The sequence below is a fragment of the Adiantum capillus-veneris genome, chromosome 4 (genome assembly GCF_014529385.1).
Source record: "Adiantum capillus-veneris isolate H3 chromosome 4, ASM1452938v2, whole genome shotgun sequence".
In the NCBI taxonomy this organism is placed as follows: domain Eukaryota; kingdom Viridiplantae; phylum Streptophyta; class Polypodiopsida; order Polypodiales; family Pteridaceae; genus Adiantum; species Adiantum capillus-veneris.
In genome coordinates this window covers 27,118,486-27,190,574 of record NC_140934.1, presented here as the reverse complement: position 1 = coordinate 27,190,574, position 72,089 = coordinate 27,118,486, and the positions used below count along the sequence as shown (strand labels likewise).

Sequence of the window (72,089 nt, the reverse complement as noted above, 5' to 3'; positions counted from 1 at the left end):
ATAAAAAGGGACACTTACAATGCAGCGTGATAAGGGCAAAGAAAAAGCAAAGTCTGACATACCTAAAAGCAACGTGAATATTGAAGAGCTTAATGTGATTGAGTCTCTAGCCATTGAAAAAGTTTCTGAAGTGTCAAATGATGTGTTGATTCTACGCATCGGATTAGAGTCCCGATGCATTTTTAGCTCATGATGAGTGTTATGTGCAGAATTCGATTGTGGACTCAGGTGCTAGCTTTCATGTGACTCCTCACAACGAGTGGTTTTCTACGTACACTACAACGCATGGCACGATGAATCTAGGCAATTCTTATGAGCTTGATATACGCGGTGTGGCCATCATCAAGGTTTCTATGCATAATGGCACTGAGTTTATGCTACATAATGTCAGACATGTACCCAAATTGACAAAGAGTTTGATGTCAGTTGGATAGCTGGATGGTTTGGGTTACACTACCATCTTTGCTCATGGTTCTTGGATTATCAAGAAGGGAAATCTGGTCATGCTTAAATGTCAAAAGTCTAGCTCATTGTACTCACTTTTATGTCTCTTCTATGAAAGAGAATCCTATTTGTGTAGCCGAGTTGCCATCTGCAGAGTTGTCGCATAGCCGGCTAGGCCTATGAGTCAAAAGGGAACGAGAGTGTTGTAGCATTCTGGTTATATCTTTGTGCTAGATTATTCTAACTTCTCTTTATGTGAGCATTGTATATATGGCAAATGGACTAGGTTGACATTAGTGCCTTTGGACAAAGAGTTAGGGAGTCCTCTAGATCTCATACATAGCGCCTTGTGCGGACCTATGCCAGTCAAGTCTCTAGAGGGAGCGTTATACTTCCTAGAAAGGTGTGGGTTTATCTCTTAAAGTAGAAGAGCGACATCTTTAGTGTCTTTCAAAATTTCTTTGGATTGGTCAAGAACCAATCAGGTAGAAAGTTTAAAGCTTTGCGTAATGACAATGGAGGCGAGTACATCTCCTCTGAGTTCAAGGACTTTTGCAGCAAAAGAGGCATTAGAAGACAGTTTACCACGCCTTACATACCCATCGAAAATGGTGTGGCTGAGAGGATGAATATAACCATTCAGGAACGTGTCACTTCTATGTTGTCTATGGCCAACTTACCTCAAGAGGATGAATATAACCATTCAGGAACATGTCACTTCTATGTTGTCTATGGCCAACTTACCTCAAGAGGATGAATCTGTTACGATGACTGCTTACTTGATCAATCGATCACCTAGTACACCACTAAATTACAAGGTTCTGCAAAAGATGTGGACGGGCAAAGAGCCCAATTATGACAGATTATGTATATTTGGGTGTGAGACATTCTCACATGTGCCAAAAGCACTTAGAAAAAAGTTGCACCCCAAATCACACAAGTGCATCTTCATTGGATATGGTGTAGATGGAGAGATGGGATATTGTCTCTCGCACCCAAAATCAAATAAGGTCATACGCAGCTCATAGGTGATATTCAATGAGTCTAAGATGCATAAAAAGCCAGTGAACAGACATTGAGTATCACAAAGTATGGTTTGAGGATGTCTCCTCACCGCCACTTACACAGAATGTTGGACGTGCTAGTGATGTACCTTCCACTAGTACACACACATATTGCTCCATAGAGAGCGGAATCCAACAGTCAAGCACTTCAAAATTCTACTTGTACATCTCATGCACCTGAGCATTTTGAGCCAGGATTGGACTACTTGCTAGTCACTGATTGCGATGAACCCACTTGCTACAGAGAGGCCATGAAAATGAATGATAGCGTGAAGTGGGAAGAAGCTATGCAATCTGAGTATAGCTCGATTTTAACCCATGAAACTTTGGGAATTGACAAAGTTACCTACGAGTAAACAGGCATTGCCATGCAAATGGGTGTATAAGAAAAAGTATACCACAGATGATCCCGAGCCTAAATATAAGGCCATATTGGTTGCTAAAATGTTCAAGCAAACAAAAGGCATGGATTTTGATGAAATCTTTTCTCTAGTGGTCAAGATGACTACATTGCGTCTTGTGCTTGGTCTAGTAGCCATCGAGGACTTGGAATTGGTCCAAATGGATGTGAAGACAGTGTTTCTTCATGGGGATCTTGAAGAAGATGTTTACATGAAATAGCCAGAGGGTTTTTTAATTAAGTCTGAGAAGCCAACAAGTGCAGAGCTCGTGTGTAGACTCAAGAAAGCTTTGTATGGATTAAAGCAAAGCTCAGGTAATGGTACATCAAATTTGATAAGTACATTTAGTCCCAAGGTTACATACGGAGCCAAGAGGATCACTGCTTGTACACAAAGAGGTTGAATGATGGTTCTCTCATCATTCTGATTTTGTACATAGATGATAGGCTCATAGCCGAGAAGTCAAAATATGAGATTGCACTTCTCAAGGATGCCTTAAGTAAGCAGTTTGCTATGAAAGATTTGGGCAATGCACATCACTTTCTTGATATGCGTTTCAAGAGAGATTGCAAACGTGATATACTTGAACTTTCGCAGGAAGAGTATATTCACAAGGTCTTGCAACATTTTAATATGCAAGGGGGGAAAGCATTGAGTACCCCTATGGCTGCATACAAAAAACTTAGCAAGCATGATTGTCCCAAATCGGATGCTGAAAAGGCAGAGATGGCAAAGGTGCCATATTCTTTAGCAGTTGGCAATCTTATGTTCGCCATGGTTAGCACATGGCCAAACATTGCATATGCAATGGGAGTGATTGGCAGGTTTATGGAAAATCCAAGCACAAAGCATTGGAAAGTAGTGAAGCACATCTTGAGATACCTCAAGGGCTCAACTGGCAAGTGCTTACGCTTTGGAAAAAGTGATGCATCCATAGCTGGATACACTGATTCGGATTATGCGGGTTGTGTAGACACTAGGCGATCCACGTCTGGCTACGCTTTCTTGTTCGCTGGAGCTGCAATTTCTTGGAGGTCAGGTATTCAGATTTGCACTTTGTCTTCCAACACTGAGGTAGAGTATGTTGCAGTTTCTAGTTCCAGTAAGGAAGCTGTGTGGTTATCTCGTCTAGTGGGAGATTTTGGTATACACCTCAGTGTACATTGTGACAGTCAAAGTGCGTTGCGTTAGCAAAGAACCCTGTGTTTCACTCCAAGTCAAAACACATAGAGGTCAGGTATCATGTGGTATGGGGTATTTTAGCTAGCAAAAACATTTAGTTAGTCAAAGTTCACACGGATGAAAACCTAGTGGATGCTCTAACAAAGTGCCTAGCCTCAAAGCGGTTCGCACATTGTATAGAGATGATGGGCGCATGGTGAAGCTACAGTCATGCTTCACAATTTTGTACGTTTGTACATAGTAGTCTCTACATTCTTTAACCACTTGGGCCACGTTGGCCTTCGAGTGGGAGATTGTTGGGTTTTAGACCCGTGGCCGGTTATGGCTGCGCCCACTTATTATTTGGTTCATAAAGATAATAAGGAGTGTGAGAGCCACTCTCTCATAAGCTCCACCAAAGGGTCTGTGTACTATGTTCTTCACTTCCCCCTCCTCCTTCCCTCGCTTGCACACTCTGCACTAGCTCCATCACCTTCATGGAGGGAGAATGGGTCTTTCTCAAGGTTCCAGAACATTCATAAAGTTTAAAAACTGGGCCCACACCTAAATTTTTCTATAGAATAGTATTCCATAAACTAGAGACTACTCTTAACATGAGTACAATTGAACATCCTCAAATGGAGAGGAAAATTGAGCGAGTTAATGAGATACGAGAAGATATGCTACGAGCTTATGCTAGTATAAAGTAAAGAGATTGGAAAGACCACATGTCGATTTTTGAATATTCTTGCAATAGTGCAAAACATGTTTCCACCGGTTTTAGCCCATTTATGCTAATGTATGGTTATCAATCTTGGTCTCCAGTGGCCAAATTGCCCAATAAACTCATACATTTGGCTAAGGATTTCTTAACGGAGTAAATTAATATGCTAAAGATTGCTAAGAGCAATGTTAAACAAGCTCAAGACCATGCTAATGTATGTGAAGGAGTACGAGCGGAAGTGCGACACGAGAGAGAGTGCGAGAAGAAGAGCACGACGATATGGTGAACTCGCTCTATTGTAATGTGTAGAGCATAGTGAGTTCTTATTAGGTTTTTACAAAAGAATATGTGTACATACTTGGCGGCCCGCCCACTTACCTGGGCGACCACATTGGGCTTTATACCCCAACAACCTCCCACTTAAAGTCGAATGTGGTACTTTAAGTGTGAGAGAAGCTACTATACAAGCTAATATACAAGAGATGTAGAGAAGTGATGTACTACCCTACACCTAACTACTTGCGAAAATGCGCAAAGCTCTCTGAGGGAAGTGCTTTTGTAAGTAGATCAGCAGGATTTTCTGTGGTGTGAACTTTGACAAGCTGAAGTTGCTTATCCTCGAGCATTTCCCTAATGAAATGATACTTCACATCCACATGCTTTGTCTTTGAGTGATAAACTGGATTGCGAGCCAATTGTATAGCACTTTGACTATCACAATATAACACAGGCATCTCTTCTTTGATTCCCAAATCTGTTACTAGTCGATTAAGCCAAATTGATTCTTTGCATGCCTCTGATGCTGCAACATATTCAGCCTCTGTAGTAGACTGAGTAACACAATCTAGTAATCTAGAACGCCATGATACTGGTCCACCAGCCAATGTAAAGACATACCCTGACGTAGACCTTCGGTTGTCTAAGTCACCTGCATAATCTGAGTCTGTAAAACCCTTTACACTTAGCTCCTGACTCCCATAGCATATACGCATACTCTTTGTAGCTTTCAGGTATCTCAATATTCCTTTCACTGCCTCCCAATGTTTCTTGCCCTGGGTTTGACATGTATCGACTTACTACTCCCACTGCAAATGCAATGTCTGGGCGAGTAGCAATCATTGCATACATCAAACTACCCACTGCAGACGCATATGGAATCTTATCCATTTCAGCCTGTTCTTCCTCAGACACAGGACAATCTTGTTTGCTAAGTTTCACATATGGTGGCAATGGAACACTCAATGCCTTTCCCTTCTCCATATTGAAACGTTGCAAAACCTTGTCAATATACTTTGTTTGAGATAACCAAATCAACTTCTTTGATCTGTCTCTCTCAATGTGCATACCAAGTATATGACTTGCCTCACCCATGTCTTTCATGTCAAACGATTTTGCCATCTTTGACTTCAAAGCTGAAATTTCTTCCAAGTGCTTGCCAACAATCAACATGTCATCCACATACAAAATAAGGATAAGCCAACTACCATCCTTAGCTTTCTTTGTATATAGACAGTGATCAAACTCACTACGTTTGTAGCCTTGAGAAAGCATAAACTTGTGGAACTTATGGTACCATGCCCTCGGTGATTGTTTTAAGCCATAAAGACTCTTTAACAAATGGCATACCAAATCTTCCTTGCCTTTCTCAACAAACCCTTTTGGTTGCTGCATGTAAATTTCCACATCTAAATCACCATGCAAGAACGCTGTCTTGACATCCATTTGGTGCAACACCAAATCTAATATGGCAACCAATGCAAGAAAGCATCTCAATGTAGTCATCTTGACCACCAGAGAGAAGACTTCATCAAAGTCAATGCCTTGTTCTTGCTTAAAGCCCTTGGCAACAAGCCTTGCTTTGTACTTTGGCTGACTATCATTAGTGGTGATCTTATACCTATAAACCCATTTACAAGGTAGAGCCTTTTTGCCCTGTGGTAATTTAACTAGCTTCCATGTTTGGTTTTTATGTAGAGCTGTCATCTCTGACTGCATGGCCAATTGCCAATTCCCGGAGTCCTTCATTTGCATTGCTTCCTTGTAACACGAAGGCTCATTGCAATCAGTCAACATGACATAGTTCATAGATGGAACGAACCGATCAGGAGGTCGTGAGATCCGTCCCGATTTACGCAAAATAGGTGGTTGAGGCTCAGCCACAACCTGTAGTTCCACTCTATCCTGTCCTTGCTCCTCTTGAGCCTTGACATTTTGTCTTGCACGTGCAGGTCCATCTTCTTGGAAGACAACTCTTCTAATCTCCTCAACCCTCTTTGGATTAGAATGATATTTGGCTTCATTAAAGTGAACATCATTGCTACGGATAACCTTTCTAGATTCGGGATCCCAAAGTCTGTACCCCATCTCACCAGAATTACCATAGCCTAGAAAGATGCACTTTCTACTCTTTGGCTCAAGTTTGTTCCTAAATTCCTTTGGAACATGAGTATATGCCTCACAGCCAAAGACTCTGAGATGCTTGTATGAGGGCATTTTGCCTGACCATACCATCTCTGCCACTGAATCCTTCTGCAGAACCTTGCTAGGAGATCTATTTATAAGATGAACAGCTGTTGATACAACTTCAGCCCAAAACCCATTTGGCAGTTGTGCATTAGACAAGATAGTTCTGACCTTCTCTTGTATGGTCCTATTCATCCTCTCAGCAACACCATTTTGAGGAGGATTGTAAGGAGCAGTAAGTTCACGTTTTATACCTTTTGACTCACAAAAGTCCTGAAAGGCCTTTGAAACATACTCTCCACCATTGTCAGTGCGTAAGGATTTTAAGCTTCTTGCCACTCTGATTCTCCACAAGTGTCACAAACATTTTGAAAACACTGAACGCTTCATCCTTGTGCTTGAGAAAGTAAACCCATACTTTCCTCGAGTAATCATCTATAAATGTCATAAAGTAAGAAGCTCCCCCTAGAGATAGGTTAGGCATAGGTCCACACAAATCATTATGAACAAGTGCCAACTGTGTATGTCTTCTACTGCTTCTATGCTTATGTGGCTGTTGTGTTTGCTTACCATACAGACAATGTTCACAGAATTCAAAATCATTAAATGAAAAGCCAGGCAAATAACCAGAACGAGACAAGATTTCCATTCCCTTCTTGGACATATGTCCTAACCGGCTATGCCACAAAGAAACGTTCAGCTGCTCGGTTACATTGATTACATTTTTAGAGACATTTGATACATAAATCATGTAAAGTCCTCCAGACTTTACTCCACGTGCTACTGTCATAGAACCCTTGGATATCTTCCACATGTTCTGTCCAAAAGTGGTGACGTAGCCAGCATCATCAAGTAAACCTGTACTGATCAAGCTCTTTGTAATTGCGGGAACATGTCTCACATTCTTCAGCGTGAAAGAAGAGCCATTCTGAAACTTCAATTGAACATCTCCAATACCTAAGATCTCACATGTATGCCCATTGCCTAGCCGAACATGATCTTTAGTGGTCACATAAGAGGTAAACCACTCCTTTTTTGGAGACACATGAAGTGATGCCCCTGAGTCTATAATCCAGTCACTCAGTGCATTTCCATCAGATGCTGTAAGAAGAGCTAAGTCTATTGTATTCTTCAAGAAGTAGATGTCTCCTGACACTAGACTGTCATCCTCTGCAACATTGTTTGTCACATTTATTTCTTGAATCTTCACTGAGGACTTGTTCTTCTCACCATGGTCTTCAGATTTCTCTTTGCCTTTTTCTGCTTTCCATTCTCTGCAATCTCTTTTCATGTGACCCTTCTTGCCACAATGGTAGCATTCTATGTCACTCTTGCCTTTAGCACTGCGGGACTTGCTACGAGACTGATTCCTCTTTCCACCTTTGTACTTTTCTTTGGTCCTTCCCTTGACAACTAAGGCTGTTCCTTTGCCTTTGTCCATTGTCTTTCTGTTGGTTTCTTCAGTAAGTAGACTGCCTTCTACACCTGCTATGGTCAAACCATCTGGAGGTGCAGAATTACTCAAAGTTGTGCGAAAAGTGTCCCAACTTTCCGGCAATGTGATCAACAGGAACATAGCTCTAACAGGTTCATCAAACTTGACACCTTGAGCTGACAACTGACTGTAGATGGTGTTGAATTTATTCAGATGATTGGACATAGGTGTCCCTTCTTTCATCTTCAAGTCAACAAGCTTTTTAAGCCAGTATACCTGTGAAGCTGCACTCTGCTTCTCATAAAGATCACTCAGCTTTGTCCATGCTTCATAAGCCAACATCTCGTCTGCTACATTGAAGTAAACGCTTTCTACCAAAGTCAGCATAATGGTAGAAAGTGCCAATTCATCTATTTCGCTCCATTTATCTTCGTCCATATCTTCTGGTTTTATCCCCTTGAGCTTTATAGGTTTTATCTGCTTCTTTTGTACCAACACGTGCCAAATCTGCTTCTTCCACAATGGGAAATTGGTTCCATCCAGCTTCTTGATATTGTAAAGAGCAGTGTCCTGTGATCCAACCATAGCTACGCTTCACAGTAGTTTACTTTCCTAGGAAAAATTCGGCAGAGTTTTCCTTGTAAACTGACCTCTTAACCAATATCAACCTGTCAAATGAACCAAGAAAGCTTCAGATTCTGCAGAAATTTCGGCAGAGTCTCCTTTGTAAGATGGCTCTAGTGTACTCAAAAACAAACCAAAAAACAGCTCAAAAAATACTGTCTCTCTAACACTGTAAGCTGCGGGTAAATCTGTCCTACACCTGTAGTGGCTCTCACTGTCCTGTAAGCATAGACTGCAACAATGCCTCAACAACAGTAAAGCAAAGATGCAATCCCAACTGTCTAACTCACAGTCAATACATCGTAGCTGCCTATCTAAGGGTGCTCGAGGGATAGCTCTAAGGCCTGTATCACCGAAAGGATCTCAACATTCGAGAACCCCCCAGCTCAATAATACCTCAATCGACCCTCAACAAAGGCTGCAATAAATCTGACAATACATAGACTTCCCACAAAGTCATCCACAAATTTCCCACTATATGTTGTAACCACTGCAGCGGTTGTTTGCTGCGTGACTCACAGCCATGAAACCCTCAACAGACATACATCATCTCTGACAATACATCCCATGTGGAAGTACCTACAATGTCAGGATGAAATCTGGAATATCAAGCAGCAAACACAAGCTACTTGATGAATTAGTGGATGTCGCCTACAATCTATGTGTAGATGCGCCCGTGTCGTATGTGACACGCCTCCAAGAACTGTGAGCCATCCTCCGATGTGTAGACAACCACAAATCAGCACTCTGGGAGTGCCGATATCCTCAACACCTGCAGTCGTAGGCCGAAACCCCAAATTTGCAGAGTCGGATCTGCACCCGCCAAGACCACGTAGTCGAAAATGGCCTGCGTAGAGCTTTGTCGAAGCCGAATGGTGGCCGAGATGACCTCAGAATGAAATTCTGAGAACACCAAGCCCTCCGGGCTTGCCACAGGATTTGGGGCCGTGTCTTCGCCTGTCGAATCTCACTCCAATCTGAGCAGGTGACTTTGGCTACCTACAAATGCTGCCCCGAGCCTCGATCAGAGCTCTGATACCATTTGAAGGAGTACGAGCGAAAGTGCAACGCGAGAGAGAGTGCGAGAAGAAGAGCACCACGATATGGTGAACTCGCTCTACTATAATGTGTAGAGCATAGTGAGTTCTTATTAGGTTTTTACAAAAGAATATGTGTACATACCTTGCGGCCCGCCCACTTACCTGAGCGACCACATTGGGCTTTATACCCCAACAGTATGGTTGTCAATCTTGGTCTCCAGAGGCCAAATTGGCCAATAAACTCATACATTTGGCTAAGGATTTCTTAACGGAGTAAATTAATATGCTAAAGATTGCTAAGAGAAATGTTAAACAAAGCTCAAGACCATGATAAGAAGTTGCAAATGAGAGATGCCACCAGGTCTCCTTCTCGGAGGGAGAATGGGTCTTTCTTAAGGTTCTAGAGCATTTATACATTTAAAAAACTTGGCCCACACCTAAACTTTCACCTAGGTATTGTGGTCCATTTTAGATTCTTAAGAATATCGATGAACGTGCTTATAAACTCGACCTATCATCACATTCTAGAGGTCACCTCATCTTGCATATTAGTTGTCTACATAAACGATTATTGCAATCAGATAATGTCATTAATTGAGACGTTCATGTTAACATAATTGAGCCACCTACTCAAAACTCATGAACTATAAAATATTTGGATCGCCATAAGTTACTAACATGTAATCATATTCGTCAATAAGTCCTCATCAGTGGAAAGATAAACGTGAGGAGGGTGCCACTTGGGAAAACAAATTAATGTGATTAAGAAGTGCTTCTTACTTTTGTTTTGGGCATTTTTTAGGACAAAAAATCTTCTCTAAGGGGGGGAGTAATGTCATGACCAAGGTAGACCAGGGGGCACGACCCTAAGCTTCAACAGTTTCGAGATTCCCTCAAGGTAGGCTAGAGGTCTATAAAAGGGATACGGTTGGGTAGAGAACAGAGGCTCAATTGCATACCCTTTCATGTCCCCTCAACCTCATACATGCCATCACGCTCTTGGCATTCAAACAATAATGCTAACTCGTTCTTCTGAATCAAAACATCCTGAATTTGTATTTTCCATATGTAAAAGTTTGTACCATCAAACTTGCGGATATTATAAATGTTCTTCTAAGAATACAATGCCATAGCTACAACCAAGAGCAAATATTATGGCAAGAAAATTGGTTGAATCTTGACAAAGTCTCCTCTCAATATGCAATAAAATTTCAACTAATAGAGAGTAAGAAAATTGTCCTACAATAACCATACGCATAGAGAGTGTCTATCTGACCAAGTGCACTATCACTAACCAAATTACTTGTAAAAATTAACTCACCAAAATGTTGTACCATGCACCTAGTCCTCTTTATATTCAGGTCACGAAGGTCATCTGCAACATACTTAATCCGCTTCACATTGGGTAACCTGTCCCCACAGAACCTCACCATCAACCTCACAAAAGGCTCAAGAATCAAACTAGTACAAATAAATTCCAAATCGGCATCATAATGAGCGTACTCGATAGTATCCTTCGAGATCTTACATACTATGTAAAATAAGCACTGCTAACATGAGCAAGATATGTGCATAAATGAGTGCCACAAGATATGCAAGTGTAGTATATCATAACTTGTCAAGAAAAAAACATGAGTGAAGACAAAAGCTTCAATCACGCATGAGAGACATCAAACTATATGGCATCCAATGTCAAGTCCGCATCAAGAATATTAAAAATTGCATATACAACAATGAACTGCATCAATTAGTGCATATATGCTCAATTTGTGTGTCCATAAGCACATAAAAGCACGCTCAATATTCATAGCAATATTAAAGCATCCCAAATGATAAACCAACAATGCTCTAGTCACTAGACATCCAATCAAAGCATGCATAAAAATTGTAAGCATAAACATGTCACATGAATGTAACTTTGATATCAAAATCTGCACTTACACTCACAAATGCAAACTCAAATAGCTCCCAATGAGCATTCTGTTACGAGACTGGGCACCCTCCTGTTGTAGTGGTTAGCTGCAATTGGGATAGCTGGGCGTAATGGTTAATTATGTGCTGTCTATTTATTTTACTAATTGAGTTGATGATGATTTTGTAGTGATGAAGAGGCGATGGCAACTACTCTTGGCCACTTTATATTTGCACAGTATCTTAGAACATCATTTCAATAAGCCATTATGGCTCTGTAAATAGTTGTAGTGGGATCTCCCCTTATGGGTCATGCAAGAGCTAATGAGCTTCACTCATTTGCAAAAGTAAAGTGGTTGTAAAAGAGGGGCCTCACTTTTTGGCACCTTAAACTCAAAGTAATATATTAAATACCAACTCCACAAGAGAGGTGTCGTGGAGTTTGGGGCTAGATTTAGGCCTTTCTCTTGCAGATTCTCTTCTCTACTCTCTTAAGCTATGGTTATTTTGCTATGTACTCTCTAATCTAGTCTCCATCTCTTACACTCTCTTACAAGTTTGTCTATGTCGATTCTATGTTTATTGTGTGTGTGTGTGTGTCATAGTCTAGGTGAGTGTGTGTGCTTGGAAATTGGAAGAAGAGGTGGACAGTTTGATGGTGATGGCTTGAAAGCTTGTGTTGAATATTCTAAGCGGTCGATCTCCCCCTCTTCTCCCAACACATTCTCAAGTGGCATATATTTCCAAACACTTACAATATGCAATGCTCTCTATGGTAGGTATAAATCTATATATACACTATCAAAAACCCCTGCCATCTTGAACATCCCATACTGCTTGATAAGTACCTCATTGTGCCAGCATAAGCATACTCCCACCACAACAATAGCGGTGCCAACCTAGACATATCTTATGCCATGACGAAACAAGAAGTCTACACTATTTCACTTGGCCACCCTGTATGTACTCCCATCATAGCGACAGTTGTGCACCTTAGGTGTCATCTCACCCCATGTCAACTGCCACTTGGTATCAATGCTAATAGGTAGAGAGTCTAAGAGATACCATAAAAAATGGTTCGACAATCATTCTTCTAATCAATCAGTCTGTTTCAAACATTTCTTTCCTAATTTACAATCAAACGCTATGTTTTTAGGAATAAACCCTGTGTTTTGGTTAGTATATTTCTATGGTCACATATACAATGTACACATAGCTTAAATGACATTGCTAACATGTACAACATCCATGGCATGTATAATCAATATAGCTTTCTCATACTCCATTGGTGTTGTGAGGTCGTTGGGACCGGCCTTATGGTAGTTCCCTGCTTGATTTGAACTCTCTTACGTGGTGCCATAGCATATGTAAAACATAGCTACTACAATTGCATTAATTTACTATCTTCTTTTACTCTTTTGTAGTAGCCAAAAAATGCATTAAAGCTATCAAATGTACTCTCATGATTTTTGAGAATTTCTTCTATTTATTTTAGGGCTAACTTTAGCATAAATGTCTAAATTATATATACTTTTTAAATAAAGTAGGCTCCTTAATAATTATCGTAGGTAGATAGGTAAGTTCTATCTATCTTAATTATCTTGTAATTAATTAAATTATCTACTCAATTTATATAAAAAAGGTAATTTTGCTAATAATAACTAGCAAAATTAAAGGTTCAAGATTTTATCAATCATCTTTGGTTATTCTACTCAATAATCCCCAAATATTTTTTATTCATAAATTTTAAAGCTAGTTTGTTAAGTTCTAAGTGTAATTTTGGTATTATTTTAGTTAAAAAACGACCAAATCAAATAATAATAATGTCATAATAACTAATATCTAATTCTCCTAAATGATTTTCTCATGTTAAACTGATCATTTAATATGGGGAACTACCAGGGAAGAAAAAGGTAGATTATTGGTAAGGCTAGCAGATTGGTCACTGTAGGGATCCAAAGGAGGGAAAATAGGGATCCAAAGGAGGCCATCTGCAAAAGAGCAATGTGCAACAATGGGCTCCAAAGACCTTAGGTTTCAGCCCATTAAGACTTCCAAAATGCTAAGGTTCCAAAATTCAAAGGTAAGTCCAAATGGTCAAGGTTAGTGGAATTGGATACTTATGTAATGACCAAAAAGTCTTCAAGTGGTCCTAGATAGGAGGGGGCAAGCCCTAAAGGTAGGGGAAGAGAGAGAAAAGGTGAGAGAACACACACACACACACACACACACACACACACACCAAAGCTTCCCTTTACACAAAGGGCATAATGGACACATGTCAGCTCCCTAGCCCAATTGCCCACAAGGTGCACGCAAATCCTATTGGATGGCCATAGAGGTGGACCAATGAGAATTAGGCTAGAGTAAATCTAGTTTAATTCATTTAAAAACACTTAATAAAATAACCAATAAGAATTAAGCTCTCTAGAAGACTATTGGCTAGTCTCCCAAGGGGTCCAATGAGCATTCAGTAGCCCAATGGCTTGCCTCATTTCTATTGGCCAGAAGACAAAGGGGTCAATGAGAGTTTAATTGCATTATGTAATTACCTAAAGCTCTCACAAAAGGGGAAAGGGGGACACATGTCACAAGGTTATCACTTATGCTTCTCAATTATGATTGGCTAAGCTTTGCAGGGTCCAATGGGGTGCTAGCATGAGTAAATTGCAAGAGGGGTCGACCAAGAGAGAGAGGGGGCTCATTTTGGCAAGGCATTATCACGCACACTCTCACACAATATCATGTGTGAAGCAAGAAGACTCTCTCTCTCCCCTTCTCAAGCTTTAATGGAAAGCTCATCATCTATTTCAAGCTTGTGAAAAGGGAGGTCTACACCAACAACTCTTGGCTTTGTGATGCAAATCCGACCAAGATCCAAGCTTCAATGCATGCTCATCTCCTCTATGCTAATTACTAAGCTATGCTAAGCTATTATGAGTGATTATGTGAGGAGATATACTTCTTTCTCGTAAGACTACTCCTTCTTCCTCTCAATCTACTCTCATACTCTGCTAGCTCTCAACATCTTTGAAGGTGTGTGAGGTCTTGGGTCTGAGACCGTGAGGGAATTGATGTTGTGTTTTATATGTGTTTGCTTAGTGCTTGAAGTTTCCATCTTCATTGCACTAGCTAGTTATTGAAGGGACACAAAGAATTGTATTGTAAATTATCTCCCTTGATGGGGGAAACCTATAATACAAAGCCTTTTGGGAGGGGGGACCGGCTCCATGTAAATCCGGTCCTCAATTCTAATGAAATGCTCACTATGTCTATGCTATTTTCCGCTACACACAAGTTACTAGGCCATTAAATGTTACAAATAAGCTTTAAATTTTTTGATTTTTAAAAAATTTTCATAAAGTCAAAATCAACCTTTGATTATAAGGGTTTCATTTTTTATGGTCATATAAAAAATTAATGTAAATTTTTTTTTTTTTTTTTAAACAATAAAAACTTTACATTAAAAACAAAACCAAATAGCATAACTTTACCAATGACCTTTTCCATATCCTAACAATTTGGAGAAATTAAATTCAAGCTTAAATTCTCATAAAAGTAATTTGTCTCTATTTTAATAGGTAAAAAATTAAGTGTGTGGTTAAAAATTCGCAAAAATTGATGGTGCGTGTCTCTTAATCATGCTATAGAGAATACAATTTTGAAATTTACTTTTTGAAATAAGCTATAGTTTCATTAATTTTTACTAATTAAATTTAAACTCATCAATTTTCTTAAATGCAAGTACATATATTGCTTGATTGATAAATTAATGATGCATTACACATAAAAGAGCATAATTATATTCTTAATTATTCAAATAAATTGATCATGCATAATTAACTAAACATGATTAACATAATCTGTTTTATTTAAGTAACAAGGTGTGTAATTAATAGAGATTCTAGCATAAAAAGACATTGAGCATAGTTGCATAGTGTACCCAATGAAATTTGCATTATAGCACTTGATTACCTCATAAATCTGCTTGAGGTATTGATCTCAAAGTGGTTTGTGCCCTTCTCTTGGGACAAATATACACCTCAAGTGCAATAGAGTATGGCCAACACCATGTGTGTGTGTGAGTGAATTCTCTATGCTTTTTTGTAAGTTTTGGCACCCCCCCCCTCCCCTTGCAAGAGCAAGCCCTCTGCTTACCAACTTGGTCAATGAGGTAAGGTCTAATAGGCCACCTACAGCTTCTACATTGCCCATTTTTTGGTCAAGTTCTAGGGCTTTCAGGATTTGCAGTTGATTCATTGCTTGATCTGAGGGCCACACTGCCCCCCATGTGACTCCATGTGCATCCCATGTGATATTTTATCCACTCTAGCTAAGAGGATTGCATGCTAAAATCTAAGGTTCCATTAAAGCTTCAATCTTTGTTTCAAGGGTCTAAATTTCAGAGTAGAAAATTTATGTGTGAAGCAATCCTTAACTTAAGATTCATAAAATGTTATACTTTTATCTAATATGGAATTTCCTTGAGCCATTTATAATAAAAGAATGCTAGCTTTTAGTGGATAAGAAGGTGGATGTCTTACGCCTTTTTGCTCCATCAACAACAGTGCCGTAATTGCAACTTTGATACCATTTGAAATGATCATTTTTGCAGGGATGTAGAGAGAGAGAGAGAGAGAGAGAGAGAGAGAGAGAGAGAACACAAAGATTTGGTGGAGTACATAATAATCAATTGTGCAACTTCTTTTTCTCTATTATCTATAGAGTATATAATAATGTGTTAGTGATGGGTGTTAGTAAAGGGATGAGCGATCGATCATGTCCGACCACCCCACCATATTATCCAAACAAACATGACAATAGCTTGATCACTAATTTATTACAAAATAGTACACAATCAAGCTCTTTTCAATATTCGAAACGTTTGGCTATGCATTGATGTTATTCATATCCAAGTGACATTATCTAGCCGAAAAATGTTTTATATAAGTTTGGGACTTTGAAATTGGTTCAAAATATTTGTTGCAACAATCTCATCTAAAATACACTTTTGCGAACGCCACGTACACGATAAAAGTGAAGGCATCCGTGGTGGGTCAATTGTGCCAATCAGCCCAATAATGAAGCATATCAAAAAACAGTTGAAAATGCTTGGGTTGACCTACATGAAAACACTTTCCAAAAACCCAACCACAAGGGTAATTACAACATGAAATTAGACGAGAAAACAAAGGCCCATATCTTCTTGGTAAGAGGACAAGGGGTGAAGCAATGTCGATTGGCTTCTTTGAAATTGCTTAAAAAGAAATAGATGATAGAGGAAAGATCATGACGATGCAAATTCGCTTGCAAGCAAAAAAAAGGAAACACCTTTTTCTCATAAGGAGGTAGGTACTCTATGTTGTTGGGTTAAAGGCCTAAATAACCCCTTTTTTGTACATTTTTATACTTTGTCCAGGTTCATATTGAACCTGGACACGTTTTTTAAAGGTCACTTATAATAAAAGTGGGAAAACCCAAAACTCACTTATTGAGTTTTCCCCAAAAACGTGAGCTCTCTCTCTCTCCCTCTTCGTTCTACTAGCGCTTCCTCTCCTGCTAGCTTTTGCCACCCCTCTCTGCACACACACTGCACATCTTCGCGTGCTCTATCACTTGCACATACCGCCACGCGCTCAACAACTGGTATTAGAGCCAGATTAGGGTTTCAGAAGCTTTGCGCAGGAGGCTGGACAGCAGGCGAAAGGCTTCTCTTGCGTCAAATTTCCGCTTTCATCGCGAAGCCCCTTGCTTCCGGTGTCACCTAGGGTGATTAGGGTTCCCAAAACAACCTAAAACAGGCTGAAATCATGTCAAAACAGGTAAAAACCAGAAAATTACATGTCAAAACAGCAAAACGCAGGTGTTCTAAATCGATTCCCGTGAATGCCCCTTGCCTTTTCCACTCAAAACAGGTCCATTTGATGCAAATTGATGCGCCAAAACAGTAAATTTGCAAAAAATTCAGAATTGGACTGTTTTTATGTACACAAATTGAGGTTTATGTACGCCTTTTGTGGGTTTATGCAAGTACGCATTGGGGATACTTGTTAATTGCTGAAATTTTCAGCACATTGTATGCAACGTGCGGTACATTGTGATCACTGGAAATTTTCAAATTTTGTGTAGACACTTTCTGCTGCATTTTTATCTGTGCAAATGGCCTCTATTTCCTCGTCGTCTGATGCCAAGAGCTTGATGGAAATCAAGCGATTTGACGGTACAGGTTTCGACCTATGGCAGGACAGGATGCAGGGGATTTTGTTTCTCAAGGATTGTGAGGACGCCCTTTTGGCTGTAAGGCCTGAGGATAGGGCCAAGCTCAACAAGAGGGCAAAGGCCTATATCAAAATGGCTGTGACCGATGACATTCTGGTGGACATAAAGGGCTTGGACACTGCACATGCAATTTGGCATAAGTTGAAGGCCACTTATGAGAATGCCACCCCTGTGAATCAGGTACATTTGATATGCAAACTGGTGAACATGATGCTTGACGAAGCCAAGTCGGCTTCTGAGCACTTAAGTGCTTTCACTAGTGTTATGAGTCAGCTACAGGATACTGGGCTTCAACCTTTTGATGACAAGTTGAAAGCCATATTTTGTTGATGACTTTGCCAGACTCTTGGGAAACGCTTGTGGTTTCTTTGAGTAATAGCCCCAACCTCACATATGATGGAGTGCGAGGATCCATCTTAAATGAGGAAATTAGACGCAAGTCTAATGGTGGGGAAGGTGGCAGTTTTGCTTACAATGCGAGAGGCAAAAGTCAGAAGCAAAATACAAGTACCAAGACTCAAAACATGAGCAAAAGCAAGTCTAGAGATAAGGATGTGACTTGTTACCAGTGTGGCAGAAAAGGCCATAAGAAGCCAGATTGCAGGTATTTCAAGAAAGAGCAGGAAAGAAAGAAGGAATCACAGGAGAAGAAGAAGACAGAGGATAAGAAAGGGGAAAAATCAGCAGGTACCTCCTCCAAGGATTCGGAGACTGTCAATGTATCCTCTAGTGTGGTTATCACAGAGTTATCCGACAGTGAGGAGATCTTGGTTGCAGCTTCATGCCCCTCAGATTTTGTTGTAGCAAATGTAGAAGACATGCTTATCTCACGTAGAGATGTCATTGATGCAATGCTAAGTGCAAATGATGGCCTTACACAGTCTTGGATAGTAGACTCGGGTGCCTCATTTCATGTGACTCCATCTGTGGAGTGTTTTGCTTCTTATCATGCAGGCAAGTATGGCAAGGTTTACCTTGGGGATAACCATGCTTGTGACATTGAAGGAATGGGCACTGTGCGCTTGGCATTAAACAATGGCCAAGAGTTTATGCTTAAAGAAGAGTCTATTGTCTGTTGGCTAGATGGATGCACAGGGTTATACAACCATTTTTGCTGGGGGTTCATGGAAGTTGCTTAAGGGATCAATGCTCATTGTCAAGGGATGCAAGAGTGGTACATTGTACTATTTACGTGGCAAAGCTTTGCCTGGCAAGTTTCTTGCAGTGGCCGAAGTTGCTTCTCATTTGGAGTTGTGGCACCAAAGACTTGGCCATATGAGCCAGAAGGGACTTGATGTGCTCCCCTCTTTGAAGAGGGTTGATGTAAAGGGCACCAAGTTAGATTTTTGTAATGACTGTTTGTATGGTAAACGAAAGAAGTCTTCTTATTATTATGGTGTCTCGCGCAAAGCTAATGCTCTTGATTTAATTCACTCCAATATATGTTCAATGCATGTTAAGTCTTTTGGTGGTGCATCATACTTTGTTACATTCATTGATGATTGCACTAGGAAAGGCTGGGCATATTTGTTAAAGAATAAGAGTGAGACATTTAATGCATTTAAGAGGTTTCATGCTTTTGTGACCACGCAAAAGGGTAGTAAGCTTAAATGTCCGAGATCTGACAATGGGGGGGAGTACACGTCTGCTGAATTTCAACGTTATTGCGAAGAATATGGGATTAAAAGGGAGTTGACAGCCCCTTATAATCCATCTTCTAATGGTGTGGCTGAGAGGTATAACCGTACTTTATGTGAGAGAGTGCGTTGCATGTTGTCCACGGCTAATCTCCCTCATGGGTTTTGGGGAGAGACTTTGAAAACTGCAGTTCATGTATGCAATCGCTCTCCTAACAGTACGCTGAAAAATGACATTCCAAAGGAGGTTTGGTATGGCAAACCTGCCTCTTATGATCATTTGAGAGTGTTTGGCTGTGAGGCTTTTGTCCATGTTCGTAATGACTTGAGGACAAAGCTAGATATGCCAAGTCCATCCAAGGACTCTTCTTAGGTTATGGGGAAGAGGGTGAAATGGGCTATAGGATACGGTTGCCTCAATTTAAGAGGGTTGTACGCAGCCGAGATGTAGTGTTCAATGAGGCTAAATTGCTAAAAAATGCTACATCTTATGAAATTGACAAGAAATCGATCAAATTTCAGCCTCTCTTGCCACCTATTGATATTGAAAAAGAGCCTCAAGATGCATTACCGCAAGCTGAAATTGATAATCAGCCGGTTAACCTTGAGCCAGAAGAGGCAGGACATGATTTAGATGCTCCAAATGAGGATGGACAGCCACCTATCATGGCTGAAAATGGTTTTCAGCAGCATGAGCATGCTGAAAATGAGTTGCCTCCTGATGTAGAACCTGTGCGCTTGAGAATGTAGATCATTGGGTACGCAGGTCTACTCGTGTCAGAAGGTTGATACAGCGCTATGACCCCTCTTTGCATCATGTTATGTTGACAGATGAGGGAGAGCCTCTTACATATAAAGAGGCAAAATCATGTGAGTTAAGCAGTAAGTGGGAGCTTGCGATGCAAGAGGAAATCAAATCTTTGCATGCAAACAATACTTGGGATCTTGTGCCATTGCCTAAAGGAAGAAAGGCTCTTCCTATCAAATGTGTTGATGGAAAGCCCAAGTATAAAGCAAGGTTAGTTGCCAAAGGGTATGCACATAAAGAGGGGATTGACTTTCAAGAGATCTTTTCTCCTGTTGTAAAGCTTACGACATTGCGTGTCCTTTTTGCTCTCGCTGCAGTGCTTGACTTAGAATCGAATCAAATGGATGAAAAAACTACTTTTCTTCATGGTGACATTGATGAAGATATCTACATGAAGCAACCTGAGGGTTTTGTAGTTCCTGATAGAAAGGAACTTGTATGCAAACTAAGAAGGGCACTGTATGGTTTGAGGGAGTCATCACGTCAGTGGTACAAAAAGTTTGATACTTTTATGCTGTCTCAAGGCTTTAAACCAGCCATTCAGACCATTGTTTGTATACAAAGAAGGATAATGATGGAAGTCCTATAATCCTTGTGCTATATGTAGATGATATGTTGATTGATGGGAAGCATAAGTCTACCATTGATGCTCTTAAACGTCAGCTGAATTCAGCTTTTGCAATGAAGGATTTAGGTGATGCTGAGCAAATCTTGGGCATGAGAATCAAGAGAGATAGAAAGCTGAAATTGCTCTTCTTATCTCAAGAAAAGTACATTGCTAAAGTACTTGATAGGTTTAACATGGCTGAAGCCAAGTCACTTGGAGTACTTTTACCTCCACACACAAAACTTAGCAAAGCCGATTGCCCAAAGGATGACGTGGCAGTGAATGCTATGAAGGGAATCCCTTATGCATTAGCTTGTGGTTCTCTTATGTATGCTATGGTTGCCACTCGTCCTGACATTGCCCATGCGGTGGGAGTTGTTAGTAGATACATGTCCAATCCCGACAAAGCACATTGGGAAGCTGTGAAATGCATTCTGAGATACTTGTCAGGTACACAATCTAGGTGTATATGCTATGGCAAAAGTGACCTGAATTTACAGGGCTATTGTGATGTAGATATGGCAGGTGACTTGGATACCAGGAAGTCCACTAGTGGCTATGTGTTTGCTATTGCTAGTGGTGCTGTCTCTTGGTGTTCACGACTGCAGAAAATTGTGGCATTGAGTATTACTGAGGCTAAATATATTTCAGCCTCCACTGAGGCTTCTAAAGAGGCCATATGGTTGGGCCGACTTGTCAAAGAGCTTGGTATGCCTGCTGGTACTCCTGTCTTGGGATGTGATAGCCAAAGTGCTGTCTATTTGGCCAAGAATGCCATGTTTCATGCACGGACAAAGCACATTGATGTGCGATACCACTTCATACGACAGGTATTGGAGGATGGTTTAGTCACCTTGATTAAGATTCACACACAGGATAATCCTGCAGATGTTCTCACCAATAGTCTTGCTAAGGCTCAACATGAGCATTGCATACAGCTGGTGGGAGTTGGTTAACTTAAAGGCGTCATTTATGTTTTTAAGTGGGAGGTTGTTGGGTTAAAGGCCTAAATAACCCCTTTTTTGTACATTTTTATACTTTGTCTAGGTTCATATTGAACTTGGACACATTTTTTAAAGGTCACTTATAATAAAAGTGGGAAAACCCAAAACTCACTTATTGAGTTTTTCCCAAAAACGTGAGCTCTCTCTCTCTCCCTCTTCGTTCTGCTAGCGCTTCCTCTCCTGCTGGCTTTTGCCACCCCTCTTTGCACACACACTGCACATCTTCGCGTGCTCTATCACTTGCACACACCGCCGCGCGCTCAACATACGTATCTCAGTTTGCTCAGTTTCCCTTAGTAGGTCTTTCAATTCAAAACTCGTGGGATAGATCTCCCTATCCCACGATAGGGAGATTTGTCCAAAGGAGCTAGCTTAGTTGGTTGAGCATTCGTCCTTCGTGGCTTGGGTCGCGAGTTCGAATGCGCTGAGCGACCTTGGGATAGTGCGTTCTCTTACAAAGAAAAGGATAGATCTATGGGGGATTGCTCCTATGACGTTAAAAATTCCCGTTTTTTGAGGGCAAAGTTCATTCTGGCCTGCTGTGGATGAACAAAAGCTTACGTTATTTCCCACTACGTTCGCTGTTGGGGGCCATCGCTCGCCCTCGCTCTCACCGCAGAAGCCCAGCGTCAGCACGGAAAACGCCTTATGCATACGAGCCATAGCTGAGAAGAAGCGAGAAGCGTCACTTTGACAACAGATCTGAGTGCACGCCATGTCTTACGAACCCAACCCTTTTGATGAAGAAGCCGTGAATCCGTTTGCTGTAAGCACTTGATGCTTTGCTTTCCTTCCTTGTATCTGGTCTCCTTATACACGGGTTTTGGTCGGTAAAAGGTTTTTGTCCCAGGGTGCTTTTGTTGGCTCATCAGATTCCGTAAAGCTTCCATTATGATATGCCAGTCTTCTTCCACTAACTTTTCTTGGCTCAAGAACCACCGTACATTTTGTAATTTTCAGTTTTGTCACACGCTTGTTCAGAGTGTATGGTCAGGCGGTCTAATTTGCTCTTAGGAGTTATTTCTGCTCTTATCTCTGACATGTTGGATTTCACGTTTTGCTTTTTTGCTAGAATTCAGCTGGGCGCCCATTAGGACAGTCTCAGTATGCTGGTGGAGCTTTCTTCAACCCGGTAAGTTTGCAGACCTACGCTTTTAATTGCCAACTTAAGATGGGTCATTATATGGACAATGATTCTGCAAAGAAGAAATGAAAATTTTGATTCTTTTAGTTTGGACATGATTGGCTTAAAGTTTAAACCAAGGTTGTATACAAATCTATGAAGTTGAAGCTGGTGAGGAATAAACTCCTAAATGATTTGGGCTTGAAGCTTAACTACAAGCCATCTGGTTGCAATGGTCGTGCATGCAATCAAAGAATGTGTTTTAGGCTTAATCTGTTCAAGCCTGCATCCAAGCCCTGTTGATTTTAACCTGTTTATGTGTGTACCTTTGGCCAATTGAAGAACAAGAGACAGAACCTTTTAAGCTCCCCGTGCTGTTTTGTTTTGGGTAAGAGGAAGGTAATCAAACACCAATCTCACTTAAGAGAGTTGAAACAGGTTTGCATAAACTGATTGTTGTGAGTTTGTTTTTTACACTTGTCCAAAAGCGCAACAGCTTCATCAATGATGAAGAAAGGGGCATTATGTTTATTGATATTTGTATTTTCTTGTATGTCTTTTGCATCTCACTTTTTGTTCACGAAACTGGCATGGGATCTGGCAACTTCTTCTTTGAATTTTTATTGTTGTCATCAAGGTCTATTAACCTTCAGTATTACTTTTTAGAGATTGTGTAGTCTTTGACTCTGGGTACAATGCATGTTGACTCGTACTGAGACATGTTTTGCCATTAGGTTTCATGCTTTCTTTGCCTAATGTTTAGGTTCATTTTTGGCATTTAGTGATCATTCTTCATGCTGCTATAGTTTTGCTTTGGTACACAATCACATCAAACTCGTTACTCTAATGTGCAACTACATGATTAATTATTTGGCATTTTTTTGTGACAACTTGGAGGTAACTAGTTGACTGGTCAGAACTTAGCATTAAGGGTTATGTTCTTGAAAATATTTTTCTCAGTGGGGCATATTGGCCGTCAAATTTCTTAGCTTTGGATTGCTTTTGCCTTTACCGTAACTTCAAAGATTTTGAGATAGGAGCTGGGTACACACACACAACACACACACACTTGTTCTATGCGTGAGGCTGAATTTTCTTGCATAGTTTTATGTTTCTTTATTTAGGCGACTCAGTGGTCAAGAAGTTCTGCTTGCATGCTTGATCGAGTGAAATGTAACTTGTCTTGACCTTCACTGCGTCGCATATTCTGCCAAACATCTTGCGCCCACGAAATTTCCTTGTCTTGCTATGAGCTTTTTTGCAATCTGTCTCGTACTTTTATTTTCAGCGCATGGATTCTCTGTATCACCTGAAATTTACCTTTTTTCTTTTGGCTCTAGCTATGCATAGGCTCCTTCCTTCCATATACTTTTAGGTGCGATTGTGAACTTGTGAAGTCTTATGGATGCACTGGCAGCTTAGGTTCCGACTACTTTCAAGACTTTAGAGAAACTTGGGATTGGAACTTTGTACTTCTCATGAGCCTGTCCAACACAGAGGAATCATTTTGCTGTTTTGTAGAACTTTGTACTGAAGTTTAGGAGTCATCCATGAATCTTGAGGCTTCCAGGGTCTGATACTTTTTGGACGGGTTCATATTTGTCTACAAGTAGTTTCTGTGTGCTGGTTTCATTCTCATGCCGGAGTAGAATGCTTGTGTTTGTGTTCTGATGCTCTCTTATCACAACAGCATGCAGGTAGCCTATCTCAAGCTGATCGGGATGCAACAATCAATATACCTTTAGGAAATGGAAAGGTGATTTTAAGTCAATTTTCTTTTGCTTTTGCATCGTCTACCAGTTATCAGTTTTTTTTTTTTGTTGACTAACGGATAATATTCTTCCTATGTTACAGGACATAGCCAAGAAGGAGAGAGAGTTGGATGCTAAGGAGGCTGAACTCAAACGTAGAGAACAGGTATCTTGTAATCAATAATGGTGTTTTGCAGTCTTGTTTTTCAATTCACTCACATGCATTTTAAGGATTGGAAAGCATATGTCATTGCATGTTTTGCAACAGGGAGTGGCACAACAACATGAAAATACTGAACCTGGACGAGAGTGACTTATTCAAAGAGAAAGTTAGATAGCTTGAGCACATAAGGCCGCTCAAGAAATTTGGCTTAGCAGGTGTTCAGCGTGCAAGCTTGAATCACAGCCGCTTGCACATTTGCCTCCGGTCACCCAAGAAAGTGAGCACATAAACACAATCGGCATCTTTGTGTTGAGCAAGAGGACGAAACCCTGCTGGCTGGCTGGCTGCAAAATCGCAGGCTTGATTTTTCTGGTCGCTGGAGCAGCAGCCGTCACCAAAAAAGGAGTGGCCGCATCAGCTGACGCGCCTGTAGAGGGTGTGTGGGTGAATGCGCAGCCACCGGCTGTGCTTATGTGCTCAGGACAAGAGAGATCGTAGTAGACGCGGAACTAGTGGCTTGAGAACCCCTTTACATCAGATGGGTGCATAGAGTATTTGGAATGGATAATTGTGGTGCACTATAGATCGGGTGACAAAGGGCATTCCTAAGGATTTGTTTTTTTAATGTATCACAAAGATTCTGAGATGTTGATGGGATCTTGCAGTAGATGCTTGGATTTGCGAGGCTAAGGTGCCAACGAAAAGAACAAACTGATGGACAGATTGAACAACTTTAAGTACTTCAAATAATAGTGAATTGAAAGAGATGCATGACAAACGAGACAGGGAGTGGCGGAGTTCCACCCCAAGAGAGCACTGGCCCCAGATCTTGGCGCCCCTTTCAGTATTTCTTTATATTGCTTCAACTCAGTACAATGCTGCTACACGTGCTCTGCACCTTCACTTGGAAGAATGCAAGAGACTGAGCCCTCTGCACATATTTAAAGGCCCTTGTCCTATGAAAAGTAGTTACACGAAAAGCTTCAAACACAAAAGCATTTGGCCTCAAAAACCGGCGCTAAAAGCTGTCCAGAGTAAATCACAGAAATCCGTACAGGTTGCTACATCAACAAATCTTGCGTAAAATGCGGAATTCCGTCTGTCTGCCACGATAGCACAGCCAACGTGAATTGTGGAAGTCTGTATAGCTGTCATGTCATCAACTCTCTACGCAAGAGATTGTGAGTGTGTGTGTGCGGTCCTGCTTTATTTTAATGCCTTTAGGTCCTTGGGGCCCTATTGGACGGGGTCCCATAAGTTGGTGAGAACTCTTCTTTAAAAATAGGCCACTCGACGAGACTTTGCAAGTTGGTAACACTTCTTCTACTGCTGCTAGGGTTTAGGCCCCTTGACGAGGATTTGCAAGTTGGCTCCGTTCTTCAGTGGCTTGACACGTCAGCAGTTTGTGACAGAAAACGCTATGGGATCTGCATCTGCGTCAAGGCTATGGGCTGATCTGATGTCGGCGATGGGCTGAAAATTGAAAAACGTGGCTGTTCTAAGGCTGAATTTGAAAACGCTGATTGATCTATTGTTTTGGCCTTAAAATTGAAAACGTTGGTACTGATGGTTGGATCTGCGACAACACGGTGAGGTTATGGTTGAAATCTGAAAACGTTGGTGCTAGCTGATCTGGTGCCAAAACGCCAGAGATGTTGAGGTACCGCGGGTACTTGGTACTGGTGATGGTACTAAGTTCTAACTTATGCTTGAGACGTGACCCTCAGGGTCATTGATGTATGGGATTAGAGCTTGGTCAGGTAATGCCAATAAAAACTTAAAATGTCACTTATGAATGAGTCAATAAACTCACTTGTAAGAGGTGTTGCACATGCAGATAAATACCTAGGCTGGGTACTGATGCAACTATATGGGAACACTTTGCAGTGCCTACGCCTAGCAGACACTTGTTGTGCTCATGTGCAATTAGAGGGTATGCAACTAATCTAGGCTGTCCTGAACGCTAGAAGTAGGAGCTTGTCACAACTCTGTGACGTGGCATAACCCTAACACACACTCTTGCAAGGCTGAAATGGTGACGTGGCAGCCTTGTGTATACACACACCCCGGGAAACGCGATTGCAGAAAGGCTAACGTTGCTGGCTGTCGATTTTCGGTGAGACGTGGCAGCTGTACGGATGCCCGCGTTTTGCGGCGGAAATTGCGGAGGTTGAATCTGCGGCAGTTTTGCTTTTGGGCATGCTTTTTGGCTACGCATATTGAGAGAGAGAGAGCTCTTCCATTTTATTTTAAAAGCTATTTATGGACAGCTTTTGGAACTTGCTTTATTTTACAAGCGAGAGAGAGAAAGAGCCTTTGCTTTATTTGGGCTTTTGGGCTTTGCTTTTAGCATCCCTTTGTAATCTTTAAATAAGCAAGAAGGCCTCTCACAACTCAGAGCATCTGGACGTAGAGTCTTAAGTATGAGCGCCTGCCTGCACTCTTGTACTTTGAACACAGATTAATACAAAAAGAAATACCGAAAGGGGCGCCAGTCTTCGGGGCCAATATCTCTAGGCACAGAACTCAGCCGGGCCAGTGTCGAATCAATTGTGAAGTGTGAACTGTTTTGAAGTGATCTTTTGTGGTGTCGCGGTAGATTCTCGACTTGGAGTGTCCAAGTTTATTACAGTGGTATCAGAGCACGGTCGATTTCTCTTCCACGGGAAATTCGATCCCTTTTTTTTCCGCGGCACTTATGGCTTCAGACAAAGATCAGTCGACTCCCTCTGCATCGGGAGATGCGGAAAGGGATCACAACGAAGATTCACTCGAGGAGTATGGCCCGCCTCAGCCTACTCAGGCGGACCGTCAAGAGATGGAGCGTCGACAATTGATCGACGCTGCAACAAAGATGATGCTCATATTTGCGAAGGACCCGAAATTGGCAAAATATATGAGCCAGAATTCTTTCGATGAGGTGCACACGCAGTTGCAGAAGACCACAAAACCACCCCGCAAACCCGCTCTCAAGAAACTTGCTACTCCCAGGAAGTATACAGAGAAATAATTAGAAGAGGTGGTTGATGCACTTTTGACGCGCAGAACAAAGCTAAAAAGCATGGCAAAAAGCAAAAGAAAGGCGCTGACTTCCTTGGTTATTTGGGTCGTCAGTCTACTTTTGAAAAGACAAAAAAGCAAAAGAAGCGTGTTCGATTTAAAGGAGTACCCAGTTCTTCTTCTTCTTCTTCTTCTTTTTCTTCTAACAGCTCTTCTAGCTCATCTGACTCGAGCAAAGAAGACAGAAAACGCAAAAAGCAAAGCAAAAAGCAACGCTTCGGAAAGGACAAGAAAAAGGCAAAGAAGTTTAAATCTCGCCCCGTGATTGACAGTTCTATATAGGACTTGTCTACAGATAGTTCGGACTGTGATGACAACAACTTTTACGTAAAAGAAGAATAATTTTTATAAAGCCAACCAGTATGACTTTCTAGAAGACAAAAGCAAGAAAGTCCGAGAGTTTAAGGAAGGTAGACAGTCAATTAAATTTGACACGTTTTTTGGTTATGAAGATGCTTCGAAGGCTTTGTCTTTTGTACAGCAGTTTGATATCGCTTTCGCGGGAGGGCGTTACTCAAAGCACTCTAAGATTCAGAGAATTGCCTCTTACTTTAAGGGGAATGCTCGAACTTGGTGGTCCACCCTTCTATTAAACAAGACAGTGCCAATTAAATGGCTGAAATTCAAGAGGCTTTTTATTTCTTCTTGGCTGACTCGAGAGTATGAACACGATATACGAACTGCTTGGAACATCTTCGGATGACCAAAAAGGACACAGTGGACGCTTATTGCGAGAGATTTTGGAGCTCTTTTCTACCCACCTCTTCATTTAAGAAGATCTCGTTCAAGAAACAGATTGAGCGGGTTTACCTTGGGTCTTCCTACAGAGATCCGAGATCACTGCTTAGAACAAAAGTCAGCTTCCATTCAGGAGTTGACGAGTCATGCGAAATGGGGTTTTGCCATTCACTCTGGCAGTCTGACCTACCCTACATATGAGATCATGACGCAAAGAGCCGACAGACTTCGACAAATGAAAGTAGAAAGAGAAAGAGCAATCCAAAAAAGAAAGAAAAGGATGCACGACCCAAGCTTACTCCTCAAGAGCGGGCTCGCTACATAAAGGAGGAGAAGTGCTTTGGATGCGGGGAAATTGGGCATATCTCCGCGAAGTACCCTAAAGAGGCACAGAAAGAACAAAATGACAAGGATGACATGAGGCCTGAGAGTTCGAGAGCAGCTGAGGACCGTGGAAGAAAAGGCAAGATGAAAACAAGACTGGTTCTAGATTGCGTGGGTACCGATCCCAGCACGATAGACGAGAGTATAGAACTTTGCCGAGCTTGGGGCAAAGTGAAAGACCAAGAAGCCCTATCTTCTTCGATGGAGGAGCCAAGGCAAACTTCATTTCATCGGAATTGGCGGCGCGGCTCGAGATCACTCCCGATCGGATGGGACCACTTGCAGAGGCAGTTCTAGCGGCACCCGGCAGGGATGTAGCCATTACACCTGTCATTGGCAAACTTCGGTTGCATTGTCAGGGGTACTTGGGGCATGAGGACTTTTACATAATGCCTTTGGAAGGTTGTGATGTTCTCTTAGGAATTCCTTGGTACCACAAGAACAACGCCGTGGTCAACTATCGGGCGAGGAAAGCGACATTGACTACAGAGAAGGGCAGAACCATTGTACTTGATATTAAACATAAGGGCGAGTCTGTCCCTATTGTATCGGTTTCGGCAATTTCAAAATTAATGAAATCCAGTCTGTTTGTTTACTCGATCTTTTTGAAAGAGTTGAGTGATGAGGATAGGACCAATATGTCCGAACTTGATAAAGAACGCCAAGATTTTCTCCACTCTCATGCCGATTGCTTCTCAGAGGGCCTGCCAGACGAGTTACCACCGGCTCGTCCTGAAGATCATACCATTGATCTGAAGATCATACCATTGATCTGATACCTGGAAGTACACCACCGAAGCGGCCACCTTACTGTGTGAGCCGAGCACTGAACGAAGAAATTATGAACCAAGTGAAAGACCTCTTATAAAAGGGTCTTGTCCAGCCTAGTACTTCACCGTTTTGCTCTTCAGTGTTGTTGGTTTTGAAGAAAGACAGATCTTGGAGAATGTGCATTGATTATAGAGCTCTCAATAAAATCACCATCAAGAATAGATTTCCGATTCTTAGAATCGATGATATACTTGAGTGACTTTAGGGATCCTCGTGCTTTAGTAGGATCGACTTGAAAAGTGGATATCATCAAATACGAATCGCGTCGGGAGATGTCTACAAGACAGCCTTTCGGACGACTTTTGGGTTAACTGAGTTTTGGGTGATGCCTTTTGGCCTAATCAATGCTCCTGCGACATTTAACTGGATGATTGACATGATTTTTTGAGAGTATAGACTATTTATTGACACTTTCTTTGACGACATCATTGTTTTCTCCAAGGATGAGGCAGAACATAGAGTACATCTGCTTCAAGTCTTTCAGGCATTACGAGATCACAAGTTAGTGATTAATGCGAAGAAAAGTGAATTTTTCCTACCAGAGATACACTTTTTAGGACACGTGGCAACAACAGAATTGCAAATGGATCCGGCCAAGATAGAAACTATCCGTGATTGGCCAGATTTGAAGAATGTCCATGAAGTTAGAAGCTTCTTGAGATTGTGTTCGTACTACGGGTGGTTCATTAGAAAGTTTGTAGAGGTTGCTTCCTCTTTGCATATCTTGACACAGAAAGGAGTCCCTTTCTTGTGGGGACCCACAGAGGTGACTGCCTTTCAGACATTGAAAGAGAAATTGACTACGGGACCACTTTTGACTTTGCCGGACTTGCAGAAGTCATTTGAAGTATATTGTGATGCTTGTGGTCGTAGTCTCGGTGCGGTCTTAATGCAAGAAGGCCATGTCATTGCTTACGAGAGCCGATTGTTCTCAAGGCCGGAATTGACAGCATAGATTTATGAGAAAGTACTTTTGGCGGTTATCCATGCTCTTACTCAGTGGCGGTATTACCTTTTGGCGGTTATCCATGCTCTTACTCAGTGGCGGTATTACCTACTTGGAGCGGATTTTACTGTCTTTACAGACCATCAAAGTTTACGCTACTTCTTGTCACAAAAGCAGCTATCGGAAAATCAGATGTGATGGGCGAACATCTTGTCACAGTTTCACTTCCAGATTGTCCATGTGCACGGACAGAAGAATTTGGTAGCAGATGCTTTGTCTTGGAAGCCGTTGGTTCTGCGATACATCAAAGGATATGGTCGACCAGTATACTACAGATACGAATTTTGTAGACGTTTTCACACGGATACGGAATAGGGAGACAATAACGGGATATTCCATTCTGGATGGCTACTTGATGAGGAAAACCATGTTGTGCGTTACATAGCCGTTGTGGGAAAAGGTTATGACTGAATGCCACTGTCCACCTTTTACGGGCCACCGCGGCATTGCTACCACCATGGGGTAGAGAGATACTTCTTTTGGCCGAGACTCAAGAAGGACGTGGACGAGTTTGTGTGTAGTTGCTTGGGATGCTAGAAGGTCAAGTTTGACATGCATAAAGCACAGGGATTGTTATAGCCTTTGCCACTACCCACCCGTCCCTAGGAAAGTATTGCAATGGATTTCATTTTTGATCTCCCGAGAACACAGAGTGGTCACGATGGTATCTGGACTGTTATTGACAGATTTAGTAAGCAGGCTCATTTCATTCTAGTAAAGAAAGCAGTCAAAGCCCGATCACTTAGCGAGACTGTTTGTGGCCAAGATTTTCAGATTACATGGCATACCTTAGACGATTGTCTCCCACAAGGACCCCAGATTCACGAGTTTGTTTTGGAAGGCAATTTGGGAGAACATTGGCACGCGGTTGCAGTTCTCGCCATCTTTCCACCGGCAGACTGACGGGCAATCTGAGATTGCCAATTCAGTGGTTTTAGATTTATTGAAGTCTTTTATCTCGGATCAGAAGACTCAATGGGAAAAGTATCTACCTTTGGTGGAATTTGCCTACAACAACACGATACACTCTTCAACGGTGAAGTCGCCATTTGAGATTATTGAAGGTGCTGTGAAGGTTCCACCCTTCTTAAGCACGAAAGATAAGATTTTTGAAGCTGATGAATACACGCACAACTTAGACACAGCTTTTGCCAAGGTCTGTGAGGCTTTGCAGAAATCTTAGGAAAGACCGAAAAAGGCAACGGGTCGCCATCGTCGCGATGCAAAATTAAAGGAGGATGATGGGATGCTCTTACGTTTTTGAGAGGGCACGCCTGAGAAAGAAGAAAGGAAAGGAGAGGCTTTTTCCAAAGCTCAGAATGCGATTCTACGGACCTTTCCAGATCTCCGAAAAGATCAATGATGTTTCCTTTCGATTGAGATTGCCCGACACTTGGAGGATTCACAATTCATTTCATGTGAGTTCTTGAAACCTTTTAAAGGTGATGTGGCTGAAGATGGGGAGTCCGATGAGCAAATTGAAGTAGAAGAAAACGAGGAGATCCTTGTTCCTAAACAGATTTTGGCACATAAGAACAAAAAGATTAAGGGTAAAGTAAGAAGGCGGTTCTTGGTTAAATTCAAGAACTATCCTGCATTGGATGCGAAGTGAATGGAGGAGGAGGACCTAGCAGATACTCCTCAGATTGTGAAACTTTACCTTGAAGATTTTGGTTTAGCATAGTCTATTCCAAATTGAACCCCGAATTCAGCTCGACCGGAGATCTAGTGCAGTGGGTTGCACAAGAGGGGAGTTACTCCGCTCTTTTGTCAATAGATGCCTTGATTCAGTTTTAGAATACTAGAGTCACTGATGTCTCTTTGAGCTTCAGGGATACTGAGAGTTGACAGTATTCTGCTGTATGACTTTATGGAATTCCCGAATATGAAACTGATTTGTTCTTGACTTGTTTTTAAGTGCAGGAACTGATAGACGAAATGACTACAACATTTTGGTCTAAATGATCTCGAATAGACATGGTTGCAATAGGGGTTAGTCAATCGGGCATCTATGATGTCCTGAGTGGATCTAGATGCGATTGCTAATTGCATTGCCGATAAATCATGCTCGAAGATCCGAATGAATGTTCAATGTGATTGGTCTTGTGATGTCCTGTGATGTCGAGGGTGATGTCCTGTGATGTCGTGTGATGTGACTGTCGATTGGTACATGTGTTAGATGTGTGTTCCTAGTGCGTCGATACTAACAGTCAGTGTGTGCTAAGATAGTTTATGGCTTCTATCTGTTTTGCAGGCGTAATCGATGGCGATTACAATGATTTCAAGAGGGGGGTATGTCACAACTGTCTGTTTTGGAAGCATAATCGAGGGCGATTACAATGATTTCAAGAGGGGGGGGGGGGGGGGGGGTATGTCACGACTCTGTGACGTGGCATAACCCTATCACACACACACTTTCTTGCAGGGCTGAAATGGTGATGTGGAAGCCTTGTGTATACACACACACACTCTCTTGCAGGGCTGAAATGGTGATGTGGAAGCCTTGTGTATACACACACCCCGGGGAAATGCAGTTGCAGAAAGGCTGACGTGGCTGGCTGCCGATTTCCGGTGACACGTGGCAGCTGTACAGATGCCCGTATTTTGCGGCGGAAATTGCGGAGGTTGAATCTAGACAGTTTTGCTTTTGGGCATACTTTTTGGCTACGCATATTGAGAGCTCTTTTGCTTTATTTTAAAAGCTATTTATGGACAACTTTTGGAACTTGCTTTATTTTACAAGCAAGAGAGAGAAAGAGCCTTTGCTTTATTTGGGCTTTTGATTTCTTTTGATTTTCAACTTTTGGGCTCTGCTTTTAGCATCCCTTTGTAATCTTTAAATAAGCAAGAAGGCCTCTCCACAACTCAGAGCATATGGATGCAGAGTATGAGTGTGAGCGCCTGCCTGCACTCTTGTACTTTGAACATAGGTTAATACAAAAAGAAATACCGAAAGGGGCGCTAGTCTCTAGGGCCAATATCTCTAGGCACGGAACTCCGTCGGGCTAGTGTCGAATCAATTGTGAATTGTTTTGAAGTGATCATTTGTGGTGTCGCGGTAGATTCTCGACTTGGCATGTCCAAGTCTGCTACAGAGCTACAACTTGTCCACATGCACATAGGAACTCCTTCATGTATCGCGTGGATTGTGTGTGTGTGTGTGTGTGAGAGAGAGAGAGAGGGACAGGTTTTAGGGTTAGGGGTGCCGAGGTCATAGACGCATCGGTCTAATGCGTTGTTTAGCCCGTCCCAGATTCACTCTCCCTAGGAAGGTGGTCCATGCCAATCTCTTGGTGAAAGTTGGAATTCTCTGTGTAGTAATTGCACGTGAAGTCATCTCCATGATACTAGGATAACTGTGTGACCTTCGGGTCCCAAGCTAACTTGACTATGTTTTGCAGATCTGAGTTGAGAGGCCTAAAATCTACAAGAAGAAAAAGCAACATAAGTTTTTACCAACTTATAGGACCCCGTCCGATGGGGATTAAGAAAGCTAAGTAGGAGCCTTTGCGTAAACAATTGATGACGTGGCAAATTCTATACGGACATGCCAAATATAGCGTTGACTGTTGACGTGGCAGATTTTGGATTTTGTGTTGATACGTGTCGGCTGTACGGACGACTGCAAACTGCGTTGGTTGCTGACATGGCGCTACTGTACGGATTTTTGCTTTTTATGCTGGCTGATTTTAACAATTTTTGAGCGCTAGCGTTATGGAGTAGCTACTTTTAGGATCAAGTGCTTGTAGACGTGATGCTTTTGGGGCTCAGCTTTTAGCATCCCTTGTACTCTTTATAAGTGCCCCTAGGGCCATTCTTTCAGGCATTTGGTCGCAGAGTTGGAAGATCTGGACCGAATGGGAGTTCTACTCTTGCAGATCAATAATAAAGAAATACCGAAAGAGGTGCTAGTGTTGAAGGCCAACGCGTCTTGGCTCGGAACTCTGTTGGGTCGTGTCGTCTTCTCACTTTAATTCAAGTGTTTGAAGGTTAAAGTGTGAAGTTTGCAGTTATCTCTGCATTTTTGTGCGATCACTCACCGGAAGTGATAACAATGGTATAGAGCTTCAAGCGTGTGCTTTTTGAAAGCATACCGGTCCTACCAAAGAGCAGATAGAGCAAGTCGACGCTTCCAGATTTTATAATTTTTTTTTTCAAAGAATCTTCACATCCCTGCCTTGGACTTACTAGCCACTCCTACCCTTAGTCCGTTGTGCATTGGGTGTGCTCGTCTTCATCGCTCTGTCTTAAGGGGCATAAGCCATAAAGGACAAGCCAAATATTGCGTTGACTGCTAGCGTGGCAGATTTCTGGATTTTGCACTGACACGTGGCAGCTGTACGAAAGACCGCAAATTGTGCCGGTTGCTGACGTGACACTACTGTACGGATTTACATTGATTGATTTTAGTAGTTTTTGAGCACTAGCTTTATGGAGGAGCTACTTTTAGGATCAAGTGCTTTTAGACGTGATGCTTTTGGGGCTTTGCTTTTAGCATCCCTTGTTCTCTTTATAAGTGCCCTTAGGGCCATTCTTTCAGGCATAGACGCATAGTTGGAAGATTTGGACCCAAAGGGAGTTGTACTCGTGCAAATTAATAATAAAGAAATACCGAATGGGACGCCAATCTTTGAGGCCAATGCGTCTTGGCTCGGAACTCCGCCGGGTCGTGTCATCTTCTCTCTTTAATTCAAGTGTTTGAAGGTTAAAGTGTGAAGTTTGCAGTTATCTCTGTGTTTCCTTCCGATCACTCACCGGACTTGATTACTCTCTCTCTCTCTCTCTCTCTCTTCTCAAGTTGTTTTGAAGTGTTATAAGTGTGTTCCCATCTGTTCTTTTCAGTCGGCATGTGGTGCAAGGTAGGATCAAAACCTACGTACGGAACGTATCCATACCGTTAGCACGTCCTGTACGGATCCGTACCGTATAGAACTATCCGTACATTGCAGTTTTGTTTTTAAAATTTTTTTCCGGCTCTATTGCATGGCTGAGGGTTTCGCCTTAACTATGCAAGTAGTTTTTAGGCCACAATTTGTAGACGTGTGTATTGAAAGTGCAGAGACTATTCACTACCCTACCCGACTCTGAAAACAAAACAAAAAAGATTATTCACTGTAGAGAAATAGCATGTTGTAGAGAGCTCTACGCGTGTAAATACTCTCTCTCTCTCTCTCTCTCGTAAAACACGTCTTTGAATGTCTCTATAAGTTGTTGCCTTCTCTCTTATTTTTTATTGGAAACGTCCTCGAAAATTTAGTACTTTGTGGTTTTTTCACAAGAGTACGTATTTTTACGTACATAAATTTTTTTCATTTATAGAACAACGTACAATACGTACATATACGCCACGTACAATACATTCTGTACCACCTTAATGGGGTGGTAGTAGAGCCACAACTGCTTGTTTTGGTTGATGGATAGCAGAAACCTCGGAATGTGGAACCATCGTGAGCAACCCCATTGTAACTGTAAAGGGCATCATGTGCTAATTGAAAGAACAGAAATGGAATAGATTTTCAAGAGAGAGAATCCGCATGGAAGACAATGGCGGAGTGCCACTTTCAGATGCACTGGCCTCAAAATCTTGGTGTCTCTTTGGGTATTACTTTTATTTTGATATTTAGCAGAGTGTACAACTGTCTAGAGCACTCTCAGATTTGTGACTTCAAGAGCCTCCCCCAAGGCTCTTATTTAAAGGTCGCTGGCTGAAAGCATCATATACAAAAAGTTAGTATTGATTATAAATGCAACTGCTAAGTTTAGCGTTCAAAAATCAGCTCATGTCTTTCAACCAAATTGCCACGTCAACATCTCTAAAATGCGTCGTGAAACTGGCCCGTAGGGCGGTAGACGTAGGCTTTCACCCGAACCTTTACTGTACTTTAAGAGAGAAAGAAAAACCTGTAACGGGAATTGATACTTCAAACACACGGCTTGGAAGCTAGATTATGCTACTTCATGGACAGGCTACTTCATGGCAAGGGTTCAATTCAGTTAGATTAGGAAGTGTTCTGGCACTTTTGTGAGTCTGTTCGCAGACCGTGCATGTCCAGATACTTAGATTAGATGCATATCCTCTTGTTGCACACAACATGACCATCATATTTCCATAAGAACCCATCAGGAGCATTTTCACAGTGCATAGACCTATTTTCCCTATTTTTGACATTTTTCACTTATTATTTTTAAGTGACTTTTGTTGGAAACTAGGTAGGGCAAATTTACTAAGCATGTATATAAGTAAACCTAGCGCTAGCACTTTCTGGCAGAAGAGGTAGCAGGAACCCTGTGTTCATCAGGCAACTTCTCAGCAAGACCCCCCACGACAGAAGACCTAGTGTTTTTGCATTGCAAGGCCTAGCGTTTTTCACCAAGATCAGCCCTGGCGATTTGGATTGCAGATCAGCCGTTAGGAGCAAGACACAGCAGGAACCCTAGCGTTTTTGCATCAGCAACACAGATCAGCCCTAGCGTTTTGCAGATCTTTCGCGACAAGACCTCAAGACAGACCAGCGTTTTCAGTTTTCAGCAGTCAGATTCCGCAGTAGAACCCCCGAACCTCGCTGATCTCACCTTTCTGTAGTAGATCCTCGCCGCACGATCAGATCCAGCGTAGTTTGCAGTTTCAGCCCAGAAAACGCAGATTTCAGCAACGCAGAGAAAACGCAGATTTCAGCATCTGCGTTTTCAGCGCGTCGTCATTGCATTGTCGTCATAAACATCGTCACCGGCATAGAGTCAGAATTCAGCAGATAAAGATTTGCAGATTTCAGCCCTTAGCATTTTCAGATTTCAGCCGTCTCGTCGTTGTCCTCATCGTCGTCGACATCATTGGCAAGTCCAAGCGTTGTAGAGATTTGTGTAATCAATATTGGTCATGCGAGGATCACGATCACTGATAATCGATTGTGGCATACCATGGTACTTAAACACATTGTACATGAACAAGCGTGCCATCTGATCAGATTTTATCTTCTTCCTGACAGGGATAAAATGGGCTTGCTTGCTGAACCTGTAGATAATGGTCCATATACCATCATTCCGAGTTGGCGTTCTTGGAAGATCAAAGATAAAGTCCATAGGAATGCTTTCCCATGGCTTATCCGGAATCGGCAGTGGTTGTAACAACCCTTGTGCCTTTTGCCTGTCAAACTTGACCTTTTGGCAAATTATGCATGCTCGGACAAAGGCATCCACATCTCTCCTCAAGGTAGGTTAATAGAAGAATGTCTCTACCGCTTTAACTGTCGCATCAATACCACGATGCCCTGCATACGGTGGGACATGACTCTCTTGCATGACCTTATGTCGCAATGGCCTAGTGACACAAAGTCTGCCATGCACCAACATAAAACCATCTTTGAGGAGGTAGTGCTCATGATGTTGCCCCTTTTGCAACTGTTCAAAGATCCTTGCAAAATCTTTATCAGTAGCATACTGTTCCTTCATGTCATCTAACTCATGATGATAAGGAATTGACACAGCTGAAATTTGTGGCTTCCTTGATAACGCATCAGCCACAACATTCTTCTTGTCTTCCACATGCATAATCTGGAAGTGGAACATGGAAACAACGTTTGCCCATCGCATATGCTTTTCGGATAACTTTGACTGTGTCAAGAAGTATCGCAAGGTCTGATGGTCTGTTTGGACAACAAAATCAGCACCTAAGAGGTAGTGCTTCCAGCTAGAAAGCGCATGAATTACGGGCAAGAGCTCTTTCTCATAGACTTGCATAGTCCTCTCTGGCCCTTGCAAAATTCGGCTTTCATAAGCTACTACCCGTCCATCTTGCATTAGCACTGCTCCGATGCTACTGCCACACGCGTCGCATTGGACCACAAATGACTTCCTGAGATCTGGCAAAACAATTACTGGATCTGAAGTCAACTTTTCCTTTAAGAGACTAAAAGCGAAAATCTCTTTTTGGGTCCATCTGAAAGTGACCTCTTTCTTTTGCAAAGCGTGAAGAGGCGATGCTATCTCTGCAAAATTCCTGATAAACCTTCTATAGTAGGAACATAATCTCAAGAAGCTTCTGACATTGTGCACAGTCTTCAAGTCTGGCCATGTCTTAATAGCTTCGACCTTTGTGGGATCCATTTTGACACCATCCTTTGAGACTATGTGGCCAAGAAAGTGGATCTCTTGCAGGAAGAATTCACTTTTCTTAGGATTGACAAGTAACCTGTGACTACGCAGCTCTTCGAGCACAATGGTCAAGTGACGCCTATGCTCCTCTTCATTCTTCGAATACACTATTATGTCATTGAAGAACGTTCCAACAAACTGTTGATGCTAGCGGAAAATGCGGTCCATCATTCTGTTGAACGTGGCAGGAGCATTTGTTAGCCCAAACGGCATCACTAGAAACTCATAAAGACCAAATGTCGTTCTGAACGCAGTCTTGTGCACATCCTCTCGCCTTATATGAATCTGATGGTACCCACTCTTAAGGTCTATCCTGCTGAAATGGTATTCTTATTCAACGCACGGTAATCAATACACATGCGCCATGAGCCATCCTTCTTCTGCACTAGGAGCACTGGGGAGCGAAAGGGTGAAGAACTAGGCTGAATCAGCCCCTTCGCTAATAACTCTCTCAACCTGGCCCATAATCTCTTTCTGTTGCGCCGCGCTAACCATGTAGGGAGGTCTATTTGGTGGGCTACACCTTGGCACCAAATCTATCCGATGGTCCTTAGGTCTCTCTGGCGGCAATTGTGACGGTAATGAATAAGAAAAACAATCACTAAACTTTTGCAAAAATGCCGACCTTTCTTTATCTAACACAGATAAATTTGACTGATCACTATGTGAGACATCACGTGCAAAAATCAAGTACACAGAAAGATGATTCTTTATTGCAGAAGTGATAGCAGAAGCACATACAATAGGGACTGACTCTCCTTTTAGCTTTACATCCAAGATGTGAGTTTTGCCCCTATGCTGTACAGTGATCTTTTTTGCCCCACTCTTTATGGCGAGAGCGGTCTACTATTGATTGCACAAATCTCTACAATGCTTGGACTTGCTGATGATGTCGACGACGATGAGGAGGACGACGAGACGGCTGAAATCTGAAAATGCTAATGGCTGAAATTTGCAAATCTTTATCTGCTGAATTCTGATTCTATGTCGGTGACGATGTTGATGACGACGATGCAACGACGACGCGCTGAAAACGTAGATGCTGAAATCTGCGTTTCCGGGCTGAAACTGCAAACTACGCTAGATTTGACCGCGCGCGAGGATCTGCTGCGGGAAGGTGAGATCTACGAGGTTCGAGGGTTCTACTACGGAATCTGACTGCTGAAAACTGAAAACGTTGGTCCTTCTTGAGGTCTTGTCGCGAAAGATGTGCAAAACGCTAGGCCTCTTGCTGATCAAAAACGCTAGGGTTGCTGATGCAAAAACGCTAGGGTTCCTGCTGTGTCTTGCTCCTGTCGGGCTGATCTACCATCCAAATCGCCAAGGCTGACCTTGGTGAAAAACACCAGGCCTTGCAATGCAAAAACGCTAGGTCTTCTGTCTTGGGGGGTCTTGCTGAGAAGTTACCTGATGAACATAGGGTTCCTGCTGCCTCTTCTGCCAAGTGCTAGCACTAGGTTTACTTATATACATGCTTAGTAAATTTGCCCTACCTAGTTTCCAACCCAAGTCACTTAAAAATAATAAGTGAAAAATGTCAAAAATAGGGAAAATAGGTCTATGCACTGTAAAAATGCTCCTGTTGGAAATCTAATGGTCATGCTATGTGCAACCAGAGGATATGCATCTAATCTAAGTGTCTGGACATGCACGGTCTGCGAACAGACTCAAAAAGTGCCAGAACACTTCCTAATCTAATTGAACTTAACCCTTGTCATGAAGTAGCCTTTCCACGTATACATAGGGTTAGATGTGACGTGACATCCCCTCCTTTTCAAAGTGAGGTACTGGTACCGAACTGTATGGCGTCGAGGGAGATCGCCAACAACGTCTTGAATCCTGGAAGGACTCTTCTCCGGCCCACTCTGATGCGTGGGTCATGCAATACTTGAACTTCATAAAGGTCTACAACGCTTGCTTCTTTGGGCCGCGCCGAAAGCGACAAAGTCATCTGTGGCTCCTTCAATGCTTCAACTTTGTCTATAGTCATGCATCTACATTCTTCAAGAATCTTTAAGGTTGAAAATTCTTGAAACCACTTCCAACACAAAAACATGAACATACCTATTCCATGTAAAGTGATTGGAAAAATTCTCGTCTTCCTTAAAGATTGTGCATGGAGTCTTGGAGTTGGAGGAGGGTTTTGACAACATTCTGGTGTCATATTCTTCTCTCTATCTCTCTGTCTTAGCACCTTCATTCACAGTGTTCACCACTTTGTTTGTGTGCATTGCACTCTCTCACTAAAGGAACGGAAGGCTCTCCCTTTTGTAAGTAAAAGGAACCTCAAAATTCAACATTCACTTCTGCTGCACCTTACAATTGTATTCAAAGAGGGAATAAAACCTGTGATTTCCTACAAGCTGCCCCGCATAATCCGGGCTGAAAATGACCTGTTATGGTCCGATTTTGGCAGCATAACAGCACTAGGACGTTTCATAGATAGTATCCCCACGCAAAAAAGTGACTTTCCTGACGCATACAGACACTTTGCAAAACCTGGGGAGAATCTGCAGCACGCTGAATTCTCTGTTTTCTGCCCTGAAAATGCACCAGATCACTCGCACAGCGGTCCCCTCGCGTCTGCGGACTCGTGGGGGTATTAGGGACTGTTTAGGGCCGAAATCCTAAACGTGCAAAAATACACCGCAGGCTGTATTTCCCTGTTTTGGGCTCCGTTTCGCGAGGCGGTCGCATCCGTAGCAAGTCCTCAAGCTCCCGCACCTGTAGGGCTACTTGCCCTTTGAATTGGACGAGATTTCTCGCGTGAAATCTCTCCGAATTCACCTATACCTGCGGGGGATTAGCAACTAGCTAATCCAATACTTGTGCAAGAGGTTCTTGCCTCAGCAATTGCGCATGAACCCACACAACTGTACATAGGTCAAATGAAAAGCCCTCTTGTGGGGCATCACATAATTGCACAGAGGGGAGAGAGAGCAGTGAATGTTAGGCAAGGCTTCAGTTCTTGCACTTCACAGTACATAGAGGGTAGGCAAGTACACAGTAGCTTTGGTACTTGCAACAATCCACCATACGGATGAAAATGCAGCCCCACTTTTAATTTCAACGCTTCTCTCTCTCTCTCAAGCTGGAAAGTGCCCAAAAATGTACCAAATGGCACTCATGCATGGTTTTCCCGTTTTGTCGGGTCTAAAAATATTTCAACCAGTTACTCAGGTGACTTAGCGGCAGAGTAATAAAATGTTCCTCTTGTCATTTCGGAGCTAATGACGCGAACAGATTCCATGGCCCAAATAGCAGTTCCCAAAATTTTAGGAGATGCTTCCATAGCACTTCCACTGGTCATCTAACCATCTATCACCACTGGGAACACATCCAAAAATGCAATGTAGCCCTGTTATCGGGTGATCTTCTCTCTAAACTTTGAGTAGAGCCTAGACATAGTTTTATTGCTCGGATTCCAGTGCTAGTCGGCTCGACCAACTTGTGGCAACAAGGCCTTCCTGTCTGCAGGTGAAACTCTTGGCCGTCAGCAGTTTCACACTGGCCATACAATGTCCGACCATTTGCAACTTCAAAAAGAGGGTCCCAAAAATTAAAATAAAATTTATTGGAAAGAAACCAACAACTAAGGTTAGCAGTTGCCACGTCCTTGTGACATATCCCCTCTTGAAATCGCAAACGTCCTCGATTGCATGCCATATATACATGCCATTGATGAGTGTTGTTAGCACGCTTTTATCATCGCATGTGCCCGCAAGAAAGGTTATAACATATAGATACAAATGACTTAATGATACCTTCATACTTTTGTCATTTTCATCTATGATAGAAGTGAGCATAATACCTTTTAACACTTGAAGAGCGATGCACACTTCTATTGCACTGAATCTGTATTTACATTTGATATGCTAGCTCCATCATTACCCCTCCTTTGAACACGTTGGGTTGGGGCTTACGTAGGCTGTAACTCAAAGGCCTCAAGGTAGAGCTGCAATACATTTGGTGAGTCAAAAGTTCATGCTCTTCCATCCACTTTACATCCATAGGTGGATAGTTCTTGAACTTCACCAAATAGTGTCTTGCAACTTGTCCCTTAACTTTTCTTTCTTTATATGCCAAAATCTGCTCAGGTACTAAGATCTCATCAAGTTTCTCAACTTCTGGTTGATCCTCCTATTGCATATCTTTTGGCACATCACACACAAAGGGTCTTAGAAGACTCACATGAAACGCATTGTGAATGCCATTTGGTCAGATTTTATCTTCTTCCTAACAGGGATAAAATGGGCCTGCTTGTTGAACCTGCAAATAATGGTCTATATACCATCATTCCCTGTTGGTCTTCTTAGAAGATCAAAGATAAAATCCATAGCAATGCTTTCCCATTGCTTATCCGGAATCGGAAGTGGTTGTAATAACCGTAGTGTCTTTTGCCTGTCAAACTTGACCTTTTGGCAAATCACGTATGCTTGCACAAAGGCCTCCACATCTCTCCTCAAAGTAGGCCAATAAAAGAATTTCTCTACCGCTTTCATTGTCGCATCAATTCCATGATGCCCTGCATACGGTGGGACATGACTTTCTCCCATGACCTTTTGTCACAATGGCCCTGTGACACAAAGTCTGTCATGCATATCATAAAACCGTCTCTGAGGAGGTAGTGCTCATGTTGTTGCCCATCTTGCAACCGTTCAAAGATCCTTGCAAAATCTTCATTAGTAGCATACTGTTCCTTCATGTCATCAAGCTCATGATGATAAGGAATTGACACAACTGAAATTTGTGGCTTCCTTGATAACGTATCAGCCACAACATTTTTCTTGCCTTCCACTTGCATAATCTGGAAGTGGAACATAGAAAGAATGTTTGCCTTTGCCCATCGCATATGCTTTTCGGATAACTTTGACTTTGTCAAGAAGTATCGCAAGGTCTGATGATCTGTCTTGACACCAAAATCAGCACCTAACAGGTAGTGCTTCCAACTAGAGAGCGCATGAATCACGGCCAACAACTCTCTCTCATAGGTTTGCATAGTCTTTTCTTGCCCTTGCAAGATTCTGCTCTCGTAAGCTACTACCAGACCATCTTACATTAACATTACTTCGATGCTATTGCCACACGCGTCACACTGGACACAAAATGACTTCCTGAGATCTGGTAAAACAATCACGGGATTTGAAGTGCCACCAAGAGTGACAAGTCCGTCGATGTCCTCGCCTCCGCAGAGTGGACAACAGCCATAGAGACGATTGGAGAGCAACATGTGATGGCTTTTATCACGGGCAGCAACTGCTATTGTAGAGGCCCACTATCCGCATGTCACAATGTGCTTTTGCATGGCACACTGCTTGAACAACCTTTTAAAAGACATCGGCAAGCTAGAATGGATCGCACCAGTCATTGCAAATGTAGTGAAGATTGTGACTTTCATCAACAGTCACAATTTCATTCGGTGCGAGTACCTCAAGAGATCGAGCGACAAAGTGCCCTTCAAGTATTTAGACACCTGCTTCGCTTTCAACTTTCTCCTCGTGTGCAGGTCGTCTGAATGTCAAAATGCGGTCTGATAGGTGTCTATCAGTGATGAGCTCACCACCTCCCCCTATGCAACGACTGTTGCAGGGATTGTGTGCAAGGAGAAGATAGAGGATCTTGAGTTTTGGAAGGAGCTCAAGAGTCTTAGACGCACAGATCAAACCGGTGATCCATTTGCTTCGGGTTGTGGATGGCATGGACCCTTGCATTGACAAGGTTTATGAGGCAATGGACCGCATGATTGAGCAACTTGCACAACTTGAGCCGGATGCAGAGCGATATGCAAAGATCCATGCGCTTTGCAGCTCGAGGTGGAATTCATATACCTCTCCTTTACACGGGGCATCATACATGGTGGATCTAGAATTCCAAGGTGCAGGGCAAGAGATAGATAAAGAAGTCATGAATCAATTTACAGAGATCTTAACAAGATGTTTCTAGACAGAGATGGGCGACGCATTGTCAGGGATCATTTGAGACAATACAGAGAGATGTAGGGATCATTTGGCAGTCGAGATGCTCAAATTGATCGCAAGAAGATAGGTTCAGTGGTATGGCGGGAGGACTATGGCTATGATGGCCCTGAGCTTCAGAGATTGGAGCAATTGTGGAGTACCTTTAGCCACATTTCTTCCAAGAAGAGGAATCGGCTTGGAGTAGAGAAGGCAAATGATCTTGTCTTTGTTAACGCAAATTCGAAAATACTTTGCAAGAGTACGACTAAACAGACAGATCCTTCTACACAATGGGCAATGAAGCAAGAGGCCCCTCAGGCAGGTGGAGATACAAAGGCATGGGAGGATGTGCATGACATACAACCTACTATCACTAATTGGGAGGCTTCTCAGGCTAGTGGCCCTCGAGTCTTGAGTCTCGACTCTTGACTCCTTGAGACTTTAGGTCTTCCATTATCCGTACCTTTTTGTATTGTGGCTTGTCCCCTTTGTAGTCTCTTTATGGTATATGCCACCTCTTTCTAGTCTCTTTATAGTATATGCCACCTTTGGTTTTTTGGTATTGCGGCTTGCCCCCTTTGTAGTCTCTTTATGATATATGTCACCTTTGGTTTTCTTGTAGTGCCTTGGCGGGCCTTGTTAGCCAAAATTAAGCAAAAACTAAATTTTGCTCAATGTTATGGCTCAACTTTCAAGTCTTATCTCTTACCTTCTACTCTTGCAATTTGAGAGCTTTAATCTGTAATTGCATGTGTTATTGTGTATGAGCATTGTGTCTGCTGTGTATGTACTATGATGGTTGACCGCGGCACCGCGCTTCACCACATGACACAATCAAGTCATAATAAGGTTGAATGGTCTTCAAATTATGTTTTTTTTGTGAGTATTAGAGTCAAAGGACTCTAGTATTACTTGTATTCAAACACACAACGTTAAACATTGCATTATTTGGGTGCTTTTTATGCCTTCCGTTCCGCGCCGTTCACGTTTTGGACCCCTTGGCATTCCCCCTTTCAATAGGGAGGCCCGTCGCCGCTCCTATTCCGCGTTCCGGGTAACTTTGCTTCCCGCTCCGCATCGGTGTTCACAGAACGTGGCTCACTTTGTCCAACCTTTTGTTTTCCTTTGGAATCTCGAGCCAAAGCCTTGATTGAAACTCATAAGATCTTAATTTAACTTGGGATTTGAAGTGCTGAGTCCAAGATCGACTTCTCCCACGTTGTATTCAATTGTCCCCTTGTAATTAGTGAAGTCGACTATAAGTGGATGTCAAATAAATGGCCATATCCTGTGAGGCAATGTTCATCTCCATCCAAAGTATTTCCCGTTGCAGAGATTGCATCTTGTTGTCATGAAAGAAGCTTGGGATACATCCAAGTCTATCAATTGTATTTGCGAAGCAACACGCTTCATAGGCATGGGTAGACTCCAAATGATTCCAAATTTGCTTGTGGCACTCGTCATTGCCTTTACATTCCCCAAGAATCAAGATCTATGGGGTACAATTTAAATCACAAAGGACGGTAGTTGAGTATTGACATGCTCTGGAAATTTCCATCCTTCTCAAGTGTAGATGGCTTCTCCACCTTCTCGATCACAATTCACAAAGAACTGGAGATCATACAAGTCGAACACCGCCATCATCGTCATCCTCCCAAGTCCTATAGTTGGTACCATCTAATTGACAATCACTTGAAAAAGACGGAAGGGTAAGTATCTTCATCGTTTGTCCATTGTTTCCCGATGATACCAGGCCCAAGTAGCACGTGACGATAATTCTACACCACCATCACTCGAGTCACTTTCTGAGGTGTAGATAGGAAGACTCAAAGAGTATGGTCGTGTGAAGAGGATAGTGTGGGGGAGCAGGAGAGAGAGCCCACTTGCTGTCCTATGCAATGAGAGTGAAGGAGAAGACGAGAGAGGCGCTGTAGAAGCACACGCAGAGAAGAACGTGAGAGAGAGAGAGAGAGAGCTCGTTCAAAACTGGGAAAAAAAAGCCACGCTATGCATTTTGGGCTTCATATTTGAGTATATGAGTAAGTGACTAGGGGGCCATTCACACTTGGGCCCCCTCACTTATAAGTCTTTTTAACTTATAAGTTATAAGTACAAGGCACTTAGGCCTTTATTCCCTAACAACCTCCCACCTAAAGGCAATGTACCTTGGGAGATCAAAGAATCAGCTAACTATGATACAACAGCTGATCATGCACTTACTCATCCAACACCCATCATCTGTCGGCAATATGCAAACCGCTCTGCTGGAAGACTCTTGGTCAAAAGATCTGCAGGGTTGTCATGTGTGTGCACCTTGACAAGTGTAATGCTCTTGTCATCAAGCACACTCCTGATAAAATGATACTTCACCTCTATGTGCTTTGTCTTGGCATGAAAAACAGGATTCCTTGCAAGCATAATAGCACTCTGACTATCACAGTGTAGCACAGGAACCGGTGACTTAATGCCAAGCTCTTCTACCAAACGCATGAGCCACAAAGCTTCTTTGCATGCCTCAGTGGCAGCCACATACTCAGCCTCAGTGGTAGACAAAGCAACACATTTTTGCAGTCTAGAAATCCAAGAAACTGCACCTCCTGTGAATGTAAACACATATCCAGATGTAGACTTCCTGCAATCTGGATGTCCAGCAAAATCTGCATCTGTAAAGCCATGCACAGATGTCTCACTCTTCCCAAAACAAATGCACAAGTCTTTAGTGCCTTTCAAGTATCTCAAGATACACTTCACTGCTTCCCAATGCTTTTTGCCAGGATTGCTCATGTACCTGCTTACCACTCCCACCGCAAATGCAATGTCCGGAGGTGTAGCAACCATAGCATACATCAAACTGCCAACGATTGATGCATAAGGAATCTTGGCCATTTCAGCCCGCATATCATCTGTGTTTGGGCAGTCATGTGCAGTCAGTTTTACATATGGAGGCAGCGGAGTACCAAGTGCCTTTCCCCCATCCATATGAAAACGATGTAGCACCTTATTTACATAATCTCGTTGAGATAGATACAGACGCCTGTTGATCCTATCTCGAGAGATACGCATGCCCAAAATATGATTAGCATTACCAAGATCCTTCATGTCAAAGCGATTCTTTAAGCTTTGCTGTAGTGCATCCAACTCCGTGACATTGTTACCCGCAATAAGCATGTCATCAACATACAAAATCAGCAATAGAAGAGATCCATCACTTGCCGTTTTGATATACAAACAGTGATCAGAATTACTTCTTTTGTATCCTTGAGACCTCATGAATGTATCAAACTTGTGATACCATGCACGGGGAGACTGTTTCAAACCATACAAGCTCTTCAAGAGTCTACATACTTTCTTCTCTTGCCCCTTTGACACAAAACCTTCTGGCTGCATCATATAGATCATCTCAAGCAAATCGCCATGCAAAAACGCTGTTTTGACATCCATTTACTTTAACTCCATATCTTCAGAAGCAACCAGGCCTAGAACAAGACGTAATGTGGCAAGCTTTACAACAGGAGAAAAAATTTCATCAAAATCAACACCATGCTTTTGCTTGTACCCTTTAGCAACCAAACGTGCCTTTTACTTAGAAGAAGCATCAGATGTGACCTTGGTCTTGTAAACCCATTTACATGACAGAGCCTTATGCCCTTTAGGCAAATCAACCAAGTCCCATGTATGGTTTTTCTCCAAAGACTGCATTTCCGAAACCATTGCTTTGAACCATTTCTTACTGTCTTCCCGTTGCATAGCCTCTTTATAGCAAGACGGCTCACCACAATTAGTAAGCATGACATAGTCCAAAGACGGTTCATATCTATCGGGGGGCCTTGTCACCCGAGTAGACCTACGCACCCAATGATCCATAACAGGTGGATTTTCAGCCTGTAAACCATCAAAAACAGCAGGTTGTTCAGCCGGTTGCATCGCAACAACGGGCGGTCTAGGAGCATCAACCTGTTCCCCTACCTGTGGTGCATCAATGGCAACTTGTTGGGGCTGATTTTCAGCAGCTAATGGCTGATTTTCAGCACCATTTTCAGCATGTAAAGGCTGTTGAACATTGGGCCTTCTTGGCTGTCCATATGTAACATCTTCACGAAAAACAACCCGGCGCACTTCCTCGACCTTTGTGGGCTGTTTGTGCATGCAATTCTCATTGAAGATGATATCATTGCTGCGTATGATTTTCCGTAATGCGGGATCCCATAATCTATACCCCATTTCACCATCCTCACCATATCCTAGGAAAATGCATTTATGAGACTTTGGTTCTAGTTTGGTGCGCAGTTCACTCCGGATGTGAACATAGGCCTCACAACCAAACACTCTTAAATGTGCATATGAGGGTGGCTTGCCAGACCACACCTCCTCAGGCACCTTTCCACACAAAGCCTTGCTAGGTGAGCGATTAATCAAGTGAATAGCTGTTTGTACAGCTTCTGCCCAAAAACCATGAGGTAATGCAGCATGTGACAGCATACTCCGAACTTTCTCTTGGATAGTCCGGTTCAACCTCTCTGCAACTCCATTCTGAGAGGGATTAAAAGGAGCCGTGAGCTCTCTTTTAATACCTTTAGTAGCACAAAAGTCAATAAATGCTTTTGATACATACTCCCCCCCATTGTCTGAGCGCAAAGACCTAAGCTTCTTGTCAGTTTGATTCTCAACAAACGCAAGAAACTTCTTGAAAGTATCCAAAACATCGCTTTTAGCACGTATTGGATACACCCACACCTTACGTGTAGCATCATCGATAAACGAGACAAAATATTTCTTTCCCCCTAAGGACAACTGTGGCATTTCACATACATCGGAATGCACTAAGTCTAACCTGTCAGACTTCAAAGAAATAGACCTTTTGTGCGGTGTTTGACTGTGCTTACCATAAATACAGTACTCACAATGAGAAAAATCAGCATACCTCAAACACGGCAAATAACCACAACGAGACAGAGTTTGCATTCCTCTTTTACTCATGTGTCCCAACCGGCCATGCCACAAAGAAACACTTGGCTGCTCGGTTACGGCGACAACATGGTCACGCACACTAGATACATGCAAAGGATACAAAGTGTCCGATTTACAACCCTTGGCTACAATCCGGGCCCCTTTACAAATTTTCCACTTGCTATCACCAAAAGTGGTGTGATAGCCTGCATCATCTAGCTGCCCTGTACTAATCAAACTCTTCTTGAGTTGTGGCACATGACGCACTTTGTGCAAAACAAAAGTCATACCATCAGCCAAGGAAAACTGGACACTGTCAATACCTGCAATGTCACATGCATAGTTGTCTCCCAAATAAACAGTGCCTTGCACCTCACCTGAGTACTGTGTAAACCAATCCCTATGAGGTGTTACATGAAAGGAGGCACCTGAATCAAGAATCCAAGTATGCATGTCCACATCAGAACCCATAGCAAGGGTATGTGCATCCACAGAAGAGGCATTGAGTACATCAGTGCTGCTGTCACTGTCACAACTACTAGCAACATTGATTTCCTCAATCAACACAGTGCTCTTCTTGGCTTTTCCCTTGTCCTTTGCATCAGTTTCAGCACCCTTGTTCTTCTCTTTCTTCCACTCATAGCATTCCCGTTTATAATGCCCTTTCTTTCCACAATGATGACACACAACATCTTTCCTACGAGATTTGCTGCGTGCCCTGTCCTTACTGTCAGATTTCTCCCTCTGTTGAGACCTGCCTCTCAAGTGCAATGCATTAGAAGACCCACCTGTGGTGTTCTTCCTGTTCATCTCTTCCATCAGGAGAGAACTCTCTACATCTGCATACTTAAGTGACGCACTTGAGTTACTAAGAGCTGTCCGGAATACATCCCAACTCTCGGGCAATGTGCATAGCAGAAAAGTAGCTTTGAACTCCTCATCAATCGTGAATTTCAGCTCTGTCAGTTGGCTGAAAATAGAATTGAATTCATTGAGGTGCACCGACATGTGCGTGCCCTCCTTCATGCGGAGATCCATAAGCTTCTTGAGCCAATACACTTTACTGGCAGCACTCTGCTGTGCATACAACTCGTCTAAACGCTTCCACATGCCCCATGCTGTCTGCTCATTCTCTACATTGAAGAGTAAATTGTCAGACACCGAAAGCATGATCGTGGAGCGAGCCAACTCGTCCACTTCTTCCCATTCTTCAACCTCCATATCAACCGGTTTCACACCCTGTAACTTAATAGGTTTCGCCTGTTTCTTCTGCAACATCACATTATAACATTGCTTCTTCCATATAGCAAAGTTATGGGCACCTTCAAGCTTGCGAATGTGCAACAAATTGCCACTTTCACTGCTAGAAGCCATTCTGAGTGATTGCAAACACTGAAACCCTGTTTTGCCGACCTAAACACGCCCAAATGTGCGCAATCGGGCAAAAAACAGCTTGCTGTTACAGAAAAACAGCGAGCAAATTTCACGCGAAATCACCCCAAAACAGCGTACATTCACTGCCAAACCCTTACCAAAGGTTTCCTCAAGGTGTATACATCATTTGCTTGCTGAAATTCCCTGTTTTAGGGCAAAAATCAGACCTGTAAACACCTGTTTTGCTGAATTTTCAGAACCTCGTTGGTGGAAACACCTGTAAGATTGACCTGTGAGACTTGCCCTAATGAAATTGCATCAAATTGACCCCGAAATTGGTCAATTTCAGCAGAAATAGGCTGCTGTTCGCCAGTTTTTGAAACCCTAATTTTGGGGAAACTGTCACCGGAGGTCGATTCTACACGGTGAGAGGATCCCTTCGCGACAGAGTTGATCGAAAACGGTTGAATATCCTTCCCGCAGCGAGCAAAAACAGAATTCTGATCTGTGTTGCGAAGATGGCTCTCTTGGAAACCCTAAAGCTCTGATACCATGTGTGGGGGAGCAGGAGAGAGAGCCCACTTGCTGTCCTATGCAATGAGAGTGAAGGAGAAGAGGAGAGAGGCGCTGTAGAAGCACACGCAGAGAAGAACGTGAGAGAGAGAGAGCTCGTTCAAAACTGGGAAAAAAAAGCCACGCTATGCATTTTGGGCTTCATATTTGAGTATATGAGTAAGTGACTAGGGGGCCATTCACACTTGGGCCCCCTCACTTATAAGTCTTTTTAACTTATAAGTTATAAGTACAAGGCACTTAGGCCTTTATTCCCTAACAGATAGGCTCGGGTACTTGGAAGTTTTCCAAATCAGCCCGTACAACTCCAAATCAGCACCAAATCTGAGACACAAATGGATGGCCAGCCAGCCCAACTCTTGATAATTTTGGGAAAAAATCAAGTCAGTCCTAGAAAGGACTTCAATTGGCACGCATTGTTCATAGATGGGCAAGTTTCCCGATTTGTGATTTCACAAAGTGATGATGTGGCATGATGTACCTGAAGAGAAGAGGGGAGAAAGAGCCCAGGTGGAGTTGGACCAGACAAGAGGACCCAAGTTTGAGCCTGGCGACGTGTGAAATGCAGCAAAAATTGCGGGTGCTTTCCGGCAAGTTATGAAAGAGGTTGACTTTTTGGGCACTAGCTTTTGTTAGCAGTTGCTTTAGGGCCTTTGTGCCTTTATAATCACTGCCTTGGGAGCACCTTGCAAATCACTTGCATAGTTGTAGAGTGATGCCCTGCCAATTGTATTTGTTCTAAGATCAATAGCGAAGAAGTATCAAAAGGGGCACCTCGTCGCATTTGAGTGGAGAACTTCGCTCCACCGTGTCTTGTCTATAGTTTTAGTTCTATTTCTAGTTTCAGTACTCGTTGCAGTTCAATACGTGGCATGTTGTCTATTTCTATTTCACTATCCTATGAAAGTTTCAGTCGAGCTTGTGAGGGTTGATGCTAATTTCATCGCGAGCGGTAGTAGGACCCAAATAGAGAGGTTCTTTCTTTGAAGGACTTACACTTAGCATAAAGATTCTCCCTTCTTTGGACCTTAAGATGAGTGCATGTGTGTGCAATGTGCTCAAACACTCCGATTGCAGGTCAAGATATCATCCAGAAAAACAAGGCTTTTGAAAAAATGCTCTCATGACATCGGTCATTAGCTGTTGAAAAGCAGTTGGAGCATCAATTAAACCAAAAGGTAAGACCAAGAACTTGTAGTGACCATAACGAGTATGGAAACTTGAGGAACAAGCTTGATTGCAAGTCTTATCTTCGATTAATGGAACGCTCCATGTAGTCGATCTATCGGATTGTGACTACAAGGGGGGCGAAGTTTATTCTTAACAATGAGTTTGTTAAGCCCTTTGTAATCAACGCAAAAAGCACTATAGTGTCATCTTTCTGTCAAGAATCCCCATGGAGACTTCCAAGGCTGAACATCCCCATTCAAGATAATCCTTCTTTTTCCGGTGAGTCGCGGTTTTACAAAATCGTTAAGGTTCGTTAGAAAATGGCTGATTGCCAAGCACCATTTGGATGACATGATCTAGGTAGATTGTCACAATTTCCATGTCCTTGAAATTATTCATGATTTCTTAGACAATCATGGGTTCTTCAGAATCATGAAGTCCTTAAGAGGAACGAGAGATACTTGTACAAAATTCAGAGCCTGTGAGGGCTTGTGACTGTCAGCAACCAACAAGGGACTAGACCTTGTGAGGGGTTGTGGCTTTCAGTCAGCCTCTGCGAGTGCTTGTAGAAAAGAGAAGATTGAAGTCCTGTAGAGGAACAAGAGATACTTTTTTGAAATTCAGAGCCTGTGGGGGCTTGTGACTGCTAGCAACGAACAAGCCTGTGAGGGGTTGTGGCTGTCAGTTGCCAGGGCTTGTAGCAGAAAAGACAATATTTGATGCAAAATTTTCGTTCGCACTTCATGTTTCATATCGTCCTCAGTAAGGGTAATCTCTATCGCTTGAAAGACTTGTATGTACAACAAGACCACAAATCTGTCTTAGTTTTCCTCATTTTTATTTTATTTTCTAGGAGCTGAAGAGAAGAGAAGATGCAGCTGCTAGAGGTAAGAGGAAGCATATGAAAGAGTTTAATTCTCAAGAGGCGTTTACTTAATACATCACTTGGCTAACGCCATTCTTAAATTAATGTGAACAGCTGGAATTGTGATTGAGGAGAGAAATTGGCCACCGTTTTTCCCTCTTATTCACCACGATATTGCCAGGGAAATCCCAGTTCATCTCCAGCGTATACAGTATTTTGCTTTTGCCAGCTGGCTAGGTATGATTCTCGTAACTTCGAGGGCTTCTAGATGTCCTAGTTGAATGCTTTTGCATGGTACTTCGCTCTGTTTATTGAATGTGAGCTCTTTTTTGGTGTGGTGCAGGAATTGTCACATGCTTGGTATGGAATGTCATTGCTGTAACCACAAATTGGATAGAGGTTAAGCATAATGGTAAAGCTTTTCTTTCATATAAAGAAAATATATCAGCAGGTCCTTGTTGGCACGAGCAGGAACTGAAATTATACTGGGTGTTCTAGGGGTTAAGATATGGCTTCTGGCTGTTATCTATGCGCTCTCAGGCATTCCAGGGTCGTACGTCTTGTGGTATAAGCCTCTTTACCAGGCTATGAGGTCAGTATGTCTTTACCGTAGTTTGTGGGTTTGAGTTTTTGGTGGTAGTGTTGACATCCCTGCTGCACATGTCTCAGGAATGAGAGTGCTCTAAAGTTTGGATGGTTCTTCTTGTTCTACTTGGTATGGAACAGTCCGTTACTCTTCAAAAACTGAAGAAGCTTTATGTCCAACCCCAGTTGGCGATTTTAATAATAATTTTCACATTTTGCAGCTGCATGTGCTGTTCGTAATATTTGCAGCAATAGCACCACCTGTTGTCTTCAAAGGGGATTCTCTTGCGTAAGTGACGGATTTTTCATTCATGATTCCCGGGAATTCAGTGCTGGATGTGAGTTTGATGCGTCTTCAATGTTTTTCCATCCTCAGGGGCATATTACCTGCTGTTGATTTGTTTTCGAAGTCTACCATTGTGGGGGTGAGTAGCCGAAAGTATGTTTTGATCTTACCCCATGTACATATCTCATTTGATTTTACTCTGTCCACAGATCTTCTACATCGTTGGTTTTGCTTGTTTCTGCGTGGAGGGTTTGCTTAGCTTGTGGGTTCTGCAGGTAAGCTTTGTGAAGCATCTGTGTGTTAGGTTGCTCACGGAACGAGGTTGACAACAGCTTACTTGTGGTTTGCAGCAAGTATACATGTACTTCCGTGGGTCGGGAAAAGCGGCTCAAATGAAAAGAGAAGCCGTGAATGGGGCGGCTGGTTTGTAAATTCACAACCATAAACAAAGCTTTGTTAATATCCGGCTAACCCTACTGGCTTCTCTCTCTCTTTCTTCTGACCTCTAGGTTTTTGTTGAGTTTCTTTGTATTGTAACGGTAATTCATGTAGGTGAATGAGAGGTGTGATTCGTTTTAGAATTCTTTTAGCTAGTTAGTATGTAAGGAACACTAGTTTAAGATCCTTTTTGACCTAGAGTCAATAATCAGAATGTCACACACCTGTTTGCTAAACTTGAGGGTCGTCGATCCACAAATATACGATTATTCTTTTTAATAAGTAGCTACGCGTGATTGTAAGCAGTTTGCAAGCATATTGGAAGCTCTCATAGGACTCATATTATCATCCAAAAAACCGGGACTTCACGTCCACTCAAGCTATGAATGGCAAACTCTCCTGACACAATAAAATTGTCATAAATATTACTTATCAATGATCTGGTCTGTCCTGTATTTGATTTGTCCTTGGTGAATACTAACATGCTTACCATAACTGAAGTCTTGCATGTAAACCTGTTGGGAGTACTTGTTGAGCCAATGTTACTTGCTAATTGAAAACCTTTTTTTGCTTTTTAGCATTGATAGCAAGAATCCTCAAATCATGGTTTCATGCTTGATTATGCAAGCTTTTTAGTACATTTAAGTTGTGTAGAGTGTTGTGCTAGTTTGAAGGGCTAATGTTGGAATACCTCAATCGCTGCGTATTGAGAATTGTGCCCAGCACGATGGTTGCTAGTGTTTTCTGTTGTCAAAGCGGTCGATTAGTGGGGTGTGCTTATCAGGATATACACTATTGCCTTAGTAAAGCATGGAAGTAGTGGGAGCAATTGCAGACTGCTGGATGAAGCTTGTTGATTGGTGCCTAATGGCAAGTTACTGATGTCAAATTTATTGTTATTTTTATCTTTATTTTTTGGTAGCCATGTGTGCTTGGAATCATTCAGAGAGAGACAAAATGGTACCTTGATCGAGTTCAAGGAACAGGCTATCATTTTACAAGGGCTCAAAATATGATGGTGATTGGTTGAGGCCGTGACACAAATCGCCAGACTGTAGTTGAGACTCATCGTTCCGTATACGATATAAGAGCTACGTGAAGAAGTTGCACTATAATCAATGCATGGCTGAAAAAACTCGATGTCTCGAGGCACGTGATTGTGTATGCATGTATATGTATGTGCATCTTAAGATAAGAGGGGGTGGTAAGTGTGGGAGATCAGTTCATTTGTGTGAGTTTTGGAAAAGATTGTGGGGTTCCCCCTATCTATTTTGAAGAGTAGTGAAGTTCGTGTATGTGCTTTTGGTGATTTCTTTCATTACCATGGATATGCAATTGATATTAATTATCTGACTCTAATAGAAGCTGTGTAAGAACATGCTTTATCCACAACTTCGGGAGTCTAGATTCTGAGTGCGGTCAAACAGAAAAAAGAAAGGTGGGGCCTAATTCATATTGGGGGCTAGAAGTGTTAAAGACCTGATATCTCATCTACTACATTTGTACAAGCATCTCCTCTACTAGATTGATACAGGCCATCATTAATAACTTCCTCAACTTGGATTAATTCAATTTCTTCTACAATTGCATTTTTTCTCCTAATTATTAGTGTGTTGATATAGAGCAAATCTTCTCAGCTAAATCCCTATTAACCTCCGTGCTTTCTTGAATCCATGATAGCCCATGGCTCGTTTCCACATTCATCTCAAAGAGTCTTTTAAAGTTTTCATAAAATCATTCTTCCGGTTTCAAGTCTTGGCCATTTCTTTTTTCCTCAGTTTCTTCCACCACCTTTTTCTTTTTTTGTTCTTTCTACCCAATGTTTTTGTTTGTCTATTTTGCATCCAAATAAAATCAGTCTTCTATTCGTGCTTTAAGTCTTGGCTAGCAAGTTTGCCTCCCATTTCTTTGCTGCCTCCTTAATTGTTATTTCTAACTTGTCATAGCCTTGTATCCATTGTCACAACTCTTTGCCAATAAATTTGCCTTCCATTTCTCCTACCTCCTCTTGGTTGTTCTTTCTATCCATTACTTAAAATCTACAGCTAAACTATTTGTCTATTCTGCTTCTTGATTATTCAACAAGATGTCTACGGGAATTTTGGTTTACTTTTCGATCTATAGGTAAGGCCTACAAAAAGGATATAAATAAAACTTGTGATGAGAGCCTTATCTTTACTTTTATTTTTCAACATATTCGATGAGTGAAAATGCTGCTTTTTTCACAAAGAAAAGCATAGGAAGATGCTTTGAGAGTACTAAATCATGGATGATTTTTTTTCTTTTATGGACTACGTTGGGTAACTTATTTTGTGAGGCACTTTCCTATAAATTTCCTTTGAAGCATAATCTGATTTGATTTTTTGTTATAAGGTGATTTGAAAGGAAAAGATGGACAGATAGTTGAGACATATGGAGGCATAATATCTTGCTTGTATGGCAAGAAAGAAATCATGCATGTTAGGTTTTATTAGCTTTAGAACATGCACAAAATGTTGCTTACATGAATTGCATATTAAAAACAATGAAGAGGAGATGCTGATGCATGACATGGGTTAGTTTGATTGAACCATATTGCTCAATTGCAACGTATGAGTAACAGATGGAATTCAAGGGCACAACTAAGTGTGGACTAAGAAAATCGCATTGTCAAAGAATATTTAAATTTTAAATTTGAAAAGAATTTTTAGTCAATCGGGTCATATAAAGTCAACTGCATAGAATATTCACAAGGATGTGCTACTCTTCTTTGATGACATTTTCATCTATATTAATATTGGAAGTGGGCGCAAGCAACATGTCAAACAAGTCTTTGAACTTCCTCAAGAACTCAAGCTCTTTGCTAAAAGGAGCCAATGTAACTTCAACATTGTGTGCTAAAGAAGTGCTATAACGAGAACTGGGACGTGCTCACACCTAAGACTAGGAGAAGCACTATGCCCTAATGACATATAACTAATAGCAATAATTTCACACCCAGAAGTGCTTGAGGCATTGCCTAATTGGGAGAAGGTTGATAGCAAATACCCTAAGCAAGTCGCCCTTTCTTGGTGCTATTTCTCTCCGATATGAAATTCTTCTTTGAGTAGTTTAAACTAACCTTGTATATCATATCTCCGGCCCCATCCTTACAGACAACAATGAATATGAATATTCATTCAAGGACTACATGATTGGAGGCTCTACCACCATATCCCACACCTAGCACCTCTGCCTCGTCTCCACCCTCTTCATCAAGAAGTACTACCCCTATAGTGGAAGGTCTCACCAACATCCTCCCTCAAGTCCACATAAAGTTTCCCACTTTCAAAGGCCTCTCTATAGAAGATGCATATGACATTTATTTCTTTGTATTGTGGTTGTGGCATCAATAATGAAGATACATATTTGGTGCTATTCCGTTCAACCTTGGATAACTTAACTGACAAGTGGATTTGTCAGTTTGTGTAGAACCACTTTGCAGATTAGGCTACATTAAAGCATGTTTCTATTAGGCTTTTTGAACAGGGGACTTCCAAGAGAAGGTTTTGAATGAGCTTGGCAGCCTTATGCTTCAAAAAAGTGAAACATTTGTAGAACTCGTAACTAGAACAAAGGCCCTAGTGGCTAAAATCCCTCAATAGCTAGGGGACTTCATAAAGAAGGCATTGAGAAGTTTCTTCCTAAACCTTCCCTTTCCGCCACTATCATTGAAGGAGCAAGGAGATTGCTTAAAGACCCTTTAAGAACCATCCTTTGTTCTTTTGGAAAGTGCATTTGGCCCTCTGGTTCCTCTATGTAGATAGTTGGATGCACTCAAGTTTCAATTTGCTCTTTAGGAGGAAAAGTCTATCTCTCTTAGACAACATAAAACTTTGCATCAAGAAGCACTCAATCAACTAAAAAAGGAGTCAAGATGAACACAAGGCACAACAAGAATCTAAAGCCCTAGTCTATCTAGTGTAGCTCATGTCATGCCTTGAGATATCCTCTAGAATACCTCCTTAGAGTCCCATTGCCACGTTTGTGAGAAGAGTGGTCACGAGGACAAGAATTTTTATGACCCAAAGGGCTTCAAACACTAGCAACATAACTTGGTTCCACTTGTCCAACCCTCAATATCCCACAAGGTTGCCCCTTATGGTCGGCATGCTATGATGCCTCCTTTGCTCACCACCCTTGCCTTGCATTAGTAGTATCCAACCACAGAGTTTCTTTACTACTAATGTGCCCTTCTCTTCTTAAAGCTTGTACAATGCCCCCCAATCCATGACCTGATCCTCTCAGAAACATCCCCCCCTCTTCCACCTTCAAGGGCTCGTAAACTGCCCAATCGTATGCTATGAATGTGGAAAGTTTGGAAACTATTAGGGAAAATGTCTTCTTCTTGAGGGATTGTCATCTTGGATTTAGCTCCCTGAGGCTAAACACCAGTTTACATGGGATGTTGGAAGCAATGTACCACAACATCCAGTCGACTGACAAAAGAAAATTTCATTTTGTGGTTTTCCAAAAGTCAAAGTCAACACATCCATAAGTAATTTTTGATGATGATGATGCATTTGAAGTAGATAGTGTTATGGTGGCTAGGAGAGCTAGGATCGAAGAACTTTTGTCATCCTTCAAGACTCTCATGTATGATCTTTTAGTGTTGAAACTCGACATAGCAGCTGCTGGCAGTGGGAGTGTTTGCATTAAGGCCCATTAGTCAAGTAATGTATGACACTATTATGATGCATCATGGAGGTGTACAAGTCATTACATGATACTTGCAGGATATGCATATGTATTTTAGCGGAGATATGCACTTTTGTACATTGTTGGAGCCTATATGATGGCATGCATGTACTTTGGGAGAGCCAGTGGGCATCTCCCTATCTTGTACATTCTACTAGGTCCTACTTTTCGGCACGATTGCCTTTAAGTGGAAGGTTGTTGGGGTGAAAGATGGATGTTCCGTGGCTTCGAGCCGAACGTCTTGGTGTCCGACCCTCCATTGACCTTATTCTTTTGGTATACATAGAAGAATAAGGAGTACCCTCTCTCTCCCTTTTGAGAGGTAGCTCCACCCCCATTCCCGTGTAATCTCTCCTCTTCCCCTTTGTGCTCCACACGTGCACACATCGTGCACTTCACCTTTGACATAGGAATATGTGTCATCATGTAAGCCCTCATTAGTTATCCCCATCCAATTTGTGCTAACATGTGCTATATAGCACAACTTGAAGAGGACAGAGGTCAAAATGAATATCTTGAGAATAAAAAATGAGCTCAAAGTATTACTGGACTTGCTAACACTCACCAAAGTTTGCAGGCATTTGAGAACATGAATGGAGGGGTGCGGCCAAAAGGACGTGACGTGCTTTGATACCAATTTTTGGAATTAGGGTTGGAGGGATGCACACACAACTTGGAGAAGATGAAGAAGCTCAAGGCACACAATAGAGATTGTATTGCTCACTTCTCAAATAGAAAGATTAGTTAGCCCTAGAGTGATGGATATACATACAATGCATGGGAGAAAAAAACCTATTAGTGAGAAAAAAAAGCACCTCGGAGGTTCAAAGTGTGTTCACACACGTCACTACCGTATATATGGTAACATTTTAATGCACTACTAGCTATGTGTTCTGTGTTGCCACCAATTCTTGCTTCAATTAGTGAGCATAACAACGCCGTGCCACTGGATTCACAAAAAAAAGCATGTTAATAGGTACCTATCATACACCCACACACTCTCTACACATAACCTAGAATATTATAATTGCCTCATGACCATTGCTTCGGAGTCCAAACAACATAGCTTTTCTAAACCAAAATTAATCATATCCCCATACTTTGGACCTTGAAAAGTAAAACGAGGATTTTGTAAGACAAAATTGACAATTTGGACCTTGGAGAGATCACAAAATGATAATACAAGATTAGCTGAGTGGAAGCTAGGCTATAAATCTTCAAGGATTACATGAGTTGAAGCTTAGTAATCCTTGAAGATTTATAGCCTAGACTTTTATGTGTTTTTTGTGGTGATCAATATGTAGCTCCTTTATTTTACACATCATGGTGTTGCATCACTTTTCGTAAGGGTTTGATAATCCTTGACAGCTCAGATGCACTATTATGCAGTACTTCTGGTAAGAATGACATCCTTGTCTGCAGTTTTGTAGTTCTAAACTATGGAAGTGATTGCATAGTACTTATAGTCCAAGCATTTTGGAATGGGAAAAATACAAAAGATGAGTTTGAAACTAGAAATACTTGTCTAAGCTAGTGTCTATGTAAAGGGAGTCGTATGTGTCATTTATGTAAAAAGCTAATACATCATATGGAGCAAGCCCTTGGAAAGGGAGTACTAATGTTGATACAATTGAGAAATTTTTATGCACAAAGTGTCATAATCTATTTATTACTTGGTGAGCCAAAGGCTCTTTTTCCTCTATCTTGTTGGAGAAGCCACCATGTGGCACATGGCTCAAAAAATAAAGAAAAACAAGTAAACAAACTAAAGAAAATAACACCGTGAAAAGATGTGTTTAGCTATTAAAATAAAACGCCATGAAAACCTGAAAGCTCCGTTGTCAAAAGCTTCCAGGGATGTGGAGAGAGAGAGAGAGAGAGAGAGAGAGAGAGAGAGAGAGAGAGAGAGAGAGAGAGAGAGAGATCTGTATGTTGTCCTCAGGCTGTGTATGTCCATTGGTAATCTCACACATGATTCTGAAGATGACGAACCATTTGCTGATGGCTATTTGCATCCTAATCAGAAAAAAATGGGAGAAATAACTCACGGTGTGATCATAATTGGTAGTGTCTCTAATTGTCCACAGCTGATGGAAAAAGTGTTAATAGATTTTCTGAGAGCCAAACCAGGGCCATGCACCAGATTTGCGACATTGTCGAGAAGCCGAGGTTCGGCAGATTTGTAGACGAGTTTGCAGGTGAGTATGCCAGCCTGACAAGTTGACGGGTTGATAAAAACAAGCAAAAACCAAAAACCTTCAAATTGAGAAACTTTTTAGTGAACCTTGGGAATAACTAGGGGAAAAAAAAAGTAAAAAAAGAAAAACTCCTCGAGCTTGAGAATAACTAGGGACATAGCAATGGTGCGGTCGGAGCACACGTTAGTAAGTATGTCCTTTCTTGATTTTAAAGCCTGTGCCCTCGCGTCTTCCTCCTCTCAAAAATGGTGTAATCTCCAAATTTGCAAAAAACGACGGACTTGAGCAAGGGGGAAGTGTTGATGATGGACACAAATCTGGAGTAAAGGCTCCGCGAGCAGATTGCACATCCGCTCATAATTGGCCAAAAGTGTTACCATGTACATGTGGTAGTGATGTGTGTGAACACACTTAGGACCGTCAGGGTATTTTTTTCCTCTTTAGGAGGTTTTTTTTCCCCGTGCATTGTATATGCGTCCATTCATACTAGGGTTATCTATCTTTCTATTGCACACTAAGTAAAATACTCTCTATTGTGTGCCTTGAGCTTCCTTCATCTTCTCCAAGCTGTGTGTGTTTTTCTGGAACTCTATTCCAACAATTGGTATCAGAGCAGGTTGCGTCCTCTCGGGCTTAGTCGCAAGCAGCTCCAGCACACACCTGCTCACTTTCTCTGATTTCAGTGAGCTTTGGCAAGCGTTCATAGGTTGACAAAAATTTCGGGTAAGCTCGTAGAGCTGAATCTGCTCAGTTTTTTGATTCGAGCTCATTTCGACCTCCGTTTCCACTGTAGCCAGGTCTGCACAGGTTTTGTCATTTTGTGCAGAGTTTCTGTCATCAACGCCAATTACTGCATATCAGGTCCCATACAGTCTGCTACGGGTTGTGCTATATAGCACGTGCTGGTCTCACTCAGTTTCTCCTCATTTCGAACATTTTTCACATAAGGTTCCATGGCTGAGGACAACACAGATGTGTTCAAGATGTTTGTTGCTGAGGACAGATTGAATGGGGACAATTACCCTATGTGGGCTTACATGATGCAACATGTTCTTATGTCAAAGGGCGTCTTGAATATTGTGAAGGATGTAAAGGATGCGCAGGCTCATGCGTTGATTGCGTTGTCTGTAAAGCGCACCATTACTCCTCACATTTGTTCAACGAAATCTGCAAAACAGGCTTGGGATATTCTAGCAGGTCTTTATGCAAGCCGCAATGAGGCTAAAATTGCTTTGCTGCGTAAAGAGCTGGAATCGAAGATTATGCATGAGGAAGATGATAGGACACTTTCCTTACTGGTGCATTAGGAAGAGAATGGGGTGTAGGAGAGCCTCTTTATTTGCCGAGGTGTAGATATGCTAAATGATATGGTTTTACCCGCTAGATTTTAAATTCCATTTTGGGGAGAAACTTTGAATTCAAATAAACTAGCCGTTTTGCCTGTTAGAATTCAAAAGCTGTCCTTTAATTACTTTCTTGATACTAAAGGTTTGACTTCCTTAAACTGCCAAATACAGACGCCCTCCTAGACCCCATTCTCTTCCCAATGGTCAAGGATATCAATGAGCAACTTATTTCTGCAGGTGAAGTCATTTCAGACAGTTCCCTTGTGCAGACTGTTCTTGATGCCTTACCAGATTCTTACCGGACTTTTGCTAGTACTTGGAGACTTATGACCCAAGGAAATTTTGAAGTTGTCAAGTTTGATGCATTATACACATTGCTCTTGCAAGAGTCACTTTCCAGAAAAAACAGAACTAGGTAGCGTGCAGCTGAACAGGCTTTTATTGCTTCTCAAAGACAGGGTGGTAACAACAATGCAGCCAGTTCTTATGGTTCTGCTACGAGTGGCAGAACTTCTGTTCCTAACGCTTCTAGTGTCAGCAATTCGTTTGGAAATTTGGTGATAAGGGCAAAAAGAAGATGCATTGCCATTATTGTAAAGCTAATGATCACTTGATCAAGCAGTGTCCTAAGTTGAAGGCCAAAGAAGAGGCTAAGAAGAAAGAGAGTGGTTCCACTGCAAATGTTGGTTCCACTACAAATGCAGCCATTGTTGAATCTTCTATGAAAAGAGACTGTGATGCTGATGGTGATGCACAATGGGCTTTTAGTGCAGAGTTTACTTACAGTCTTGCTTTCCACGATGCATGCATGTCAGTTGCTGCAGATTCACATGTGTGGTATTTCGACAGTGGTGCTACAAAGCACATTACCTCAGATCGTGAATTGTTCATCTCTCTCAAGTCTGTTCCTCATGGGAATTCAGTCACTTGTGCCAACAATGCCTGTTATCCGGTTCAGGGAGTTGGAAAGATTGTGCTTACTGCTACAAATGGCAGTTCCTTCACACTTGTTGATGCACTTTATGTTCGTGGGATCAAGAAGAATCTTTTGTTTGTATTTGCACTTGCTAGACTTGGACTTGTAGTCAAATTTGTGGATGATAGATGTACAATTCATGATCTCAGTTTTGGTGATGAAATTGTTGTATCTGGACTTTTGTGCCGTGGGCTGTATAAGCTCACTTTGTATGACAAGTGTAGACAAAATTTTGCAAATGCAGTTGCAGATTCAAGGGCTATTTCATATGCAAAATTGTGGCATGCATGTTTTGGACATCTGAATTTTGACAGTTTGCTGTGTTTGCAAAAATTTGATATGATTGCTTCTTTGCCGCCTCTCGAAGCACCTGTCAAACATGTTTGTGAAGGCTATATTTTGGGTAAAATGCAGTGTTCTAAGTTTCCAAAGGATGGTTCAATTACGGCCACATGCAGGTTACAGCTTGTACATAGTGATGTTTATGGGCTCATGCAAACTCCGTCCTTGGGAAATTATCTTTACTTTGTGACTTTCATTGATGATTACTCTAGGCATGCATCGACATTTCTGCTCAAAACGAAGTTCGAAGTTTTTATGTGCGGCTTCAAACAATTTCTGGCTATGGCTGAAAATATCTTGAAATGTACTATGGACGCCCTTCGTTCCAATCGAGGGGGGGGGAGTATATGTCTCATCAATTTAATGCATTTCTGGCTAGTCGTGGGATAAAACACCAATGTACAATGCCTTATACACCTCAAAAAAATGGTGTTGCTGAGAGGAACATTAGGAAATTTCGGAGGTCATTTGGAGGGCCGTCTAAGAAAAATAGAATTTTGAATTTCTCTCTCTAGAAAATAGGTGTGGTAAAAGCAAATGTAAAGTTGGAATAACCATTTGAAAAGTGTACTTACAAGTAGATTCTTGCCACAGTGTCATAACGGCCCTGCTGATTGAAGAATAAATCGTTTTTAGTTGCATTTAGTGAACGTCCTAGAATTGGAGGGAGTTTCCTGTACATGGAATGTATGAGTAAAGGAAATAGGACGTATCCTTCCAAACCTGCTCTCTCCTTACTCTCTCACTGTTTGTGCGCTGACCTTAAAGAAATCCTCCCTTTCTTGCCCTGCTGCACACATGGCTTCTTCTTCCACCCTGACAAATGTCCTCCTTAAAAGACCCTTTTATCATCTACATATTGACTTGGATCCCTAATATACGCCACTGTGCAAGCGAGGCAAAACTAACATCAAAGTGACACCCATCATGACAGAGAGACTCAGAGCAGAGGGAGCAAAACACTTAGATATTTGGACAAAAGGCTCACTCTATCCTTTGAATCCCATGATAAATGCTTTCCCAGCATTTTCAAATCCCACTAACTTATTGAGCTTTGTAGGTAATGGAGAGAATGGATTGCTTGGCTACTGTAAAGCTCTTAACAACAAATCAGAAACTTATAAAGACATGGTGAAGCACCAAGCAAATGAGATTCAAAGACTTTCAAACTTGCATCATGAGGACCAAAAGACTGTAATGCAGCGCACACAAGAATCACAGGTCTTGTGAACAAAGGTCCGTAGGTCATTACAAAACAAAGAGACAATGTTAGGCACTCGTGTGCGAAAGAAGAAACTACGGAATCTTGAAACGTTGAAGGTAGGCTCTGGCGGCCTTAAGAAAATAATCCAAGTATTGAAGTGAGCATTGTAAACTGTCTAATTAATTTAAATTAATCTAAGTGTTTGTTTATGTTAGTCATGCTTTCTTTGTAGAGATTCCATCTATCCAGACAAAGAAAACATATACCCGAAGGCCAATGTATGAAAGCACTTAAAAAGTCATTGATAACTAGTGGTCTTGCAAAGGATATCATGCATGACAAAAAGTTTAAGGTTTTGCAACGAGATGTCGTTGACAGATCCATTTCAAAGAATGCAGTGCCTGCCAAGCATATGCAGGGTACATTGGACTCCCTTGGAGTTAGTAAAAGAGGTTACTCAGCTATTCAACAGTCTATCTCTTCCATGTTTTTGAAGAAGGGAATAAAGTCTAAGCTTTTACCAACAACTGCAAGTGTTTGGAAGGAAAGACTACAGCTCAATAATGAACAGACAAACTTCATTGGATGTCCATTTCATATTCAAGATATCTATAGGTCACATGGAACTACTTTCACTTATGATGAATACAACAATATCTTCATGGACCTCACTTTGCTGCAAACTAGAATGGCGTTCTACATTTTGTTTTGAAGCTAGATGAGTGTGAGATTCTTAAAGAGAAGAAGCTAGAGCGAGTTACAATCACATTAATGAATAGGGCCCTTTCCAAATGTCCCACTGATGACCCTTCATACTTCAGTGTTCAATGAGAAACAAACATATGGTGGCTTGATGCATTTCAGGGAATCCAGTTATCTCCAATTTTGCAGCTCTAGCAAGCCCTCTATTGCACCTAAATTTTAGATTTAATTTTTGTATCTCATAAGGATTGATCTTGCAGATAAAGAAAGAAGACCATGACATTTTATTTTGGGTGTTCCATCAAACCCCTATTCCAAATATCATTCATAGGCAAATGAATCGAGGAGAGGTATTGGCTGTAGATGGGAGAGGAGACTTTCAAGTTCAATGGCATCTTGCAGGTGACCTCAAAACACTGAAGTGTATGTATAATTGTGGAATGGGTGCCATGGCAAAGTCTCCATGCTTGTATTGCATGGAACCTGCAAAAGTGATGGACCCAAAGTGGTGGCAAAAGGCTCCTACTCGTCACAATCAAGACTCTAATTTCCGACCAGTTCTAAATATACCACTTGTTAATGTCCATATTTGTACAATGCATGCTCTCTGGCGAATTGTAGAGAAGTTGGTATATCTGTACATTGGGTTTGCTTGGAAAATCAAAAAGTCATTTGAAAGACAAGTCGCTCTAGAGGCTTTGGAACTAGTTTTGTCAGATATTGGTCTACATGGGGGCAATGTGAAAATACAGCGGGATGAAAAAAGGTCAACCAATGAGAAAGATGTACCCTGCAAACCATCCATAGGTGGGGTCAAGGCACGCCATTTTCTATCTAAACCTCAAAGTATGAAAGATGTGAAGCTAACAAAGCGAGGGAGAGTATATCACTCTACCTACATTAGCAAAGTTGAGTATACGCACTGGAAAAAACTTCATTTAGTAGTGAAAGACCAAGAGCCAACAACTCGCAATGTAAAGGGTGATGTGTGGCATTCAATTGACATATTATTTCAAATGTGTGATAATGATGATTGGTTGATCTCAGCAAGTTTAAACAAAACCGTCAGCCTACTGAAAAAATCCTTCAAGACAGCATGGACTGACACTCAAATCACTCATTACATGGTAAATTCAAAGCACCTCATATAGTCTTAGTACTAAGTGTGTGTTTAAATTTCTAAATAAATTTCTTCTTTTGTAGCACATTATTTTTAATCATTTGCCATACTTCATCCAAAAGTATGGGAATCCAGGTATATGGAACACCCAGGGCCTGGAGAAGTCTCATTACATGGCTAGAAATGCCTACTTCAGACACACACAACATGGAGGCTCTCGAAAGCAGGCAAACAGTATAAAGGAGTTATTTCAGTGGTTTTATCACAGAATCATTCATCACATGTAACAAAAGCAAGTATTGGCCTCTTCAGCAACCGTACAGGCAATCAGACATTTGTAAATTCAGAAAAGAAAGCGAGTAGACGCATTCAACAACTCAAGTGCTCTTGAAAGTCAAATCAGGTGGAGAGAGACAATGCAATATGCCAATCATTGGTGGAACAAGAGAGCTAGAGTTTAGACGATCGATGTACCCCAAATGCCTGTTTAGCTAAATTCAATATGTACCACAACTATTTCAACATTTTGATGATTTGCAAATATCATTTGGAACCTCGCCCTTGTATCTGATCATTAAATGTTTGCCATACTCTAAGAGTTCAGTAGGGTTTTCTTTTCCCTAAAGATAACGCCATTGCTGTGTATGTGTAGTAATATGCTGCACGGCCCCCAATATATCTTGGCGAGTAACCAAAACATTCTCTCCCAAAAACCTTGTCGACGAGGATTACTTTGTCAGCATTTTGTGGCAGCATTGGACCACCTAAGAAGCGAGATAATGTTTTGAAAGCATAGGTTGCAGTATTCCCCTCTTGTGACATTCCGTTGTGGAAGATTAGGATGGGTGCCTCGCATAAACTAGGAAGATATTGTCCTAGAGCTGCATCCCTACCATGGAACTGTCTTCTTCGACGACGAAGAAAGTCGTCCTTTTCAGCAATCCATGACTGTAAATAAAAGAAGTGTTTGTGTAAGTGAGAGAGAGAGAGAGACAGAGATGGAGGGGGGGGGGCATGAATTTATACCATGAAACTCTCATCTTGCAAAAAAGCTCATCCTTCCATAGGTTGACTGATCTGGTTGACTCCTGCGCTGGTCGCTTAAACCAATCCTCTATATCCTGTTTACTAGTTGATGGCTTAAGATTATTTCGAATAGCTTGAAATGTGGCTTCATCAGGAAGGATTTCTTTATACTTTTATGCCTTCTCAAAGCAGAGTTTAAGGCAGTCCAGTGGGTTACTGGAGATCTCCATTGCCTCGTCATCACTATTGTCATCTGAAGCAAATCCATTCCTCCCCATGATACTAGAGATAGTGGCCATTGCAAAGTCCTCCCACAAACAAAAAATACTTTGTATATCATGGAGGAAAATGTACAACCTATCTCCAAATTTAAACTCTGGCACTCCTGGTATCATTAAGGTGGCTTGCCACTCATTGAAACCTGACACATCTAGAGGTAGCTTGATATTTGAGGTTTTCACTGAGAGAAGATTTGCTTCGTTTCACCTCTTTTGCTTCTTCTTCAAGATCAATGGACTCCTCTATCTCTGTCGCTTCAATATATTCCTCATTCTTTTCCTTTTTTTCATATGCTGGTAAATCTTGTTCCCCCATGACCTCCTTAAGATCTTTCATAAGACTTGTAAATAATCCATTTAAAAATATTAGAAATTCGAAGGACTCTTGAATCAGCTTGCACTCCCGATCATGTAAGCTGCACCAATGGGGCCTGTACATAAGAGGCAATTGATTATACTTCTTGTAAGACTGTCTTTTAGGATCACAGTTTTTTTAATGGACTACCACCATTTCACAAACATTAACCCTGCCCTCTTGAGTGTGAAAGATCAAACTTCTCTCGTTCTAGCTTCAAGTGTTCACTCTGTTTAGCTATGAATATATCAATATTAAATGGAGCATTAAAAATGTAGGAGACCAAATCAAACTTACCACTAGCCCCATAAGAAACTGCAAAATCTAAAAGCCTTTCATCAATCACTGTAGGTTCTTCATAAATAACTGTCTCTTTTTTCTTTTGGATTGTTGCAATACATTGGGCACTCTGCAAAGTAGGTGTTGAAAAATCCACTTCTCTCTTAAGTGAGTTGGGTACTGTAAATTTTGGAGTAGAAGGGGACTCCATTTCTACAGATGGGTCAGTATCAGGCTCCTCCAAACCTAGAGCAGGCTCCTTCAAACTACTGGCAGGCTCTGCAGCAGTTATATTAATGGGTTCCATTAGGAAAAATATGAACCCTCTAGGGGCCCTTTGGGATTAAGGTTAATTATAGGCTAACCAATGAGAAGAGGGTGGTGGACACACTCTATGCCCTCAAAAATGTAGGGGGACAAAGTAGTCTTACACTTCTTAAATGGGCTCTTACCTAGTGAGAAGGTGGGGTGGGGTGGGGTGGGCGGGGGGGGGGGGGGGGGGGGGGTGGGGGGGGGGGGGGTGGGTGGGTGGGCCATATGGAACCTCCAACTTCCCTCCTTTTTGATCCGGTTTTGAAAAAATCCAAAAATTTGAAATTTTTCAAAATTTTCAAAACTCAAATCTCATCTTCTTAAAACCCCCTTAAAACTATTTTATGGTCAAAAAAGCATTTTTTGACCTCAAAAAGTCAAAACGTGCACCCAAAAACCCTAAAATTCAAATATTTTTAAAAACTTTTGAAATATCCTTTTTTGCTATCCAGAGCTCCCCCAAAAGTAGTTCTTAGGCAAAAAGTGATTTTCTTTCTCTAGAACCCCTTTTCCAACCCCTCCTTGGTTGCAACCATCACACTCATCCTCTACTCCAACACTCTCTCTCTCTACACCATCTCCATTGCTGCAACAGCAAGAAAGCTCCTCTCTCCTCCCCTACCACCTTCCATTGCCACACCAAGCAAAGGTTATCCACCTTCTCCTCCCATTGCCACACCAAGCAAGGGTTATCCACCTTCTTCTCCCATTGCCACAAGGGTTATCCACCTTCTCATATCACTTTATCCTCTGTACATTGTAGCAACAAGCAAGGTCCTTCTCCTTCTCCTAGTTTTCTTTGCTCAACCATGGCCAACTCTACTTCGCAAAGGCGGCCAAAGGATGAGGTCACAGCACTTGCATGCCACAACCCTAGAGGTGTGGATGATGAGTGGGTGCCACAAGAGTTCACCAAAGGTGCTTGGGTATACATGCAACCATCTGCTATTGGCCCTCATCGTGTGCAGAATCGTGCAAACTTGGATCTTCATTGGAAAGGAAAGCTCCTTGGCTTCAAGAACCGCAAAGACAAGGGGACCGTAGCCATTGTGCAACATGTTTTCTCAATGTCAACCATGCATTTGTAACAACCACCTCAATTTTCAACACATTGTAAGTACATGTTTTGAGAATACAAAGCTAGGTGTGAAATCACAGTGTAATGTTATTATGGATTCATACTTAAGATTTGTCATGCATTTATAGTCATATTTCCATCCACGTTGGTGGAGGAGCAGCCACTACATAGTCTCTCCGACACATTCAATGCTATACATGCGGATATTAGAGCAATAATGTTCCCACATCTTTGCCCAACCAAACTGGTTCAAAGAAGGATTTTCTTCTATTCTCACTCCTATATTGTCTCTACTTCTACACAAGTGTTTGGAACGCTTGAACCCATCAAAGTAACTTCCTTATTAAGTATGGAGTGGCCGGTGCCAAATTTGTGGTCGGTAGCATCTTTCAAGCAAAAGATGATAATGAATGTCCAAAACTCTTTGAAATACTCTAATAGGTCTGTGGGCTTGAGTTGGTGTTTGCCTATTCATTGTTTTGTGCACATTTTTAAAGAGTTTGGATTTGTGGAGACTACCACAATGCTTGTATGTAAAGATGCGCATTACGAGGAATTAGGAAGGCTTTTAGAAGAGGACTGGGGTTTTGTGGAGGGCATGCACAACGGGGACTGGTACCGTTGTAAGGTTGGAGCTTCAGGTATTGGAATGCGCTATTTGAAATCCCGCAACTCCTTGTACATACGATTTCACTATGATCGTTGGATGTGCAAGCTTGGAGTGTGGACTCCCTTACAGAGTGTAGACAACGCTATTGCAAGATTTGACATTGCAGTGAAGATGCCCAACGATGCTTTGGAGGCAGTCCAAGTGAACAAGCATTGGACTCACAGTAATGTTCGAGAACATTTGGTTATTATGGGTTTTGAGGCCCTTCAACAAGCACAATTTTGTTTACAAGGTCACAAGGTGAGAATCCTTCCACCACATTTTCAATACATCATGGTTTGTCAATCATTGGATGCTTATTGTAATGAATGTCCGCAGATTGGGAAGAGAATGGAAGACAAATTGAAGGTCGAGGAGGACTGGGGGATGGATGGAACTATGCTATCGATCTTATAACTTTGTAACTCTTGCAATTTTCAAACTGATCCCCGCTGTAATCAACATGATTTGCTTCAGCAAATCATGCCTTTGAATATAATTTTT

General features: G+C 41.9%; 1 protein-coding gene across 1 annotated transcript; it reads left to right on the top strand.

Annotated features, from left to right (window-relative positions):
• The first annotated feature begins 22,109 nt into the window (after positions 1 to 22,109).
• LOC147458901 (putative secretory carrier-associated membrane protein 1) lies at positions 22,110 to 55,450 on the top strand. The gene is made up of 13 exons (XM_086510315.1): positions 22,110 to 22,368; positions 22,675 to 22,734; positions 24,416 to 24,481; positions 24,580 to 24,642; positions 53,684 to 53,717; positions 53,810 to 53,932; positions 54,039 to 54,107; positions 54,194 to 54,287; positions 54,365 to 54,410; positions 54,502 to 54,569; positions 54,657 to 54,705; positions 54,776 to 54,841; positions 54,917 to 55,450. Exons 1-13 carry the CDS (start codon positions 22,318 to 22,320, stop codon positions 54,995 to 54,997), a joined length of 870 nt encoding a protein of 289 aa, XP_086366441.1. The 5' UTR covers positions 22,110 to 22,317; the 3' UTR covers positions 54,998 to 55,450.
• The last annotated feature ends 16,639 nt before the right edge of the window (positions 55,451 to 72,089 follow it).

Bases quoted from the DNA above. Each gene is read 5' to 3' on its own strand.
- LOC147458901 (XM_086510315.1), top strand. From the start codon at position 22,318: ATGTCTTACGAACCCAACCCTTTTGATGAAGAAGCCGTGAATCCGTTT. The intron at 53,718-53,809 runs GTAAGAGGAAGC...TAATGTGAACAG, and splicing joins AGAAGATGCAGCTGCTAGAG to CTGGAATTGTGATTGAGGAG. The intron at 53,933-54,038 runs GTATGATTCTCG...GGTGTGGTGCAG, and splicing joins TGCTTTTGCCAGCTGGCTAG to GAATTGTCACATGCTTGGTA.